This window comes from Sturnira hondurensis, unplaced genomic scaffold (genome assembly GCF_014824575.4).
Source record: "Sturnira hondurensis isolate 20B ecotype Veracruz unplaced genomic scaffold, ASM1482457v3 Scaffold0011378, whole genome shotgun sequence".
In the NCBI taxonomy this organism is placed as follows: Eukaryota; Metazoa; Chordata; class Mammalia; order Chiroptera; family Phyllostomidae; genus Sturnira; species Sturnira hondurensis.
In genome coordinates, this window is record NW_028084009.1 from 9,274,191 (window position 1) to 9,331,305 (window position 57,115).

The window sequence follows — 57,115 nt, forward strand, 5'->3', positions numbered from 1 at the left end:
GACTGTGCAGTTACTTTGCAACTGGTTTCTAGGTATCCTTCAAGAGAGCAATAAGCATGTTTTGTGTGACGTTTCTTGGTACTGGCTTTGTAGTGTAATAGAGGCAAGTTTGCTTGAAAACTGTTTGTAATTTGCTTTTTCCATTGCATCTTCCTTAAATAACATGGAGGCCAAATGTATTTGAAATTCTCCACCAGGAGGTAAAAAAAGGTAAAGTAGAATACAAGTGCTCTCATTTCATGCTGGGCCCCTCAGGAGATGTCTGTGGGCTTGTTTCGTCTCCTCCACTTTGCCTGGACTTTGTTTACCATTTTAAGTCCTTACTATGGGTGCAAAACTTGTGCATTTCCAGCTTCCGTTTCTAAGATGTGCATTCAAGGGTGAAAATTTCTTTCTCAAGTTTTGGTCCGGAACTTGTTAGTATGTCTTTGTCATCAGTTATGTTGAGTTACTCTGTTTTTATTTATTTATATTTACTTGTATTTATTTTTAAAAGTTTTTATTGATTATGCTGTTACAGTTTTCCCAGTTTTCCTCCTTTACGCCCCCTCTGCCCTGCACCCCCAACTCTCCAGCATTGCTCCCCTCCGTAGTTCATGTCTGTGGGTTGTACATGTAAGTTCTTTGAGTTCTCTGTTTACTATACTATTTTTATCTCTCCCCATCTGTTCTGTGCCTACTAATTATGCTTCTTCTTTCCTTACCTTTCCCCCCTACTCCTCCCTTCCCCTCCCCACTGAAATCCCTCCATGTGATGTCCATTTCTCAGATTCTATTCCTGTTCTAGTTGTTTAGTTTTTGTTGGTTTTTTTTTTTGGTTCATTTGTTGATAGTTGTGAGTTTGTTGTCATTTTACTGTTCATAGTTTTTGATGTTCTTCATTTTCTTAGATAAGTCCCTTTAACATTTCATGTAATAAGGGCTTGGTGATGACAAACTCCTTTAACTTGACCTTATCTGGGAAGCACTTTATCTGCCCTTCCATTCTAAATGAAAGCTTTGCTCGATAAAGCAATCTTGGATGTAGGTCTTTGGATTTCATGACTTGGAATACGTCTTTCCAGCCCCTGTTTGCCTGTAAGGTCTCTTTTGAGAAATCAGCTGATAGCCTTGTGAGAATTTTTTATAGGTAACTCTCTCCTTTCCTCTTGCTGCTTTTAAGGTTCTCTCGTCTTTAATCTTGGGTAACTTAATGATGCTGTGCCTTCGTGTGTTCTTCTTTGGGTCCAACTTCTTTGGGACTCTCTAGGCTTCTTGGATTTCCCGGAAGTCTATTTCCTTCAGCAGATTGGGGAAGTTTTCTTTCATTATTTGTTGAAATAAGTTTTCAATTTCTTGCTCTTGTTAGTCTCCTTATGGCACCCCTATCATTTGGATATTGGAACACTTAAAGTTGTCCCAGAGGTTCCTAAGCTTCTCCTCATTTTTTTTTGAATTCTTGTTTCTTCATTGTGTTGTGGTTGGATGTTTATTTCTTCCTTTGGTTCCAAATAGTTGGAACCAAAAGTCCTGATTTTCTTCCTTTCTCTGTTGGTTCCATAAATATTTTGCTTTATTTCACTTTGGGTAGTCTTCATTTGTTCTTTCATTTTGTGACTGAGTTCAGTCAGTTCTGTGAGCATTTTGATTACCAAGCCTTTGAACTCTCCAACAGATGGGTTGGCGATCTCATCACTTAGCTCTTTGTCTGGAGTTTTACTCTGTTCTTTCTTTAAAAGAATTATTTAAAAAATTTAAAAAAGGGACTTCCGCCAAGATGGAGGCATAGGTGGAAACACTGTGCCTTCTCCCACAACCAAGTTTGAATACAACAAAGGTTTGGAGAACAAAGACACAGCCAAAGAACAGAAAACTGAATTATACGGAAGTCAGACAACAAGGAACCGGTCAACTGGGACGGTAAGAGGGGCGGAGCCAGCAGCGGAGCAGGGTCGGGCAGGACAGATCCCCAGACCTAGGCGAGCAGGCAGCCCGGACACAGTCAGGGTGCGGGGCAGACTGACCTCAGTCACACATTCTCGCACAGTGAGACGGACCACGCAGGCCCCAGGGGGCGAACCCAGTAGTGGAGGGGTGACGGCGGTGGCACACTCGCGTGCAATGGGATGAAACGCGCGGGCCCAGTGACAGTGGCAGCTGTGGCACCTGTGGGGGCTGTGGCGGGAGATGGCAGATGGGATGCCATTGCTCCTCTTTGACCCCGCCCCCACATACAGCGTCACAACCCAGCAACTGAGTTGCCCTGCTCTGGTGAACACCTAGGGCTCCGATCCTGATATGTAACAGGCACAAACAGCCCAAAAGATGGCGCAAGAAGAACTCAAAGCCCCAGAGCCAATAACTCTAAGCGACCAAGAGATTGCCAGCCTCTCAGAAGCACAATTCAAGACACTGTTTATCAGGATGCTAACAGAACTGGTTGATTATAGTCACAAATTAGAGGAACATATGAAGGCTAAACTAATTGAAATGAAGGGAAATGCACAAGAAACCAACAGTGATGGAAAGGAAACTGAGACTCAAGTCAATGGAATGGACCAGAAGGAAGAATGAAACATCCAACCAGAAAAGAATAAAGAAACAAGAATTTAAAAAAATGAGGAGAGGCTTAGGAACCTCCAGGACATCTTTAAATGTTCCAACATCTGGATTATAGGGGTACCAGAAGGGGGAAAGAAACAGCATGAGTGGAAAACTTATTTGAACAAATAATAAAGGAGAACTTCCCCAGTCTGGCAAAGGAATTAGACTTCCAGGAAATCCAGGAAGCTCAGAGAGTCCCAAAGAAGGTGGACCCAAGAAAGAACACTCCAAGGCACATCATCATTACATTAGCCAAGATGAAAATGAAGGAGAGAATCCTAGAAGCAGCAAGGGATAAGGGGACAGTCACCTACAAAGGAGTACCCATCAGACTGTCAGCGGATTTCTCAAGAGAGACCTTACAGGCAAGAAGGAGCTGGAAAGAAGTATTCCAAGTCATGAAATCCAAAGACCTACATCCAAGATTGCTTTATCCAGCAAAGCTCTCATTTAGAATGGAAGGGCAGATAAAGTGCTTCTCAGACAAGGTCAAGTTGAAGGAGTTCATCATCACCAAGCCCTTATTATATGAAATGCTAAAGGGACTTATATAAGAAAAAGAAGATGAAAAATATGAACAGTGAAAGGACAGCAAACTCACAGTTATCAACAACCACACCTAAAACAAAAGCAAAGCAAGAGGACAGCTAGATCAGGAGTGGAACCATAGAAATGAAGAACACATGGAGGGTTAGCAACAGGGGAGTGGGAGGAGGAGAATGGGGGAGAAGGCACAGAAAATAGCATAGACAGTAGGTAGAAAATAGATAGGGGGGAGGGCAAGAATAGTGGGGGAAATATAGAATCTAAAGAACTTGAGACATGTGGTTATAAACTAAGGGGGGGAGAATGGTGGGGGAGGGAGTGTGTGGGTGGAGGGGAATGAAGGGGGAATAGAACAACTGTAATGGTAATAATCAATAAAATATATTAAAAATTTTTTAAAAATTAAAAAAAAATTGAAGGAACCCTTTGGCCAAGTCACTAATACATGTCCCAAGTGCGCGCCTCTGCTGCCATCTTGTGGGAATCTTGGGGAAGAACATCGTAGTACAGGTCAGTCGGAAAAGTGGTTGAGTTTAGGGGAATATCAGTGACTGTTGATTTTTTAAAGACTGTTTCAAGGTACAAGTACCAGGTCCCAATGTCAGTGACCAGTTCGTTGGAACCACTTTTTATGAGCACATCATCTGGACCAGACACCAGATTTGAGGGTGCACCATTGGTTCTTTTCTTTGATTGTATCTTTAAATTATTCTTTGTATATATAAAAGATATTTACTTGTGCATGTTATTTACCACACAATTTACTAAGTTGTATTATTTATGATAACTTTAGGTTGATATTCATGAGTTGCCAAGGAATCGTATATAAGATACCTTGCAATAAAATATCATGTAAAATAAGATACCATGCAATAATAAAATTATGTTAGTTTAGCTGTATAAAACATAAAAAATAGTTAAAGCTTGGAATAAAACATGAAGATATGAAGAGGTAAAAATGTGTTTGTTATAAGTTCATTAATAGTTAAATAAAATAGTAACATGATTCTTAGCATTGTAAATGAGTTCAGGACCTGGAGCAATGGTGTTCTAGAAATCAGAAGTATTTTGTAAGTAGAATTATGCCCCTTGTAAGTTATCTGAGGAACTCACAGTATGGCAATGTCCACATTTTCAAAGAGGAGAACGTTTGATGGTGAGTTCTGGAATCTGAAAGTGTAAGATTGTAGATTCTAAATTATTTTTAGAAACAATTATTGCAGAGTGATTTATGGGCAGTAAAAAGGAACAGTGACCCTCAGTGCTGTGGTTTATCACACTGTGGTTCAGTCTCAAGGTGTCATATCTTCCTTGGTGTCTGACACCCTTTCATGGGTGTCTTCTTAGCCAAGGACATTCCTCCCCAGTTTCTGCAAGATGGCTGGCATTTTTATTTATTTTTTATTGTTGTTTAGCTCTCAGTCTCCAGGCTGCCTGTCCAGAGAGAGGTGTGATTTCAGATCTAGGGTGCAAAGTCACTTGCCGTTTGTATTCTCATGGACTCTCCATCCTGCTCCATGGACAGTAGGGTTTCTCATTGCTGTGGATGATATTTTCTTCTGGGGGATTTTTCTCCACATTGTAGGTGCTTATTAGTAACCCTCACCTCTGTTCAGTGCATGCCAGTAACTCCCACCTTAACCGCACCCCAAGGACAATCTGAAAGGTCTCCATACAATGTGCTAAATGTGCCCTTGGGGGAAAAGTCAACCTGAGGTTGAAAACCACTGAGCTTGAAGCTGTGATCATCTTTGGAACCTGAGTGATCTGTCCTTGGTAAGAAGTGGTTTTACTATCATTCCATGCAGATTATTTTCTGTCTTCAATTGTGATTTATTTTGGGTGGTTATTTAGAAGTGTGTTTCATAATTTGTAAATATAAGTACTTACTAGTTATGTGTTGTTATTGATTTCTTGATTAATGACAGTGAGAGCAATATGTATATAAATTTCAGTCCATTAAAGCTTATTGGAACTTGCTTTATATCACAATATGTCAGTTTTTAAAATTTATTTATTTATTTATCTTTAGAGGGGAAGGGAAAGAGAAGGGGAGAGAAATATCAATGTGTGGTTGCCTCTCGTGCATCCCCTGCTGGGAACTGGCCTGCAACCCAGGCATGTGCCCTGACTGGGAATCGAACCGCGATCGTGTGGTTCGCAGGCCCGGGCTCAGTCCACTGAGCTACACCAGCCAGGGCACAGTATGGTCAGTTTTTTAAAAAATTCCCAGGGTGCTTGGAAAGCATCTATAATTTGTAGTTTGTGGGTGTGGTGAAGTACGTATGCACATTGAATGCCATTTGCTGTTCATGGTATTTTTAAAAAATATTTTTGCTATTTTTTGTGGACTTTATTGGCTCTGAAACAGAACCTGAATGATAGAGGTTGGTTAAATCTCCTATTATGAGTATTGATTTGTGCATTTTTCCATGTAGCTCTGTTACATATAATTTTGAGTTGATGTTAGTAAGTGAATAAAAATTTGTAACTAACTGGTACATTGAACTTACTGATATGAAGTACTCGTCTTTATTTGTAGTAGTGGTTCATTTTTTGCCTTCAAGTCTACTGTATGTTATATAGTTTTCATTTGGTTCATGTTCATATAGTATATTTTTCCAATTCTTTCACTTTAGATCTCTTGGTAAGTTTTAGATAGCTCTCAGTGTTTTCTGTTAGTTATGAGTGGCTGTTGAAATCAATGAAAGAATTGATTTTGGTGGAGGATGTAATGTAGGGGGCCCTACATTTTTCCCATTCAGTTGTTCCAACCACTTTTATTACATCTCAGATATTTTTCCCGCAGATCTAAGGAGATATCTTTATCATAGAAAATGACCACGCCCCCTCACATCACTGCTGCCTCATTTATGCTCTTCTGTGTGGGGGGTTTCTGACTCTCTCCTGTGAGTGAGGTGGTCCTGGCCGTGTATGTCTGACATTTGGCTATTTTCTTTTTCTTTTTTTTTTTTTAAGATTTTGTTTATTTATCTTTAGAGGGGAAGGGAAGGAGAGAAATATCAATGTATGGTTGCTTTTTGTGCATCCCCTGCTGGAAACTGGCCTGCAATCCAGGCATGTGCCCTGACGGAATCGAACTGCGATTGTGTGGTTTGCAGGCCCATGCTCAGTCCACTGAGCTACACCAGCCAGGCACATTTGGCCATTTTCACTTGCTAATCTGTGTCATACCTGTTGGATTACTAGATCAGCCCAAAGATTCTTGAGATTCCAGGAAAGGCTGTTTTCCCACCAGGTAAGCAAGCAGTCAGGTATTTAATATGGGGTGAATTTGGGGAGTACATGCACCTCACCATTTACTTAAGTAAAATTAAACTATTTGAGTAAAGTAACTGATTCTCAAAACTGAATGATTACATCAGTGAAATATGGAACAATGTACTCATGTAGCTTGTGGATATAAAACTTCTATGTAAAGTATCAGGAGCGGTCATGAGAGGGCCAGCATTTTGCACTTGGCATGTTGATGTTAAACTGGCTGTTCAGAAAGGGAAGACTGAGAAATTCCTTACGATTGTCATCTCATTTCTTGCTAAGAGGTTTAGTTGCCACAGCTTGGTTTAGGAAGAGAGCTTCAGCACAATCATCTCAGCTTCAGACAGTGAGACTCCTAGCAGGAGCTTGTGGACTGTCTTCCTGTACTCCTTGTGTCTTAAAGTTGTGGGAGTAGCCCAACAGAAATTGGCCTGGCAGGTATGCTGCCTTTTTTTCTAAATAACCTGCATGTCCCCCACTTGACCTTTGAAATCTCAGACTCTGTTCTTCCATTTTCCAAAATACCCCATATGCTCAATATTACCTCATTATGTTTGGTATTGATTTTAATATGATTTTCCCTTGCCCATGTATTAGACATTGGAAACCTCCCATTAATCGGATTATGTGAATTTGATTGTTATTCCAGCTGTTAGAACTTAGAAGATATGAGAAAAATAATTTTTTATTCATGTGACTGGTTTTGTGAGCTGACCATGTGACATTCATGGCCAGGACAGTAACTTCTGGAAAGTGCAGCCTCTCAGAGATCATGAACTTCTCCTGGCAAGAGTAAGCATTAATACAATTTTTTGTTCTGTCAGCCTTTTTGGTCTATTTCTGCAGAGCTTGGTATAATTTAGTAGTGTTGGGAGTTATTTTCTTCCCTTTTACACTTACATTGGCATGAAAAACGATTTCTGAGGCCAGCTGCTTGGACTTAGAGAGTCAGGAATGTTCTTTATCAGCTCCTGGCTCTGTTTACATTGTGAGGACTCGGTTCCTCTCCTGCATCTGGCAAGTGGGGTCCATTGTCCAGCTCCAGCTCTGGAGCCTGGCTGTGGGGTCCCGGTTCCAGATCTGGGTTGTCTCCTGGGTCCGTGGTCTGGGGTTGAATGTGTGTCTGTGGAGTTTCTTCGGGTGTGGCTTTGTGGCTTTGGAGTCTCGGTGGGTGTGTGGGGACCATGTGCAGCTCTGGCTGTAGGGTCTGATGTGTGGAACCTGGTGTTCAGGGTTCTCTGTCAGTCTCTGGTGTTGAGTGTGTGGCACTCAGGGTTGATGGTCTGGCCTGGGTGATGGGGACAATTTTGGGATTGGGGCCAGGGTCTGGGGTTCAGCTTTTGGTTCTGGGTCTGCTCTGGGGCCCAGGTTCTGGAGTCTAGGGCCTGTGTCTGGTCCTGAGTCTGTCTGTGGCATCTGGTGTCTGTGAACTGATGGTCATTGGCTCCAAGTCAAAGCCAGCAGGAGTTCCAGAGTTGGGGTGTGGGGAAGAAGGAAACTCTATTTAGTGCAAATAGCTCCATTTTGCTACTAATGAGCGTGAGTGCAGCATGGCTGTTAGGAAGCTCAGTGTTGTTCCTCCAGGTGAATCGTGAAACAGCACCTGTGTGGGTCAGCCCAATGGTGCTGCTGCTGTTCAGTTGTGAAGAGTCTTGGCTGTGAGGGGGCCCTTGAGTGAGGCAGCCCCGGGGCAAGTTCCCCCTCAGGCTGTGCTGCCCAGCACTGCTCTGCTCATTCAGGTCTGGGCCTGTCATTTCCTCTCTGCTGGGCTGCATTTGCACACATAAAAGTGCACTTTGGAAAAGGGGCCCCTCTGAGTGAGGATATCAGCTGGGAGAGCAGAGAAAAGGTCTCTGGTGTTGTCACCACCACAGTCTATTTATTCTTAAATTATGCCAAGTTTTCCTCTGGTATGTTTTTTTTTTATTCTACCCAAACTGAGACTGCCTTTTTTGTGGCAGCTTACTTAATTTATAGAGAAAAAATTAATTCAAAATATCACCTAAACAGGTAATAGCTGCTATTGTTTTAAGTACATACATATCCAGACATCTCTCCTTGCCTATTTCCATTCTTCTACTTTCTCTGGATTTAATGTAATTTTCTGGGTTTGTTGTATGGATGCAAAACATGTGAATTTTCAACTCTTTCCCCCTAAGTTGTGGATTTATCACTATGTTTTTTCATAGTTTTTTAATGTATTATTTTATTTTATTTTTAAAAGATTTTATTTATTTATCTTTAGAGGGGAAGGGGAGAGGGAGAGAAATATCAATGTATGGCTGCCCCTCATGCATCCCCTGCAGGGAACTGGCCTGCAACCCAGGCATGTGCCCTGACTGGGAATCGAACCACGATCGCGTGGTTCACAAGCCTGCGCTCAATCCACTGAGCTACACCAGCCAGGGCATAATGGATTATTTTAAATATTATTCAGTTGAAATGATTTTTTAACTCCTATTGTGATTCATTTTGAGGGATATTTAGAAGAGTATTTCATAACTTCTAAATGTAAAAATTTTCTGGTGACCTTTACAAATGATTTCTCGATTATCTGCAATAAGAGCAAGAAACTTCATGTAATTTCAATCCTTTGAATTTTTTTTTGAAACTTCATTACAATATGGTCCATGTAAAAAATGTTCTAAGCATGCATCTCTGCTGCCATCTCGTGGTCATTTTGGGACTAACACCTTAGGGCAGGTCATCAGGGAAAGCTGTGCATAGTCAGTTATCTGAGAATGTTGAACCCAATTTGCTGCTCATGGTGTTTCTTGCATCCTTACTGAATTTTCTGAGGCGGTCTCTTGTTTCTGGAAGAGAAATACTGTATTCTTGATGAGAGAGGGTTGTTAAATCTATTATGTTATAAATTTTTTTGCGTCTCTTCTATATAGTTGATGATGTGAAGTACATGGTAAATTTGGATCTTCCAGGTAAATTAAACTTTTTGATATGAAGTGCTCTTCATCTCTAGTCATGCTTGTTACTGTGAAGTCCACTGCATGTTAGTATGTAATTTTCATGTGGTTTATGTTTGCATAAGACAGGGTGGGGCAAAAGTAGGTTTAGAGTTGTGAGCATGAGAAACAAAGTTTATTGTTGTCTATTAATAATATGACATTATTTTCCATGTGAACAACTGTAAAGCCTCTTTTGCAACATCCTGTGTATTTTTCCCATTCTTTCACCCTCAATCTTCTTTTCACCCTGTTTTAGGTCATTCATATTTTCTCCCAGTTTGTGTCTTTTCTTTTTATTGTCTAAAAGAGAACAAGTTCTCTTTTAGAGTTGTCTTTAATTTTATTAAGTACATGTCATTAATGTGTTTCTTCATTAAACTGCATGTTCACAAGTATACTTGATTCCTTGCTATTTTTATTTAAATGGACCACTAAAAATCAAACCTACAGGTGGGGGTGGGGTCTGTCTAAGGTCAGAGTCCGGACTGGGCTGCAGGTGAGAGGGGGACAGGTCAAAGATGTGGCTGGGGCTGGGTGGGAGGCACATTTAGGTGGGCAGGACTGAGGCGCAGGCAGTGCTGGTGGGGAGATGAACAACTATGGGGACTGGAGGTTAGGCGCTGCCGGCTGCTGGTCTCCATGGTCATGAGGTGATGCTCACGGCCTAACGTGATGCAGGCAATGCAGTCCAAGGGCAGGAGGTGAAGTGCGTGGGGGCTATGAGGTGAGGGAGTTGGGAGGGGCAGATGCAGCCACCCTGTGGGGAGCAGAAATGGGGGGCCAGACAGTTTCTGGGCTGTATGTCTAGGGTCCCAATGTAACTGACTGCTTCCTGTGGGACCACTTTCCTTTGCTTATCTAGATATTTCTGTTATAGATAATTTTGGTAAATGGATAAACAAAGATAGTCATTTTTAACCCCAAAACAAGTTGATATTTTTCATTTGTTCAAGTTTCTATTATTGCGTAGTAATTTCTAATTTTATTCATACAGATCCTGTACATTGTTGTTAAGTTTATTCCCAGGTTTTTTGTTTTTTTTTAACCTGTTTTGTTGCTACTGAGTCTTTTCTTACATTTTTATCTTTAATTTACTATTTCTACATATTTATTTTTTCATGTTATTTCCCTATCATTGTACTAAGTTCTGTTTGTGATACTTTTCCGTTGGTTCTCAGGAGTTATGAAGGTAAACCTGCTCTCATGCAATAATGATTGTTACATGGCTGTAGGTGTAGGTGACCTAGAAATAGTTAAAGCTTGAATGAGAACAGGAAGATATGAGGTAATGTGAGGAGCTAGAAAAATTGTCTCTGTTAGTCATAAATACATTAATGACTAAATAAAATAATAACATCCTTCTTAGCATTTTACATGAGTTTAGGGCCTGGAAGCATGGTGTTCCAGAAATCAGAAGTATTTTGTGACAGGCAGTGTGCCCCAGGTAGGTCATCTGAGGAACACAGAAGGTAACAAATGTCCACATTTTCAAAGAGGAAAACTTCAGAAGGTCAAGTGTGGAATCTAACAGAGTAAGAGTCTTTGTTCTAAGTGACACCATGAAGCAGTTATTAAAGTGATGTATGAGCAATGGAAAGAAGCAGGGATCCTCGGATGACTACTCTGTGTAATCACAGTGTGATCTGGTCTCCTGAGTGGACAGATCTTCCTTTGCCTCCTGACCTATTATTGCCCAGGACACTTCTCCCCAATGTTGGCAAGGTGGCTGGCATTTTTTGTTCTTTAAGTTTCAGCTTCAGGCTTCCTGTTCCAAGAAAGGCAGCCTTTGAAATGTAGGATGCAAAGGGACATGCTGTTTGTATTCTAATGGAGTCTTCATGATACAGAGCAGGGGTTTTTATTCTCAGCACCATGGAGGTTTTGGGCCAGAGAATTCATTTTCCTGGGGGATTGTCCTCTGCATTGTAGGTGCCTGTTAGCATCCAATACCTCTATTCACCGTCAACACCCTCACTTCCTTTCCTCTCAGGACAATCTGAAATGGCTCAGTACATTGCCTGAAGTCCCCTTGGGGGCAAATATTACCTTTGGTTGAGAAACGGTTTGAAGCTTTTATCACATTTGAAACTAGAAAGATCTTGGTTTGGTATGCAATTTTTTTGTTATTTTTCTATGTAAATTATTTTCCATTCTCACTGTGAGTTATTTTGGAAAGTTATTTAGAACTGTATTTTAAAACATCTAAATATAGGTACTTTCTAGTTACGTTGTGAGTGGTTTCTAGATTAATGGCAAAGAGAGCAATAAACATAGTTTGTGAGACATTTGTTGAAACCTGCTTGATAGCTAAATGTAGTCATTTTTTAAAAGTTCCAAGTGTGCTTGAAAAGCATTTTTAATTTACTTTGTTGCCGCTCACTTTAACAATGAGAAAACATTTACTGAAAATTCTACCCCAAGAGTAAAAAACAACTATCATTTTGTGTATATACGCCTGCAGATATGTCGACGGGCACGTTTCTGCCTACTTTCTCTGGATTTCATTTACTATTTTAGGTTCCAAATATGGGCTCAAAACTTGTATATTTTCAGCTTTTATCTTTGAGACTGTGCATTTAAGGGTGAAGATGTTTTACATAAGTTTTGATATGAAGTATCTTTATCACCATTCAGTTTAGTTTGTAATTCAAATTGTTGTATTTTTGTGGTTATTTAGAAGTGTATTACATAGCTACCAAATACAAGGACTTTCCAGGCACACATTTGTAGTGAATTCTAGCTTCGGTGCAGTAGGAGCACTTCAGAAACATACTGTGGATATGATTTCAATGCTATGACGGTTGTTGAAACTGGCTTTATACTGGCTTGGCCAAAAGAGAAAAACTTCTTGGAAGATGGAATTATGAAGATGCTTGAAAGATTGCAGAAAGCAGTGGAACAAAGCAGTGAATATGTTCTTCAATGAAATTATTGGTGAAAACAAGTAACATCTCGTTTATTGTGTCTTTACCTAAAAACCAAATGAACCTTTTGGCCAAACAGGTGGTAAAATGTTCCAGGTGTGCATCTCTGCTGCCATCTCGTGGGCATTTTGGGAATAACATGTTAGTGGCCGGTCGCCGGGAAAAGTGGTTGAATGCAGAAGAATATCAATGACTGTTGATTGCAACGTCATTTAGACGTGCGTTTAGTAAGTTTTAGATATCAGGATTTACCAGTTACCTTTTGTTCCTGATTTCTGTATTAACAGCCATGACAGTGAGAAACATACTGTATATAATTTCGGTCCTTCAAAGTTTTTTAAAACTTGTTTTAGCACAGGGTGATCCCTTTAAAAACTGTCCCAAGTGTGGCTTTCTGCTGCCATCTCATGTGTCACTTGAGATGACAAGTCTCATTGTCCCACCTGTGTGGCCATGGCTCGCCTCCTGGTTGTGGCTTCGCGGTCACCTGCCTTGCACTTGCGGGCCCCGCTGCACTGCACTGACTGCAGGCAGAGGAGGACAGTCCGCACTGCACTGGACAGGGACGCTCTGACCTTTGACCCCCGTGGGCGATGCAGGGCCCTTCTGGCAGCTGGCCGCTCTCTCAGGCTGTGCCTGCTGCTGTTGCCACAAGATTTAACAATTTAAGTGAAGTAACCTATTTTCAACGGAATGGTTATGTTGGTGAAATTTGGAAGAGTTTATTAGTTTTGCTTGTGTCCTGTAGTTTGTGGGATTGCTTAACAAAAAGTAACATTCCACAGATACTGCACTTTTAATAAATTACCTATCACCCACTTTAGTGCTATAAGACCCTGTTTCCCCACGCTCCCAAATGTCCTGTACAGCTGACATCACCTCATTGTCTAGTATTCATTTGTACCCACGCATGTATTTAATGTTGAATATCTTGTGTTGATCTGATTATGTTATTTTGGTTATTATCCCACTGGTGTTAGAGCTGACGAGGTTTGTGGAAAATAATCCCTTTTTAGTCCCCCACAGTTTTGAAAAGCTGGCGATGTGGAATGAATGCTGAGACAGTGCTAACTCCTGAACCTGTGGCAGCTGAGAGATCACGGGCGTCTGCCCTCCAAGGTCAGCACCCTTTTTGTTCACTCTGTCTTTGCCCCATTGCTGTTGGGTTTGGCAAGATTTGGAAGTTTCCATTTGGAGAGACAAGGGGTTTATCTGATTGAATCACAGGGTTATTTACAATGGGAGGATCTGGTTCAGCTCCTGCCTCTGGCCTCTGGCAACCAGGGCGCCCGGTGTCTGGTCCCCACTCCAAATTCTGGCCAGGGCAACCTGGTTATAGATCTGCGCCCTGTGTCCAGGGCCTGTGCGTTGGAGTCAAAATGTATTCGGTTGTGCGTCTGCAGTCTTGCACCTCTTAGGATGTGGCTTTGTGTCCTGGGTTCGCAGGTGAGGTCTATGTGCAGGTGAAGCGTTTGGTTCTGGTGTATGGAGTCTGGCATTAAGGGTCCGATGTCAGTCCCTGGCATCTGATGTTTGGGCTTTGGACCTTTTGGACTTGTTCTGGTGAGGGCACATGGCTTTGGGTCTGGAGATTTGGGACTGGGGTCCGGGTTTTGGTTTGGGGTCTGCTCCAGGGGAGTCAAAGGTCTGTGTGTCCAGGGTGCTGAGTTTGGCTCTGGCATCTTGTGTGAGTGAACAAATGGTCATTGTGTTAAATTCACTGCCAATATGAGTCCCCACATTTATGGAGTTGAGGCAGGTTAGTAAAAAGAGCTATGAAAATTCCTTGGTAGTGGAATGGGAAAAGTGAGTTTGATAGCAAAATAACGACAATGATTTACAGCCCATAATAAATCTGAGAATCTTATCTTCCCTGACCAAGGGCATTTGACAGCAAATGGTTCAGACATTGCAGACCACACAGGGGAAGACCCACCCCAGTCCCAGCCCATCTCTGTGACTTTTCTGAAGGAGAAATTGACCAGAGAAGGACCCTGATCACCCTGAGTGCTCACTTTGTTCATCAGCACATCAAAGGCCCCACCTGGAAAGCTGAGTTCTGTTGGGATATTCTTCCAATAGAATTTGCCTCCTCTAAAGTCCACAACCTCAGAAAAAAGGTAAATCCCTTAAGGCAAAGAACCCGCATGCAGTGTTTGTTGAGTGCACGTGCACCTTCCCTTCTCTTCTTTCCTTAGCCCCGTATCCTCGCTTTGTTTCTCCTTCTCTGCAAAGGTCCCAGGAGACTTGAGGCTGGGGGAGCAGTGGGCAGTGGCAGCTCGTCCGGGGCTCACCCCCTGATCCTGTCTGAAGGGACCCTCTTTGTGTCTGACTCTCTTGTTTCCCAGGAAGGAGCTCCACCTGTGCTCACTCTTGCGCTGTGATGTCACCTCTTTTATCTGAAGTCCTTTCTTTGCTTCACTGTGCTTAGATTTAATACACAAACTCTCAAAATTCCTTATATTTGTGTTGTGAACTTTTTACTGCATGAAGTCAAGAACCTACACATAGGAGACCTTGCCAGGGCAAACCCACCTTGGGTCCAGTACCTTTTTGATGACAGAATAACCAAATTTTGTCTGTTCATTTACCTGTGGATGGGCATTTGAATACTTTCTACCTTTCAGTTGTTGTTAACAGTGCTGGTATAAATAATCATGTACAAGTTTGTTATCACATCTGTTTTTAATTCCTTAGATATATATTTTGAAGTAGAGTTATTGACCACAGTAGGGTAATTGTTTTAAGGAAATGCCAAACCATTTTAAACAAGGGCTGCAATATTTTACATTTACAAAAGAAATGGTCAATCGTTCTAATATTTGTTTGTGATCATAAACATTTCTCAGTTTTGCTTTCTCATTACGGCCTTTGTAGGGTCTGGAAAAGGGTATCACACCATGATTTAGCCATTGAACATCTTTTCTGGTGTTTTTCTCTTTTTAGCATGGGTATAAATATCTTCTCTTTAGAAGAGACTATTCAAGTTCTTTAAAAATATAGATGCCTGTCCTGGGGTGGTATGGATCAGTGGTTTGAGCAGTGACCTGTAAACTAAAGGGTCACTGGTTCCATTTCCAGTTAGGGCACATGCCTGGGTTGCGGGTCATGTCCCCAGTAGGGGGTGTGTGAGAGGCAGCCACACATTGATGTTATTCTCCCTCTCTTCTTCCCTCCCCTTCTCTAAAAGTAAATAAATAAAATGTTTAAAATACTATAGGTGTCTCCTTTTTGTTGAGTCATAAAGGTCTTTGTTGTGGAAGAAAGTCTGATTGAAAGTATAACGTGCAACCATTTTCTTCAATTCTGTGGGTGGTCTTCTTACTGTGTGAACAACTTCTCCTGCTACCCAGAATTTTTTAAAAAATATTTTATTTAGAGACTTCCTCCAAGATAGAGGCGTAGGTGGAAACACTGTGCCTTCTCCCACAACCAAGTTTGAATACAACAAAGGTTTGGAGAACAAAGATGCAGCCAAAGAACAGAAAATTGAACTATACGGAAGTCCGACAACAACGAACCGTTCTACCGGTCGGGTAAGAGGGGCAGAGCCAGCAGCGGAGCAGGGTCGGGCAGGAAGGATCCCCCGACCCCAGGTGCCCAGGCATCCGGGGTAGTGCCTGCGGACACAGTGAGGGCTCTAGACGGCGGGAGTGAGAAGTGAGATGGACCGCACATCCCCCAGCAACGAACCCAGCAGCAGCTGACCACAGTCGCACATTCGAGAGCAATGGGATGAATTGCGAGGCCCATTCAAGCACAGAGGGATGAATCGCGCTGCCCGAGGTGGCAGCGGGAGGAAGCAAAGGATGCTCGCCATTGCATTCCTTTGACTCCGCCCCCACATACAACGTCACAACCCAGCGACTGGGTTGCCCGCCCCTGGTGAACACCTAGGGCTCTGCTCGTCATATGTAACAGGCACGAAAAGACCAAAATATGGCTCAGGAACTCAAAGCCCCAGAGCCAATAACTCTAAGTGACCAAGAAATTGCCAGCCTCTCAGAAGCACAATTCAAGACACTGGTAATCAGGATACTCACAGAACTGGTTGATTTTAGCCACAATTAGAGGAACATATGAAGGCTAAACTAATTGAAATGAAGGGAGATGCACAGGAAACCAATAGTGATGGAAAGGAAACTGGGACTCAAATCAATGGAATGGACCAGAAGGAAGAACAAAACATCCCACCAGAAAGGAATGAAGAAATGAGAATTCAAAAAAATGAGGAGAGGCTTAGGAACCTCCAGGACATCTTTAAACGTTCCAACATCCGGATTATAGGGGTACCAGAAGGGGGAAAGAAACAGCCACGAGTGGAAAACTTATTTGAACAAATAATAAAGGAGAACTTCCCCAGTCTGGCAAAGGAAATAGACTTCCAGGAAATCCAGGAAGCTCAGAGAGTCCCAAAGAAGTTGGACCCAAGAAGGAACACACCAAGGCACATCATCATTACATTAGCCAAGATGAAAATGAAGGAGAGAATCCTAGAAGCAGCAAGGGATAAGGGGACAGTCACCTACAAAGGAGTACCCATCAGACTGTCAGCAGATTTCTCAAGAGAGACCTTACAGGCAAGAAGGAGCTGGAAAGAAGTATTCCAAGTCATGAAATCCAAAGACCTACATCCAAGATTGCTTTATCCAGCAAAGCTCTCATTTAGAATGGAAGGACAGATAAAGTGCTTCTCAGATAAGGTCAAATTCAAGGAGTTCATCATCACCAAGCCCTTATTATATGAAATGCTAAAGGGACTGATCTAAGAAAAAGAAGATGAAAAATATTAACAGTGAAAGGACAGCAAACTCACAGTTATTAACAACCACACCTAAAACAAAAGCAAACTAAGAGGACAGCTAGATCAGGAGTGGAACCATAGAAATGGAGATTACATGGAGGGTTAGCAACAGGGGAGTGGGAGGAGGAGATGGGGGGAGAAGGCACAGAAAATAGCATAGTTGGTACGCAGAAAATAGATAGGGGGGAGGGCAAGAATAGTGGGGGAAATATAGAATCTAAAGAACTTGAGACACGTGGTTATAAACCAAAGGAGGGGAATGGTGGGGGAGGGGTGTGCAGTGTGGAAGGGAATGAAGGGGGGGATAGAACAACAACTGTAATGGTATAATCAATAAAGTATATTTAAAAATTAAAAAAATATATATTTTATTTATTTAGTTTTAGAGAGTGGGGAAGAGGAGGAGAAAGAGGAAGAGAAACATCAATGTATAGTTGCCTCTCACATGGCCCCCACTGGGGACCTGGCCAACAACCGAGGCATGTGCCCTGACTGGGAATCGAACCAGTGACCCTTTGGTTCACAGCTTGCGCTCAATCCACTGATCTACACCAGCCAGGGCTTCTCCTGCTCCCCAGAAATTTTTTAATCAAGAGCACATCACATTTACTCATTTACTTTCATCAATTTTGTTTTGGAAGAGAATGCCTTGATCTGCCAGCAGCAGCCTCCTACATCTCATGTGTAATGTGCGTCATCATTGCATCATTTAATTTGTTTGATTTAATACAACTTTTTTTAAACAGAAACCTGTTTTATTATGCTTTTAGACATTAGATGTTTAGGTTGCAAGGGTTTACAGGTTTAAATAGGAGGATACACTGTTCTCTGTGGTATGATGTCCAGAGCCAGGCATCTGGAGTCAGGACAGGCTTCGGACACCCGGTTGGGTGTCGGTTCCATGGCATGGTTAGGGGTTAACATCAGGGGCTGAGGTGCGGTTGGTAGCACAATTTGTTTTTAACTACATTTGAAACTTTTTTTTTTACTTTATTGTGACAGTTGTCATCTCAGTGTGTGTTAAAAAATCTGACCAGAACTTGTGAATATTTGTGTGGGTGGCCATGTTCATATTGAAAATGGATGAACATAGCAACCTTATTGGCATATTAGGCTTTGTCATCTCAAGAAAGGTGAAAACACAACTGAAATGCAAAAAACGGTTTGTAGTGTGTATGGAGAAGGTGCTGTGACTGATCGAATGTGCCAGAAGTGGATTGCACAGTTTCATGCTGGAGACTTCTCGTGTGCAGTTGCCCCCTGGGTCACATAGACCAGTTGCAGTGCAGAGCCATGCAGTCCAGACCTTAACTGAGGACAGAGCACATGATGGCACGTGGGAGCTGGTGACATTAGGACAAAGTATCCTAATCAAGAGTCAAAAATCTGCGACTCAGACGATCGCGGTTCGATTCTCAGTCAGGGCACATGCCTGGGTTGCAGGCCAGTTCCCTGCAGGCCAGTTCCCAGCAGGGGACGCACAAAAGGCAACCACACATTGTTGTTTCTCTCCCTCTCTCCTTCCCTTCCCCTCTAAAGATAAATAAATAAAATCTTTAAAAAAAAAGAGTCGAAAATCATTTGCACCAGCACAATTACGTTCATTGCTTTGATGTTTGGGTTCCACGGAAGTTAAGCAGGGAGGAGGGGGAAACCTTCTTGAACAGATTTCCAAGTGCAATTTTCTACTGAAACGTAAGGAAAACCAATTCCAAGACAAACTGGGGAGGAAGGATGAAGTGTTGATAGTTGACACTAATGTGGAACAGAAGAGATTGTGGGAACACGGAGGGAACCACCACCATCCACTCCAAAGGGCGGTCTGCGTCCAAAGGAGGTGATGCTGTGTGTATGGTGGGGTCATCAGGGAGTCCTGTCGTAGGAGCTCCTCACCAGAAACCAGGTGGTTCCTTCCAGCAAGTACTGCTCCGCCTCAGAGCAAAAGAAAGCACCACCTGAGGGAAAGAGTCCTGAATGTGTCAGCAGAAGACACGTGATCTTCAGACAAGATAAGGTGAGAACACAAGTCTCTCTGTGGTGACCAGGAAAGAAACGGTTACAGCTGGCTGTGCTGATTCATCCACAACACTCACCCACCCTGCCCCTTTAGATCTCCATTTATTTCAGCCTTTGCACAATTCTCTTAATGGAGAAAAATTTCCGTTCTGTGGAATGGCACCTGGGAGGTTTCTCTGCTCCAAAATAGAAAATGTGGTGGTAAGATGGAATGGGGAAGTAGCCTGAAAGATGGTAGAGGGCAATGGAACAAAGTGGTGAATATGCTGTTTAGTCACGTTGTTGGGGAAAATGAAAAATGTGCCCGCCATTGCATCTCACAGTAAAAACCAAAGGAACCTGTGTGGCCAGGCCCATAGTACAGTGTGTGTTCTGAGTGTGCATCTCTGCTGCCATCTTGTGGTCATATTGGGGAATGACACCTTAGTGCGGGTCAGCAGGAAAAGTGGTTGATTCCAGTGGAATATCAGTGAGTTTTGATGGCAGTGGTATATCCAGAGGCATTTGAAAACATCTACATGTAAGGACTGTTTGGGCACCTTGGGACTGGCTTCCAGATTAAGGGCCAAGGGAGGAATAAGCGTGTCTAATGTGAAATTTGTTGGAACTGGCTTTGTAGCACAATGAAGCCAGGTTTTAAAAAGTTCCAAGTGTGCTTGAAAATTGTGACTGGCTTTGTCTGTTGCAGTGTCCTTAAACACTGAGAAAAGTAAAATTTATTCAAAATTTTCCATCCAGAGGTAAAAAAAAATAAAGCACTGTCATTGTATGTACGTGCCCCTCCGGACATGTCGGCGGGCTCGTGTCCTCCACTGTGCCTGGACTTCACTTACTGACTGAGGTTCCTCATATGGTGCAAAACTTGTACCTTTCCACTTCTGTTTCTAACATGTGCATTTAAGGGTGACAATTTCTTTCTGAAGTGTTGGTATGTAGTGTTTTTAGAGTCATTCAGCTCAAATTGTTTTGTAACTCAAATAGTGGTTCATTTTGGAGGTTATTTATGAGTCTGTTTCATAAATACCAAACAGCAGAACTTTCCAGTCACCCACATGCAGTGAATTCCAGCTTCAGTGCTATGAGAGCAAAACACACACTCTACATGATCTCAGTGCTGTGATGCTGGGTGCAGCCTGCTCTATACCCGGTTGGCCGAAAAGTTAGTTTGGACCCCACCACCCCTGCCTTCCCTCCCATCTCCCTCCCCACCCCTGTCACGTGGCTCTGGTTCAGGTACTTGTCTTTAACTTCATTCAAAACCATTTCATTATACTGTATCGGGACAAATGTCATATCAGTGTGAGTTAAGAAAAACTCATCAAAACTGTTGAGTGTTTGTGTGACCATTTTCATATTTAAGGTGGATGAACATAGTAATATTTTTAGTACATTAGGCTTTGGTATTTCAAGAAGGGTGAACATGCCAGTAAACAGAAGAAAAGATTTTGGGTGTGTACGAGAAGGTGTTGCGACAGCTCGCACATGTAGGGAGTGGTTTGCAGCGTTTTGTGTGGGAGGTTTCTCACGCAGAGATGCCCCGGGGCGAACAGACCAGTTGCACTGCAGTGGAGGGCTATCAAGTCCAGATGTTCCCTGAGACCACGTGAGGCCACGGCGGGGGCGGGGGGGGGGGACACAGGCCACATACTCAAAGTACCCAAATCAATTGTTGAAAATTGTTTTTTTTTGTTTTTTTCATTTTCATTTATTTATCTTTAGAGGGGAAGGGAAGGAGAGAGGGAGAGAACCATCAATGTATGGTTGCCTCCTGTGTGTCCCCTGCTGGGAGTTGGCCTGCAGGGAACTGGCCTGCAACCCAGGCATGTGCCCTGACTGGGAATCGAACCGCGATCGTCTGGTTCGCAGGCCCACGCTCAATCCACTGAGCTACACCAGCCAGGGCCAATTGTTGAAAATTGTTTGTACCAAGATGGTTATGGTAATTGTTTTGGTGTTTGGGTTCCACACCAGTGAAATGGGGGAAAAAACACCATTCTTGACAGCATTTCCATGTGAGATTTTCTTTGAAAACATAAGGAAATTCTGTTTCTGTTTGCAAGACAAATTGTGAGGGTGGATGAACAGTTGATACTTTACAATAACGGGAAACTGGAGAGATCGTGGGGCAAAAGAATGGGACCATCATCTGCCATTCAAAAGGGCGGTCTTCATCCAAAGACAGTAAATGGTAGGTTAGGGTCAGGGTCAGGTTTAGGGTTAGGAACCCTGTCTGTAGCCCACACTCACCCTGCCCTTAGTGTCAAACCAACTGTCAGATTGAAGTGAAATGTCCAGGGTAAGGCCAGACCATGGAAAATTAGGTGAGCAGTGAGTGGATGTGGGGTGCGGGAAGGGTGCTCAGACTCTGTGCGGTAGGAGTGTGAGGTCTCCACGTAAGTGAGCCATTCCTGTGGGACCACTTCTCGTGAGCACATCATCTAGACCGAGTACCAGCTTTGGGAGCACATGACTTCTGGTCCCAGTTCAGTGAGCATTGCCAGGGCAGCCTCGCAGGCTCTCGGGAGGCAAAGCTGAGTCTGAAGTCTAGGTACTTCCGTGGTAAATGTTGTGAGCTACAAAAACGAGAAATGTTACATGTGACAAAGCAAAGACCCTGGGAGGCTTCTTCTATGTCCAAAAGAACGCAGCTTGTAAATGGCAGGCCCAGGCTCACATCCCTTTTAGATGAAAAGGTTAGGAGTTTCCTCTGTCAGAACTGCTGCAAAGCACACGAAGTGCAAGCCAGGAAAGGGGCCATTTTGGTCTAAACGGTTAGAATTTTTTCCCTGCTGACTGTCAAGAGACGCAGCTGGATGAGTAAAGAAAAGGCTTCTGGTGTCCCCACAACAGTCTAGATGATTATAATTCAATTATTACAAATATTCAATGTAGAATTATTTATAATTCCCTAAAACTATTCCATGTTTTTCTCTGGTACTTTTTTCTTAAAGTGAAAATGGCTTTGTTTGTTGCAGCTTTCTGAAACTATATAGAAAAGTGAAGTTAATTGAAAATCCTACCCCAAGGAACACTAACTGCTGCCACTCTAAGTGTCCACCCTCCCAGACATCTGTACATCTGTACGTGCACATTTCCTTCCTGCTACTTCCTCTGGATGGGACTCACTAGGTGGGGCCCTTTGTATGTGTTCAGAGCCATTGGAGCACCAGCTCCTGTCCTTTCCTACTGTGTGCACTGAAGACGGCCCGTTTCCCTGTAACTTTTGGTATGTCGTGCCTTTCAGTTCAAATGATTTTCCCACTGCAGTAGTGACGTGTTAGAAGTTAATTAGAAGTGCACTTCATAACTTCTAAATATAAGGACTTTCCAGTTACCTTTTGTTACTGAATTCTAGATTAACTGTAATGAGACCAAGAAATGTTACTCTATGTAATTTTTTTAAAACTATATTTTATTGATTATACCATTACAGTTGTTGTTCTATCCCCCCCCCCTTTCATTCTCCTCCACCTGGCACACCCCTCCCCCACCATTCCCCCCTTTAGTTTATGACCACGTGTCTCAAGTTCTTTAGATTGTATATTTCCCCTACTATTCTTGCCCTCCCCCCTATTTTCTACCTACTGTCTATGCTGTTTTCTGTACCTTCTCCCCCCTTCTCCTCCTCCCACTCCCCTGTTGCTAACCCTCCATATGTTCTTCATTTCTATGGCTCCACTCCTGATCTAGCTGTCCTCTTAGTTTGCTTTTGTTTTAGGTGTGGTTGTTGATAACTGTGTGTTTGCTGTCCTTTCACTGTTAATATTTTTCATCTTCTTTTTCTTAGATCAGTCCCTTTAGCATTTCATATAATAAGGGCTTGGTGATGATGAACTCCTTGAACTTGACCTTATCTGAGAAGCACTTTATCTGTCCTTCCATTCTAAATGAAAGTTTTGCTGGATAAAGCAATCTTGGATGTAGGTCTTTGGATTTCATGACTTGGAATACTTCTTTCCAGCTCCTTCTTGCCTGTAAGGTCTCTTTTGAGAAATCCGCTGACAGTCTGATGGGAACTCCTTTGTAGGTGACTGTCCCCTTATCCCTTGCTGCTTCTAGGATTCTCTCCTTCATTTTCATCTTGGCTAATGTAATGATGATGTGCCTTGGTGTGTTCCTTCTTGGGTCCAACTTCTTTGGGACTCTATGAGCTTCCTGGATTTCCTGGAAGTCTATTTCCTTTGCCAGACTGGGGAAGTTCTCCTTTATTATTTGTTCAAATAGCTTTTCCTTTGTTGCTCTTTCTCTTCCTCTTGTGGTACCCCTATAATCTGGATGTTGGAACTTTAAAAAATGTCCTGGAGGTTCCTAAGCCTCTCCTCATGTTTTTGAATTCTTGTTTCTTCATTATTTTCTATTTGGTTGTTTCTTTCTTCCTTCTGGTCCACTCCATTGATTCGAGTCCCAGTTTTCTTCCCATCGCTATTGGTTCCCCATGCATTTTCCTTCACTTAACTTAGTGTAGCCTTCATTTTTTCATCTAATTTGTGACCAAAATCAACCAATTCTGTGAACATCCTTGATCACCAGTGCTCTGAACTGTGCATCTGATAGGTTGGCTATCTCTTGGTCACATAAATATATTGGCTCTGAGGCTTTGACCTGTTCTTCCATTTGGCCTTTTTTTTTTTTTGGTCTAGTTGTGCCTATTACCTTGAGGGGTGGAGCCTTCGGTGTTCACCAGGGCGGGCCAACCTAGTTGTTGAGTTGTGAAGCTGTATGTGGGGGTGGGGTCAGAGAGGGAACAATGGCACTTGCTCTGCTCTCTCTGATTTCAGTCCCTTCCACCACTTCCCACAAGCACATTGAGCCCTTCTGGTGCTGGTTCCTGGGTGGGTGGGCTGGGCTTGTGTACATTCCAGGACCCTGTGGGTCTCTCCAATGAACTCTAATGTGCGGCTGGGAGTCTCTCCTGGCACCTCAACCCCCACAAGTGTTTTCAATTGGTTATTTTAGGCTTCATTTCCCGGTGCTGGGGCCCTCGGTTGCGCGCTCTGTCTCGCTTCCCGTTTTCGCCTGGTTTATCTGCACACAAATGTGTGACCATGGTAAGCCAGCTGCCTTGGGCACCTCACTGGATCTGCCCCAAGCCCGGGGTCTGTCAGCTGCCTCCTGTGTACCCAGGTCAGCCAGGCACTGCTTTTTCCTGCCTCAACCCCTCTCCACTCCTCTTACCAGTCTAGATGAATGGTTGTCGGACTTCCATACTGTTCAACTTTCTGTCAGTTCTGATTGTTTTTTTGTTTCTAAATTTTTGGTGTCCTTAATTTTGGTTGTGCAAGGAGGCACAGTGTGTCTACCTATGCCTTCATCTTGGCCGGAAGGACATTATATATTTTTCTATCCAAGAGCATGCTGTTACTTTCCTGTTGTTCAAGTGTCTTTTTGAAAAAAAAGATTTTATTTATTTTTAGAGAGAGGGGATGGGAGGGGGAAAGAGAGAGAGAGAGAAAAAAAATATCTATTAGTTGTGTCTTGCATGCCCCCAACTAGGGACTGAACCCTCAACCCAGGCACCTGCCCAGATTGGTAATTAAGCCTTTAGGTTTGCTGCTCGGCACCCAAGCCACTGAGCTACCTGAGTTGGTGTTGTTCAGGGGTGTTTTATTGGGTAGCATGTTATGAATTGGTTCATATGGATCTTGCACATTCTTCTTAAGTTTATTCCCGGGCATTTTACCTGTTTTGTTGTTATTGGGTCTTTTTTTTTAAGATTATTTATTTATCTTTAGGGACTTCTGCCAAGATGGAGGCATAGGTGGAAACACTGTGCCTTCTCCCACAACCAAGTTTGAATACAACAAAGGTTTGGAGAAATAGGACACACCCAAAGACTAGAAAATGGAATTATACGGAAGTCTGACAACTACGAACCGTTCAACGGGGACGGTAAGAGGGGCGGAGCCAGCAGCAGAGCTGGGTCGGGCAGGACAGATCCCCAACCTAGGTGCGCAGGCAGCCCGGAACCAGTCGGGGTGCGGGGCAGACTGACCATGGTCGCACATTCGCGCACAGTGAGACGGACCACACAGGCCCCAGGGGGCGAACCCAGTGGTGGAGGGGTGACGGCGGTGGCACACTTGCGTGCAGTGGAACGAAACGCGTGGGCCTGGTGACGGTGGTGGCTGCGGTGCCTGTGGGGGCCACGGTGGCAGGCGGCAGACGGGAAGCCACTGTCCCTCTTTGACCCCGCCCACATACAACGTCACAACCCAGAGACTTAGTTGCCCTGCTCTAGTGACCACTTTGGGGCTCTGATCCTGGAACAGGCACGAACAGCCCAAAAGATGGTGCAAGAAGAACTCAAAGTCCCAGAGCCAATAACTCTAAGTGACCAAGAAATTGCCAGCCTCTCAGAAGCACAATTCAAGACACTATTTATCAGGATGCTCACAGAACTGGTAGATTATAGCCACAATTAGAAGAACATATGAAGGCTAAACTAATTGAAATGAAGGGAGGTGTCCAGGAAACCAATAGCGATGGAAAGGAAACTGGGACTCAAATCAGTGGAATGGACCAGAAGGAAGAACGAAACATCCGACCAGAAAGGTATGAAGAAATGAGAATTCAAAAAAATGAGGAGAGGCTTAGGAACCTCCAGGGCATCTTTAAACATTCCAACATCCGGATTATAGGGGTACCAGAAGGGGGAAAGAAACAGCCACAAGTGGAAAACGTATTTGAACAAATAATAAAGGAGAACTTCCCCAGTCTGGCAAAGGAAATAGACTTCCAGGAAATCCAGGAAGCTCAGAGAGTCCCAAAGAAGTTGGACCCAAGAAGGAACACACCAAGGCACATCATCATTACATTAGCCAAGATGAAAATGAAGGAGAGAATCCTAGAAGCAGCAAGGGATAAGGGGACAGTCACCTACAAAGGAGTTCCCATCAGACTGTCAGCGGATTTCTCAAAAGAGACCTTACAGGCAAGAAGGAGCTGGAAAGAAGTATTCCAAGTCATGAAATCCAAAGACCTACATCCAAGATTGCTTTATCCAGCAAAACTTTCATTTAGAATGGAAGGACAGATAAAGTGCTTCTCAGATAAGGTCAAGTTCAAGGAGTTCATCATCACCAAGCCCTTATTATATGAAATGCTAAAGGGACTGATCTAAGAAAAAGAAGATGAAAAATATTAACAGTGAAAGGACAGCAAACACACAGTTATCAACAACCACACCTAAAACAAAAACAAACCAAGAAGACAGCCAGGTCAGGAGTGGAACCACAGAAATGAAGAACACATGGAGGGTTAGCAACAGCGGAGTGGGAGGAGGAGATGGGGGGAGAAGGCACAGAAAATAGCATAGTTGGTATGCAGAAAATGGATAGGGGGGAGGGCGATAATAGTGGGGAAAATATAGAATCTAAAGAACTTGAGATACGTGGTTATAAACTAAGCGGGCGGGGAGAATGGTGGGGAAGGGAGTGTGTGGGTGGAGGGGAATGAAGGGGGGGAATAGAACAACTGTAATGCTATAATCAATAAAATGTATTAAAAATATTATTTATTTATCTTTAGAGAGGAAGGGAAGAAGAGAAGGAGAGAAATATCAATGCATGGTCGCCTCCCATGAGTCCCCTGCCAGGAACTGGCCTGCAACCCAGGCATGTGCCCTGACTGGGAATTGAACCACGATCAAGTGGTTTGCAGTCTCGTGCTCAATCCACTGAGCTACACCAGCCAGGGCATTATTGGCTCCTTTTAAAAATTATTTCTTTACTTCACTCTTTTATATATAAAGGATATTTAATTATATATGTAATTTCTCCCACACATTACTGAATTCTATTATTTGTAATAATGTAAAAGTTGATTCTAATGAGTTTCAAGGTAAGTGAGCTATCATGTAATAATAATAATCACATTGTTTTAGTTATATATAATTCAAAAAAGGTGAAGCTTGAAAAACATTAAGAAATAAGACAATGTGAAGAGTTAAAAAAAATTTTGTTAGTTATAGGTTCATTATTGACTCAATAAAGTAGTAACAGCATTCTTAGCATTTCAAATGAGTTAGGGCCTAGGGGCATAGTGGTCTAGTTCTCAGAAATCAGAAGTATCTTCTAAGTGAAATTGTGCCCCTTGTAGGTAATCGAAGGAACTTATAACATAGCAAATGTCCACATTTTCAAAGGGAAATTTTATTTTTTATATTTTTTAAAGATTTTCTTTCTTTATCTATCTTCAGAGGGGAAGGAGAGAGGGAGAGAAACATCAATGTATGGTTGCCTTTCGTGTGTCCCTGCTGGGAGTTGGCCTGCAGGGAACTGGCCTGCAACCCAGGCATGTGCCCTGACTGGGAATTGAACCGCAGTCCTCTGGTTTGCAGGCCCGTGCTCAATCCACTGAGCTACACCAGCCAGGGTCAAAGGAAAATTTTAGATGGTGAATTCTGGGAACTAAAAGACTAAGATTATTGATTCTAGTTATGTAATAGAACAGCAATTGAAGAGTGATGTATGGGCAATGAGAAGAAGCAGTGACCCTCAGATGTGGGCTGTGGTGTATCACAGCGTGGTTCCGTCTCCTAAGGTGTCAGACCTTTTTTGCCTCCTGACTTTATGTGGATGTCTTCTCAGCCTAGGACACTCACCAATCTTTGCAAGATGGCGAGCTTTTATTGCTGTTGTCATTGTACTTTAGGTCTCAGTTTGTATGCTGTCTGTGAAAAGAGAGAGGCATTGTTTCAGATCTAGGGAGCAAAGTGATGCGTGGTTTCCATCCTGGTGGACTGTTTGTTGAGTCCCATGCAGAGCAGGGCTTCTCATTCTCAGCACTGCTAAGCAGGATAGACAGCAAACCAAGGTGGGAAGGGGGAGGGGGACACATCTCACCCAGTAATTCAGCAGTCCTGAGCCAGGTCAGGTAAGATTTTCAGAGGTTCAAAGATCAAAAGAGAGACCAGGGTGAGCACACCAGCAGCTGGAGGGGAGCCTTTGAAATTCTTTGTTCCATTTCCTCCATCTGGGAAAGGAAGCCCTTGAGACTGCATGTTAATCCCAAGGTTGGGAGAAGGGTGAGGAGGGGAAGCCTGAAGGCTTGCTGCAAGCATGAAAGCCCTGACACCCCAGCAGGTGGGGCACTCAGACTAGCTGGGGTGCAGGTTCCTGTCAAGTGCATTTCACAAATAAACCCGGTACCTCACTTTCACAGTACTTGTTGTCCCTAGTTCGAATCCATTCTTTTGAGTAGGGCAAGAACCGAGGAGGGGAATCCCCCTAACTACCCTAACTTGAGTCTTCCTAGTAACAATACTGTTGACCTTTTGGGCCAATAATTGTATCTCCTGGGGTTTTTCTGCATTGTAGGTGCTTGTTAGCTTCCATTACCTCTATTCAATGCTAGCCAGTTATACTCTCCCTCACTTCTGCCCTCATGACAGTCTGAAATGTGTCCCTGCTTTACCTAATGTCCCCCTGGGGGCAAAATCACTTGTGCTTGAGAAACACTGACCATGACCATTTGTAGAACATAAATGATCTGGCTTTTGTATACAGTATTTTTCTTATCACTTAGTTTAAGTTATTTCTAATTACAATTGTGATTTGTTTTGGGTGGTTATTTAGAAGTGTATTTTATAACATACAAATAAAAGGACTTTCTAGTTACCCTGTTTCTGATTTCTAGATGATTAGCAATGAGAGCAAGTAACATACCTTCTATAATTTCACTAAATTGAAATTTGTTGGAACTTAGTTTATAGCACAGTATGGTTTTTTAAAATATGTGTTACTTTATTTTTTCTCTTTCTAGTCCAAAACTATAACCATGGACATTTAGAATTGTCACAGGTGGGCACAGATAACCAGGTTTTTGGTAATTGCGCACAAAAAATTGAACTGAACACAGAGAGTTTATAGCAGACAGAGAGAGAACAGATTTATTAAGCAATAGTACACTCCACAGAACATGGGAGTGGGCTGAGCCAGGAGAGATTGACCTCAGGGGCCAGAGGGGTTCAAAGGACACAACCTATGGCTTCATTCAGAGAAGGAAGGGCTTCCCAAGTGTAACAAGCCCAGCAGTAGTGGCCTCGCAGTTGAAAAGAAACTGGCTCCCGCCCCCTCCCTCCCTCCTTGTCTCTGGGACTGGACGAGTGTGATGCTGAAAGTGCAGGGAACAGAGGGGTCTCTGTTCTTATAGGGCAGATCCTATCCAGGTAGGTTTGGTGGCTTTCATTGCACATGTACAAGTAGCTGTATTACTTTAAAGTTACTGTGCATGTGGTCTCCCATGATTTTCCTTGACTGGAAAATGCTTTCCACTGGAGAAGGGGGTTGTACAATGTTAATTTATTATAATGCTATTACAATAAAGCAGGGGCATGTAGCATATTCTGTGCAGCTGCATTCATGAGTCACCATGATTCAGTGCTTTTTCAGAAAGCAGGAAGAATAAGTCTTAGAACAGGGTCTCTGTCCTGTGTGGATGTCCCTTATCTTAGACCTGGGGCACCTCTAGAGTTTCCTCCTTCCTGACTGTCTCCTGCCTCTGAGTTTTACAGATGACACTTTCAAAGAAAAAAAAAAAACCAATAAAATACCAAGACGCCCAAGTAGGATGCTTGGCAGAGACAAACCACAGTCAGGGGCATTGGCAGGGGCAGGTCTGGGAGCCAGGGGTCAGGGGCTGGGTGGCTCCTCACAGGCTCCTAGCTGACAATCAGTTTCATGCCATCCCAAGACCAAGAGTCCAGTCAGCCAGGGAGCTCTGATCCTGCCAGCAGGGGCCGAACACCTCACAGCCCTGATCCTAGGGGCTCCACTGGCAGGAGGAGGAGGCAGCAGTGGCTGTGAGAGGCTGTGCCAAGACTGCAGACCCTCAGGCCCTGAGTCTGGCTGTCAGCCCTGCAGGGCTGGGACTGGAGCCAGAAGTCAGGCCTGGAGTGTCCTCTGTTGCCAGTCCCCCTGCCCAACCCCCCTCTTACAGCCCCTCTGACTGTGTTTCCGAGGGGAGCAAATTTCTCTATCCTGAGCCAGGCCTGGGCAGTCTTAGGTAGAGCCCAGCTGGAATGCCTGGTAGCCCCAGGTGACATCCCGACATCCACCCGTCACCTTGGGGCCAGAGGTGAGTTTACTGCTCGGGGCCATTTAGAAGAGAGAGCAGTGTCCTAATGTCCCTTCACATTTCTGTCACTGGGAATCAGTGTACAAAACCCTGCCATTCTATATCTGTATCCTGGTGATATGGACCCCACCCACATGGTCTGTGCGTTGTAGCTTTGAGGAACAAATTCACACAGACTACAGAAGTCCTGTGGAGAAAAAGGGATGGCATGGCCACTCTCTAAATGAGAGGGAAGGTCCCGACTCCTGTCTGGACAGGCTTTTATTGCTTTTCTGGGTACATTACATCGAGGATGCTCCTTATTTACTATGCACAGTTTTGCTGTAGGTGGTTATCTTTAACAGATAACAAAGAAAAGAATGTTGCTAATTATACAGAAGAGAAAAATGTTGCAGATCAAGGGGAAAAGTGGTTGAACCAGTTACACTCCATATTTGGGAGGTTTGGCACAGATTTTAGGAAGTTAAAGATACACAGTAAACGTCTTCTGCCTCAATTCAGGGTGAGGGAGTTTTAACAAAAGTAGGCCTCATAGCAGCCTAGGTATCATGGAGGCCTGATTCCCCACAGGAAAACCATGGGTGTGGGTCCTGTGTGCCAGCCTTGCTCCCCACTGGCCTTTCTCAGTAGGGGCTGGGCTACATCCCCCACACCACATGGAACAGTTCTCTACATCCTGGCATCTCTGTCTTGGAATCAAAGGACACAACCTATGGCTTCATTCAGAGAAGGAAGGGCTTCCCAACTGTAACAAGCCCAGCAGTAGTGGCCTCCCAGTTGAAAAGAAACTGGCTCCCGCCCCCTCCCTCCCTCCCTGTCTCTGGGACTGGACAAGCGTGATGCTGGAAGTGCAGGAGCCCCTCGCTACCAGGAGGACAAAACACAGGCCTGGGATGACAGAGCAGGAGGACAGGTGAGGCTGTGTGCCTGCTGCTGCTGCTGGGCTGCCTGGCAGTTGGGCCTCTGGGCCTGGACTGTGTGCCAGAGCCATAGTGCAGTCGTGCCCTTGAACCATCCTGCTGACATTTCTGGGCATGTAGCTGAAGTTGTTCCTGCCTCACAGATTTGAGACCATGCAGGTAAAACACACAGCACACACTTCTCAGTAACCTGGAACCGATGGTTCTTCCTGGTCAGCCAAGACTCTGAGCAGAGTCCTGAGAACTTGGCTGGTCTGGCTGCTGTCTGGACAAGCATGGACCACAGGGAGGCCCGTACGTCATAGCAGCTGGAAAGTCACAGGAAAGATGCCTGTGCCCATCCCCAATGGCACTGTGATGGGAATTTGTGGTTGGAGTCAGAGCCCCTCTCCTGACCCCAGAGCATCCGGATTTTGTCCTGGACTCTGCCTGCTTCACTTGTCTCCCCATTCAAGTCACTGCCCAGGCCAGAGATGGCTGCCCTTGACCTGGGACAGAGTCGGTCGGTGTGTCCCAGGGAGTCCTGGAGGGTTTTAACCTGGCTGAGGACCACAGGCCTGGGCAACACTGCAGCTCAACACAGTGACACATTAGCCATCAGTGAACACAGTTTACAGATGTGCACTGGCCCCTGCTGGACACGGTCAGGCTGGAGACGGGAGGCTGGCTGGTGCCATCAGTGAGTATGAGTGTAGCTGTCACTGCGGAATTTAACTCGTCACCTCAGAGGTCGTCACCTTGAACTGTCAGGCTGTACACGGGCACACTCTGCAGACGGACACTGCAAAGGTGTCTCTGCCCTGGGGATCAGAGGCAGGTTTGGCTCATCCAACCAGCGCCACCCAGAGAGTAGATGAGCAGCCCCTGAGGCACCCACCTAGAAGGACCATCTTCTCCATTAACCAACCAGCTTCTGGGCAAGGGCAAGAGACTCAGCATCCAGCAGATGTCAGGCTGCAGTCACTTCTTGGAGCCTCCACTTCAAGAGAAGGATGGTGGCTGCCAGCCACTGCCAGGTGGGCTGGGGTGTGTGTGTGTAAACACCCAACTCCCTGCACAAGGTGGTCTGAGATTGTGTGAACTATGTGAGCAAGGCCGAGACAAAAGTTTCCAGTTTAGCTTTGAGAGCCACACACTGTTTTCACAACACAGATCAGCTCGGTTCTGTGAAGGAGGAACTGTACAAGGGCAGGGGTGACAGCAGGTGCATTTGGGGGACACCTTGGAGGCTGGCACCTACACTAAGAATGTGGTTTGCTGCTGAAGGGGGGTGGAGGGAACAGGCCTCTGTCTATTCACCTTGAATTGCTAAGCCTTCTGAGAGAGCTCCAGGGTCTGTCCTGGTGGGGGGTGGTGGTGACCATCACGTGGCAGTCTGTGGGTTCCCCTTCCCACTGTATTCAGTCCCAGCTCCTCTGTCAGCATTACACCAGGACTCTGTCCCTCTCCCATGGCCCATGCTGAAAGCCACAGGATATTGAGTTTATGGTGTTCTCTCTGGGCTGTGGTGGTTGGGGGAGAAACAAGGAAGGGAAATAAAACCCAAGAAAGACACCTTCCTCTAAAAAAGGCATAAAAGAAAGTAATAGTGGGTATTTATTACTGAAACCCACAGTTTATGTAGACACTCTTCTTCATAAGCCTGGCGCTGGGAGGACAGAAAGGTCATCACTCCAGGTTATGGGGGTGGGTGTCCCCCTTTGGTGAACCCACCCCAGCAGGAACAGGGTAGGTCATGCTTAGGTTGTGTCCCTCATGCAGGAGAGCTTATGATGGTGTCCTTACTAATTGTTGACCGTCTCTCTGTATTGAACTCAGCTCTGGTTCTAAGAAAAGGGCGACCTCTAGGAGCTGTTAGCACCCTTCCTTATGCAGATGTAGGTGTTTACCCTGTTCTTACCCTGTCTTGCTGGACTCCCACCCATTGGGCCCACTGGAATTTTGTGCTCCTGGGCCATTGTAGATACTGTCTGTTAATGGGTGGCCAGGAACGACCAATATTGTGCATGTCCATTATCCCATCAGACCCCACAAACAAAAGTTTAAAGATACAATAAATAATTTAGAGATGTAGTCATTGATGTATGAAGCCTTGTGGGACCCAGGTACAAGGAGAGTGCATTACAGAAGCTGCTGTGTTGCGGGCTTCATGAATGCCACATGCAGACTGGGTGCACCTGTCCCAGGAGAAACTCCGTTCTTCTTGCCAATGCAGTAAAGGATTACGGATCCGCAAGTGTATTAGTGTGTAAACAGGATTTATTAGTGATAGGTTCTCGTGGAAGAGGACGTCTTGCTGAGATGGGCGTGAAAGGCAAGAAGTTGGGTGGCAAAAGCACCAGGTCCTTTGTCCTGAGGACTCATATAGTTGGTGGGATGGGGGCAAAGTTAGATATTGATTGAGGGGTAAAAGTGGTGCCAGCTTCCACGGGGTATGAGACTACTCAATCGTAGGTATGCGTGGGGGTCATTAGCCCGAATCCTTATCTGGCTTCAGACCTCATTTGGTCATCTTATAAAATAAATACATGACAGGAGACAGTTAAAATTGAGGTAGTTTCCCAAAGTCACCAATGGGCTCTTTCTGTAAGCACTAGGCCCCTCTCATAAAACAGATAGTGGCCAGAGGCAGGCAATTAGCCAAATTTGTTTTATGGGTCCTTTCCTTGAGTGCTTCGGACCCCCTCCCATCTTCTAGGCCTTGGGATGAAGTTTCAAAGCCTTTCTATCCCAGATGGTGGAAATACCTACAATTTCAACATGTTAGCATGGTGTTTCTTGTGATGTTGGAACATCTGGCAATAGAATTGAACCAGCCCTGGCTGGTGTAGCTCAGTGGATTGAGCACAGGCCTTCGAACCAGAAAATTGTGGTTCAATTCCCAGTCAGGGCACATGCCTGGGTTGCAGGCCAGTTCCCAGCAGGGGATGCACAAAAGGCAACCATACATTGATGTTTCTCTCTCTTAAATAAAATCTTAAAAAATTGAACCAGGCTCAGGACTGCTGAGTCAGTGGGTGCCACACATCTTCCTTGCCCTCCCTGCCTTGGCTCCCCATCTATCCGAACAACCCAGTGCAGGCAGGTGCTGTTCCCCGTCAGTTCTCAGCAAGGGGTGAGTGAGGGTCTTGTTTCACAGGTCACTCTCAATACCACCTGCCTGTGTTGAGGAGGCTCTGAGGATGCCCAGGCTCAGTGAGAGGATGGTAATGTGAAGGGAGGCAAATTCCCTACCTCAGTCCTCCTCCTCAGGGCAGCTGAGTCTGTGTGGGAAGAGCAGTGGTGTCTGCTCGAATTCTCAATTTGGTTAAACACCCCTGTCCTAATCTTCCTTTGTCCAGCACTAAAGACCAGGAAGACATGGGCACCGAAGGCTGTTCAGTAGGGCCTGCAATCTCAGCGATCCTCTTTCCAGATTGTCTGTGCTGACTCAACTTTGAATGTCAAACCGAAAGGCTGGAGTTCCCATTTCCACTGTACAGACTAAGAGGCAGGAATAGAGAAGCCGAGAATCTTCCCATAGGTCACACAGCTGGAGAAGGCAGAGCTGAGACTCACAACCACTATGGACTGGTGTGGAATCTGTGTGCTGTGCACCAGGAAATGCTCACCCTGAAAAGGCAGCAAGGAGTGAGGAAGATCAGGTGCCCAGACTGAGCGGCTCACGTCCATGCACAAGCACACATTCCTCCCTGCTGTTCACACCTCTCGAGGCTCCAGAGGTTGTAAGAAACCAGAAGAGCCAAGAGAAGCCAAGGGAGGAGGGTAGGTTGCCTATTAGAAGAGGCCCCACTTCCCAGGAGTCTGTCTCAAATCCCTCTCTGGGCAGTAACTAAAGTAGACTGACTCCAGATTTACACATTTACAGGAGTTGAATTTCTGTGGCCGAGTATGAGTTCTTTGTGGTTCTTTCTGAACTGTCTTTCAGCGATGGGGGAATGAGGAATGTGGGCTACATATTTGTATGGAGACAAAACTCTTCAGAAAGGGATATCCAAAAACCATGAGATTAGTGCTGATATCCCATTATCACTCATGGAACTGTTTGTCCCTCTCATCTCTTGCAATGAAACTGGGAGGTTTGTTTAACTAGTTACTTCTGTACTGATTACAATCTTGGGGAAGAGTAAGGTTCCATAGACTTCTTATGGCTACTTACATGTGATTTAATGGTAATGATTTATTCACTTCACCTGCAAACATAGGGCTTCTCCCCAGTGTGTGTCCCCTGGTGTCTGAGGAGATGTGACCGCTGTGTAAAGCCTCGCCCACACTCCCTGCAAACATAGGGCTTCTCCCCTGAATGTGTCCTCTGGTGTGTGAGGAGATGTGACCGCTGTGTAAAGCCTCGCCCACACTCCCTGCAAACATAGGGTTTCTCCCCTGAGTGTGTCCCTTCGTGTCTGAGGAGATGTGACCACTGTGTAAAGGCTCGCCAACACTTGCTGCAAACATAGGGCTTCTCCCCTGAGTGTGTCCTCTGGTGTGTAACGAGAACTGACTTCTGTATAAAGCCTCGCCCGCACTCCCTGCAGATATAGGGCTTCTCCCCTGAGTGTGTCCTCTGGTGTCTGATGAGAACTGACTTCTGTATAAAGCCTCGCCCGCACTCCCTGCAGACATAGGGCTTCTCCCCTGAGTGTGTCCTCTGGTGTGCAATGAGAATTGACTTCTGTATAAAGCCTCGACCACACTCCCTGCAGACATAGGGCTTCTCCCCTGAGTGTCTCCTCTGGTGTGTGATGAGAACCGACTCCCAGGTAAAGCCTTGCCCGCACTCCCTGCAGACATAGGGCTTCTCCCCAGTGTGTGTCCCCTGGTGTCTGAGGAGATGTGACCGCTGTGTAAAGCCTCGCCCACACTCCATGCAAACATAGGGCTTCTCCCCTGAGTGTGTCCTCTGGTGTGTGATGAGCTGTGACCGCTGTGTAAAGCCTCGCCCACACTCCCTGCAAACATAGGGCTTCTCCCCTGAGTGTGTCCTCTGGTGTGTGATGAGAACTGACTTGTTTGTAAAACTTCGCCCACAGTCCGTGCAAACAAAGGGCTTCTCCCCTGAGTGTGTCCTCTGGTGTGCAATGAGAACCGACTTCCAGGTAAAGCCTCGCCCACACTCTGTGCAGACATAGGGCTTCTCTCCTGAGTGTGTCCTCTGGCCTCTGATGAGATGTGACCCATCACTGAATCCTTGCCAACACCTTCCATGCTGGATTGTTACAATTGTTGACATTCCTACTTTCACGAAGAACTTGCCTGCACCCTCTGGACTCTCTTCCTGGACTCTGTGGGGTTCTTCCTCCATCATTCTCTCATGCTCACCAGAGCTCATTTGTTCTTTGGAGGGTTGGAAAAAGGGTCTTGAGATTCTCTCCTGGCTGATCCTTTTAAGCAAAAGTTTGGACCTTTCCTTGACTTCTTGACCTTCATTTTTATCATTCCAGCTGTGTGTACTAGTATGTTGCTGCAGACTCTGATCTTCTGGGCAGGGTTCCTCTGCTTGGAGGTGTTTTCTTGCAGATGTTCCCAGGAGAATCTGAGGTGGATGACTGAATTTCATATGTTGGCTGAGGAATTTCTGACTGGAGAAGGCCAGAGAGCAGGAGGGACATGGGTGCACCTCTAGCTTTGGTTCCACTGAAAGAGAAAGGTTTGGTCAGGGCAGATGTTGATGAGAACGCCTGGGCCGTATGATTAGTCTCCTGGTAAGACCTGCCCCATGAATCATTCTCACTGTGGTGACAACGCAAGCTCTGTCTCCCACAGTGTCCACTCACCATCTATTTTACTTTTTATTTTTATGCAGTGTTATCTTCCTCAGAAATCCAGAAAGCCCACATCAAAGGTCTTTTCTAATATTGCCCAGACTGGGGACTTTTGGAGCATGAGAGGCCATTTCACTCCCTGTGTGGATGGAGCTGCAGTGACCTTTCTCATCTGTAGGTATCTTCTAAGTCATGTTGAAGAGGATAGCCATAGGCCCCACCTAGGAATTGCTTCTCTCTGGTTTCCAAAACAGTAAAACAAAATGTGCTTCCTGCCCTTGCTCGTGTGGCTTAGTGGGTTGAGTGCCAGCCTGCTAAGCAAGGGGTCACAGGTTTGTTTCCCAGTCAGGGCACATGCCTGGGTTGTGGGCCAGGTCCCCAGTAGGGGGCACATGAGAGGCAACCATGTATTGATGTTTCCCTCTAAAAATAAATAAATAAAATCTAAAAAAAAAGTCGTTCCTCAAGCCTCACACCAGATACTTATGCTTCATTTCATTCAGCATTAGCCCATTTCAAATATACTGAGAAGTCTGTTTCAAAATATTTCAACCACATTTTTTACACGCCTGACTCCTGTTCCTCTCTGGCCAATCCACCATGCGCTCTCACTTGGAGATGAAGTAATCTGATGGGATTCCCCACTGGAGTTTACTTTCTAAAAATTAACAAAACAATCAGAACAGAGAACACACCACTCTTCAGCTGACGACTGCACACTTTCACTCAGGAAAGTCCCAACGTCTCAATTCAGATCAGTACTGCATTTCTGGGCTGCTAAGCATCTGTCTGATCTCAGTCTGTCTGATCTCAACCTTCTAGGCTGAGACGAGACCCAAGTGACCCTCAGTGAATTCAACGCAGAACCTGTTTTCTTCCCTGCACTAGCTGTTCCCTCTGCTTAGGATCCTCTGCCCCCAGGTATTTTTTGTTAGTTATCTCCTGAGGAGCCCTTCCCAGACCACTTGCCACACCACACCTTCCCTCACACTAGTCCCTAGGCACTTCTCCTGGACTTTAATATTTTATTTATTTATCTTTAGAGAGGAAGGGAAGGAAGAAATATCAATGTATGGTTGCCTCTTGTGAGTCCCCTGCTGGGAACTGGCCTGCAACCCAAGCATGTGCCCTGACTGGGAATCGAACCCCGATCCTGTGGTTCGCAGGCCCGCGCTCAACCCACTGAGCTACACCAGCCAGGGCCCTGGACTAGTTTTCTTGAAAGCACTAACCGCTGTGTAGTGTTATGCACATGGAAGCTCATGTGCCTGGGTTTCCCTCCTTCACCCGTCAGCTCCTCAAGAGCAGTGACTCTTTCCTCATGCTAATGCATATTTCCAGGTCCCACCACCCTGTGTGCCATAGAGTAGGATCTCACCTGACAATTCACTGAAGTAATGAAAGAATGTGCCCCGTTGAATGGTGTGGCTTAGTGGGTTGGGTGTTGTCCCATAAACAGAAAGGTTACAAGTTTGATTCCCAGTTATGGCATATGCCACGGTTGTGGGCCAGTTGTGGGTGTACCAGAGACAACTGATTAGTATTTCCCTTGCACACTGATGTTTTTCTCCATCCTTTCCACTCTTTGATCTATTTATTTATTTATTTTCAGAAAAGGGGGAAGGGAGGGAGGGAGAGAAACATCCATGTGTGGGTGCCTCTTGAACACCCCTTACTTGGGATCTGGCCTGAAACTCAGGCATGTGCCCTGACTGGGAATCGGTGACCCTTTGGTTTGCAGACTGACACTAATCCACTGAGCAACACCAGGCAGGGCAAAATGAGTAAAAAATAATGAATGCCTATAAGACATGTTCCATTTGGAAGTATGGAGGAAAGTTAAGAAACAGCTATGAAAATGTCAGAAAAACTGCCTTGGTGAGAGAGCTGGTTAGTGCTTGAAAACTTTTTTTGTCTGTTAGCCTTTTAGCACTAAAAGCAGTTGTATATTTTGGGCATGAAATATTTTAAAAATAAAAGATATAAAAAATTTGCCTGAGAGTCAAAGGCATATAAATGCATTGTGAATTTCTGAAGCATGTGATTTGAAACTTTACTGACTTTAGAGTGGATTTTACTCTCTACTTAAGAGTTCGATCATGGCCCTGGTTGGCGTAGCTCAGTGGATTGAGCACAGGTCTGCGAACCAGACGATCACAGTTCGATTCCCGGTCAGGGTACATGCCTGGGTTGCACGCTGATTCCCTGCAGGCCAACTCCCAGCAGGGGATGCAGGAAAGGCAACCATACATTGATGTTTCTCTCCCTCTCTCCTTCCCCTCTAAAGATAAATAAATAAAACTTAAAAAAAAAAAAAGAGTTCGATCATGAATATTTCTATGGAGAATTCTCTCTTTCTGTTTTGAAGAACAGTGGTGCCCACCTCTCCTGGCTGTGACTTCTCTCTTCCACTTGCTGCCCCACTTGCTGCCCAGCTCCTGGCCATACTCTTCCCCGCACCATACCAGCAGCTCACAGCCCCGGCCGATGACCCGGCAGGTTCGGTAGAAAATCTGCCCGTGGTATTGAAAGGCCACCAGGTTCTGCTCCTCATCATCCCGGGCACAGTTCACATACCTGGAATTGAGGCAGATGAAGGGAAAGAAAACCACAGTGATGAGTTCCCACTACCTGTTACATCCATGTCCAGCTCCTCAGATTCTTAAGGCTCCTGGGCTCTGGTGTTGCCCACTGCCCTTAATGCTTCCGGGGAACCTTCTGTTCAGTGTCTGAACGTCTGTCAGCATGTCATGTGAATTCCTACCTCCAAGTGCTGCTTGCAGTGTTCATCCTACCTAATACCGTTTTCTAAAACGCAGTTCTAGACTTAACCTCCACCCTATTGGCCTCTGGCTTCTCCAAACTCTAAATCAAGTTGTCTCACACAACAGAATCTGGTGCTTGATCTAGGGCTCTGCTTCTAAATTAGCTCACTAATTATTCAGTACTCAGCCCACATCTGTTTTCTCCTGAGAGGCCTTTCTCCAACCCCCCTACACCTTATTTAGGGTACCATTCACTTGCCTGCCCAAGATTGCCATAGAAAATTGAATGTCTTTTTGTCTTGTTAGAATAAAACAGAGCAATAGTAGTTGATTCACATTCTGTTAACCCCAATAAAAGAGAGCCCCCCTCAGGAAAGGGGACCATGACCATTCCTCTGCAGGCCTCAGAGCCCAGCTCTAGTTTGGAGTGAGGGTGGGATAGTTTGCTGCCTGCACAGGTTCAGGCCACCCTTGGTTTGTGCTATCTTGACACTGTGCACTTCCTGGAAATTATAGTAAATGCTTCTAAAAGGACTTGTTTTATGTCTGTCTGTGAGTTTTTCATAAGGACATGGGTTGTGTGGTCTGTATAAGTAATGTATCCCTTCACCTAAACTGGAATATAGTAAGTGCTTAATGTTCATTTGGTAAATTAAAGTGTAATCCAGTGTCCCTGGTGAATCTAGGCTCTTCAAGGTCCTTTCCAGCACCCACATTGTGTCTAGCAGAGAGCTTTATATTTTGAGGACATAAGTTACACTTTTTTCTAAATGTCCCCTGAAATGAAAGAACACTGTATGGAGAAAAAGAGGGAAAAAAGGATTAAGGGAGACCACTGAGGGAGGCATGATGAGAGGGACAGATATATGGGCTTGTGGGGGATGAGTGTCCCCTCTGGCACCCAGAAACCTGTTGACCTCACCTCATCCAGTTGGCCCAGGATTTGTCCTTTCCATCCACATACTCATAGCAGTTTCTCCCTCTGGCGATCTGTGTTTCAGAAAAGAAGTTAAAGACCTTTTACTTTTTTTGTGGGGAGGTAATAGTCAGAAGAATTATTTTACTCTACTGTTATCAAAGTTCCTTCTACCTGCATGTGGACTCAAGTGCCAGTTGTGACCACATGATATTTTTCTTACTCATCACCTACACATCCGAGTCTACCTGTCCAATCAGAACAGGAGCCTCACAGGGGAGGAGCCACTCCTTTGTGTCTGCACCACTTTGCTCCTCCTTACCTTCTGATCCTTAAACAGGAGCTCTGTGTCCATGTGAAGTCCAGTCAGTACAAAGAGCTGACCACATTGTCCCCTCTATGTCTAGCATGTAGGAGGCGGGGTCCCTCCAAGCCTCAGAAGGAAATGTGGGAAGCCAGAGGACAGGGGAAGAGGTAAACAGTTCTCACCAGCCAGGAGTATCTGCTCTTGGCTGCCTCTTCATCTTCTGTGACGTGTCCTTCATAAGGGCCAAAGTGCAGACCCATGGGCAAATCGGCTGCCTCATTCCACACTCCAAGCCCAGCCTCAGGGATGCCTGATGGCCCGATTCTCAACCCAGGGGGCAGGGTGAGGGCTGAGCGGTGGGGATGCCCCTTGTCCGCTGCACTGTCCTTTACAAATGTAGGGGGCCCATGCACAGCACAGCTGTCGATGAAGAAGTTCTGACACTTCTCACAATCTGGAGGTGAGAGCAACAGCGGTTAGGGAAGGTATAGAGCATGTTCCTGGACACAAAGAGCTTCAGAGGGAGTCCAGTACTCACATCATTAAGAGTCAATCCTGTACTCTAGGTCGCTAAGGAAGGGAATGATTTGGGGACCATAGGACTAGATGAAATTACTGTATCATAACTTGCTTCTTAGTGAGGGTCACTTACAAAGGTAGTCATCATCCTGGGGCTCGGTGACCTCTTGGTACACACAGTCCTTACTTTCTTGTAGGTTGTACATCTTCATGTCAATCTCCTTTCTCCTGAGTTCTGAGTTGGAGAAGAGCAGGTGAGCGACGCTGATGGGATGTGGAGTTAGTTCTCATTTTGTCAGATAACACACAATCTCCTCCCATGAATTTATCACCTGTTCTTTTGCACACTCTGGCATGTTACTGTTAACTATTGGTTCAGAAGACTAAGACTCCACACTAACTACAGATGACTAACTGAATTTTAGTTTCTAGATCTTCCCATTACCAGGTTTAACTTGCCAACCTTTAATCATTCATAAAATATTTACGGAGAGCACATTATGTGTTAGGCATTGAGTACAGGCCTGGGCACACAATAGCAATAAAGTGTGGTTGCTATTATCACAGATGGATTTATCGGACAACTTGCATGTGTCACCTGTTTTAAAGTCAGTTTAATGTTTTCAAACAACATATGAGCGAAGTATCCTTGTCTTCACTTTACACATTAGCATGCAGGAGCTCAGAGAATTTATAGGATTTGCCAAAAGCTCCAGTGGTAACTTCAGCCTCAGTTTAGCTCAGCTTAAATCCAGGCCCATCCAAAGTCTGCCCCATATAGCTAGGTCACACTTATCAGCCCTTCTACAGGACTTAGAGCATCTAAATTTTCCAAATAATCTTTTTCTTACCCAATATTCGTCTAGTGTGCTTTCCAAAGACACATGCTTTTCTAGGAGGGGACACTGGTTTCTGGGCATTCTCTGAGTCACTTGCAGTCATCAAATTTGCCGTTCCTGACAATTCCTTCAAACTATATTCATTGCTTAATGGTATCTTGGATGTTGCCTCCAATAGAAGAGTCACATATTAAAAAACATGTATTTAATTTTTTAAGGCTTATGGTACATTTTACATGCATGTCTTTAATACTTCAACCCTTGGAAATATCTAGGGAGTATGAATATTAGAGGGGATAGGGCCAATGTGGGTAATGAATCCAAGATTAGACTCAGGCCTTATGGCTCTTTTCTTTCAACTGTCTCTGTCATATTGAGAGTGAAGGACATTGAGAAGAGAATAAAGAAATACTTGGCAGAAACATATCTAGACAATAAATAAAATGGTGTTAAAATTTGGAATACCTTAGAAAGAATATTTGTACTCAGATTAGCTGGTTCCCAACAATTCTGTTTGAATAAGGCTGTATCAGTAGCTAGTTGTCTTCAGTTTCATGATCTATAACTTGCTAACTTTCAATGTTACAGTGAATGTGCAATTAAATAATGCTCACCCAAGTGTTCTGTGAATTGTGTAATACAGTATAAATGTGACATTACAGTTCTACTATCAATTTACCCCTCAGGTCTCTCCATATTTCAAATCCCACAGAAATTGCCTTCAGCATTCATTGATCATCTTCTAGTTTAATTTGTAATTGTGAAATCGTTCATTCAACAAATACTTGGGGGCCCTCAGGGGCCCTGAGACTTCTGAATAGTCTCAGGTATGGACCAGCCTCTCACAGAGCTCACAACGCAGAGGGAGGCGGGTGGAACAAATGACTCTAAATAGGAGGAGAGTGGCCTCATTGGAACTCAGACAAAGAAGTTGTTCCTTCACCCTGTAAGAAAGGGCATTTGAAATCAGTTCCAGATGAATGAGTTTCTATAGAACAGTGTGTAACCTGTATGAAGTCCTTAAGTCATTTTATCATGTTTTTTCTCAATCATCAAACCTGAAGCTCCTCAGGGGTGGGAGATGCTTTTTTGATTAGAGTGGGAGGCTGTGATCCTGGACATTTTACATGCTTCTTCATCTGGGGCCATCCACTGCACAAGCTGCCTATACAGCGTACACTTTCCTTATTCAGAGAGTCTTAGTGCATCTCTCACTTCAGTATAGCAGAGAACTTTGGTTGAAACCATCAGTCAGATGAAAGATGTGACATATGGCTAAAACAATGTAAAATTTAGAAACTATGAAAGTTTACTTTTCTAATTTTTAAAGAAGATTTTGTTCATTTTCTCGAGGGGAAGGGAGAAAGAGAGAGAGAGAGAAACATTGATCACTCGCCTTTCACACACACCCCAACCTGGAAACTGACCCATAACCCACGCATGCGCATGCGCATGCCCCCATTGCCCTGGCGATCTTTAGATTTGCAGCATGACAACCAATTGGTCACGGTGGCGAGGGCAAAACCCTGAAAGTTTTAATGAGTTTGTAGGTGGTTTAGAGAAGCAAATATGGGTTAGATTACACTACCACTGATACTGTGATCTTAGACATACAGTCAAACATTTCTATATCTCTGAAAGCTTACTTTCCTCATCATTATGGAGACAGTTATATAGTATGTACTCATCCGGGTTGTTGTAATGTTTGAGTGAGTTTATTCACATAGAATTCTTAAAGTCTGAAACATTGTGAGAATGAAACAAATGGTAGTTACTATTTTTGCTATAGTTATTAACTATTAAGATGATGAGCCCTGGCTGGTGTAGATCAGTGGATTGAGCATGGGCCTGTGGACCACACGATCGCGGTTCGATTCCTAGTCAGGGTACATGCCTGGGTTGCAGGCCAGTTCCCAGCAGGGGACTCATGAGAGGCAACCATACATTGGTATTTCTCTCCTTCTCTCCTTCCTTTCCGCTCTAAAGATAAATTAAGAAGAAAAAAAAAGATGATGATGAGCCCTGGCTGGTTGACTCAGTGGATTGAGCGCTGGCCTGCAGAGCGAAAGGTCACCAGTTCCATTCCCAGTCAGGGCACACGCCTGGGTTGCGGTTCAGATTCCCTACTTGCGGGTGGGTGAGTGGCAACTCATACAGGTGTGTCTCACACATGCTTCTCTCCCTCATTTTCTCCCTCCTTTCCCCTCTCTCTAAAACATCAATAAATAAAATCTCTAAAAAAAGATGGTAAATCAGACAATGTGTTGAAGAGACCAGGAAAGGAAGGCAGCAGTTCCTAGGATAATTTCTGTATTTTCCTACTCTTACCTGCATTTCTATCCACGGGGAAAATCTTCTTGTCAACAGGATTTGGGAAATAGTTACCTTTTGATGTTTACTCTGTTTACTCCTGAAAGCCACTGGTGCAGGTTTGACTGAAAGATGATGAGAAACCAGTGTTTTTGTTGGTAAATGTTTCCAAAATCTGGAGATTCTTATTAGGGACACAGAATTCTGAATGAGAGTAGTCCAAGAACAATCCCAGGATGATCGGAAAATGTTTCTGAGGTATCACTAAGGCCTATGCTTCTATTGGGGCCATCCACTAATTTCATTAGAATGATTCAAAAAATAGACAAAGTGTCATCTATGCTTCACCCTATGTTCATAAAGCATCTACTATCATTTATTAAAAAATAAATTGGCCCCTCCTGACAAAAATGTAATAAAAGTAACTGCACAGAAACTCCATGTCCTTAACATAACCCTTTCTCCATCCTGTTTTCTTCATTCAAATTGGCTGTGACTGGGCACCACGACCACCTCGCCTCCTTTCTCTGGTATCCTCCCCACTGTGTACATATTGGCCATCCACGGCCTTCCTTAATCTTTAGACTCTGGTTGGCATCCACAGTCTGATGATCACAGAAACAGAATTCAAGTCAAGTTGAAGATGACATCTTGGCTTCAGCTGTGTTTCAACCTCAGACCCATGAAAGTGCACTGTCCCTACTCACTGAACACTCATGAAACAGGACAGAATGGCACCCTGGCCGACATCAGGAAATGACACAGAGATAAAACTACTCACTCCTCTGGCCCCTCCCCTCAGCTCCTGTAGTCACCATGGTTAATGCCGTTCTCCATCTGTCTCCATGCAGGCCATCGTGCAGCCAGGTGTTGGAAGGCTCCTCGCCTGCCAGACCTGCCTCCCTCTCTTGTGATGACTCTTCTGAATTAGTTATTTCTTGTTCACTTGTATATTCCTATACATTTACTGGTTCTTAATGTGTCTATAAATATATAAGGTGATTTTGCACACCTGAAAGTTTACAGGAATAGCCCGTCACTGTACGACACACTGTTCTGCATCCTGTGTGTTCGCTGGACAAGCAAACCCTGTCCCCTGGTTATGTCCCGAGATGCAGCCTGACCTACACCAGGTCCGTGTCGGGAGGGCAGCTCTGCCTCCTCCTGCCCCTCACCTCGCTGCCTTGGAGCCCATTCTTCATCAGCGTCCGCAGGGTCCTCCTCCTGGAGCTCGGTGGCCTGCCTGCGGTGGTGACAGAGGAAAGCTGGTCGCAGGGCCCTAAGACCTGGAAAGAGACGAAACCTTTGTCCTCAAAGCAAACAGCCTGGAGGAGGAACGAGCTGCAGGAAGCCCCTGTGACCGGCTCTGATGTATGGGAGAGTCGACAGCGAGTTGCTGTGAGCACCGCGCCCGCGCCGGCAGCGCCAGCCCTGCTGTGACGCGAAGGAGCAAACTCCCCCTCGGTGTCCACGCAGGAGGGAGTGCAGGCGGGTGGAGCCGCGTGAGGCGGACCCAGGCCCCTGGGCCCAGCGCCTGCGCACTCGCTACCTGGGCTGGCGAGCACGTGCAAGGTCTTCTCCAGGTTCTGGTACCGGCCTTCCTCCCGGTCTCCCATCGCCGCCCACTCCTCCCCGGAGGAGCAGAGGGACGCGTCTTCCGAAGCGTCTTCGGCCTGGAGAGGAGAGTGGAGACACCAGTGACTCGCGACGCGAGTGCGACGGCGCCCGGCCCCGGAGCAGGGAGCGGGCGCGGCCTCGGGGGTCCCTGCGCCGCCAGCCCTGTCCGTCCCGGGGGCCCGCTCGCACCCTGGGTCGCACTTCCCTGGCCGGCCCCGCCCCGCGGAGTCGTCTCTCCCACCAGCGCTCCGCCCGCGCACAGCCAGGGCCGCCCCGAGGGCCGGGCGTCTGTCCCCACGCTCCCCGCCGGCCCTCAGCTCACCGGACGCGTCCGCCACGCTTCTCCCTCAGGGCTGGGCTGCGGGCCGCCGGCGGGGTTCATGGCGTCCCGGCCCCGAGTCCGAGGCGCCTGTGGGAGGAGAAGGCGCTGAGGGCCGAACGCCTTTCTCCGGGCCGGCGGGGCCGGGAGCGGGGCCGCGGGGCCCTGCGGGGGAGGGGCTGGATGCAGACCCGCCCTTCCCTCCGCTCGCCGCCTCAGCGCGGGCTCCACCGGCGCCCCATCGCCCCGACGGGCCTGTGGCAGCGCCAGGAAACGCGCTTGTCCCGGGAAGGGCGCGGGGGCGCACCCGGGGGTCCGGAGAGGCCCGCACGGGACGCAGGCGCGGTCCCCGGCCGACCGCCGTCTCTCGGGCCGACAGGCTCGGGGTCCCTGAGGACTCGATCCCGCGTCTTCCGGGCTGAGGACGCTGAGGCCTGGGGGGAGGGGAGGGTCAGACCCCGGCGGCTGAGGAGACTCGGGGCGTCTCGTCGAGGGGCTTCCGGGTCCCCACACATTGTTCGTTTCCAGGACGACGGCATTTAGCGTCTCTGAGTTTGGGGAGACTCGGTCTTTCCGGGCGAGCTGCAGGTGGGGTGCCCCGAGCTGAGGGGAACGGGGGTTTTCGGGCTGTTTGGGGGTCTAGGCGTGGGGGTCCTCCGGGTTGGCGCACGTGGGCCCCTCGATGCTGAAGGGATTCGGGGCCCCTCGGGATGAGGGCATCGGGGTCTCTCAGGCTGGACTTTGACGGTCTCGGGCTAAGGGTTCCACGCGGCAAGGCTGCCCGCTTACCGGTCAGTCTCCCAGGATCCTTGCCGCGCCGCCCACCTCAGCGGAGCTCCGCTCGGGTCCGGGATCTCCGGGGCCTCCCGCCCTGGGGGGGAGGTCCCATCCTGGATAGCGCCCAATCAGTGCCGGGATGCCAGGGCCCTGCCCGCCAATGGGCGGTCAGAAGAAGGTGAAAGGGCGGGGCAGAGTCCCTGGGTTCCGGACTGGCCAGCGGAAGGCCCGCCCCACCCCGCGAGGATTGGCTACCCTGGGTCTCCCGAGGGCCAGTCACGTAGCCTGAAGCTCCAAGGCTGGTTGTCCCGCAGTTGGTGAGGAATCCATCCCGCAGGAGCTGGGAACTCCGAGCCGAGCAGGACGTTAGGGTGAACGTGGGCCTCCTGCCGCCTGACAAAGTGACTTTGTTCCACTAGACTGTGGTCGGGATCCCCAACTTACCTCTAGGCCCGTCCGTGCCCCCCACTCCCCTTTTCAAACCCTCTTTCAGCTAGAGCTGCATAAGCAGTGAGGACACGGTCGAGACTGCATTGCATTCCGTGGAAACCTAAGTCGGTAAAATCTGACCACGCAATTCATAGACAAAATAAGTCCCAGAGGGCTCAAATATTTAAACACAACAAATGATATAATAAATATACTGGAAAACACACTTGGAGAATTTCACATCTCAAAGAAGTGTTATGAGCAATAGGTGTGTTTAAGTAACTCAGGTGTAAAAACATTTCAGAAATTGGAAGACGAGATAAAACCAAACAAAACTAAATAAATTTAGAAATACTGGAAAAACCTACAAGAATTTTGCATGAAAATGACATCAAATTTGATTACAGGGGTCCACAGAGCAGGGTCAGGTTAGCTGATACTGGCTTTCATGAGATCAAGTGGGAAGAGTGTTTCTGGTCCTTACCTCGTTTTGAGCATGTAAATATAACTTGATTTCCATGGATGGCAAATAAGCCAACTATTACTGTGAAATTGCATAAAGGGAAACCTCACTAATGTGGACTTGGGGGTCAGTGGGGGTGCTGACACATAACATCACCCAGGGTCAATTACAGGAAAGATTGTCACAGGCCCCAACATGAAGATGTACCGTGTGCTCCCAGGAGAAACCCACTCCCCAGCGACTCAGCCAGAGAGAAACCATCCTCACCCTGATGCTTTCCTCCAGTGCACTTTCTGTTGAAATGATCCCTACCAGCTTCCTCCTTTCTCTATGTAACATAACATTCCTCTCTTTTACTTATAAATCTTGCCAATGATTTTTGCTACAGGTTGCTTGTCCTAAACTGCATTTTTTTACTGTTTCTGAATAAACCCCTTATCTGCTGGTAGAATAACTGACTGCTATATTTTTAAGGTGTACATAATGTGGGGGCCCATATGAGGATCCAGAGGACTCCTGACATCTCTGAGGCTGATGAGCAAGCGGGTGCAGTGCCCTTGATCTGAAAAACTCTGGGAAGGGTCCTTTGGTGCAGTCTTCCCAGTGATCATTTTGAGAATAGCCATCCAGAAACAACATCCTCATACCCTCTGACCGAGAAATTCCACTTTTCAAAAATTTCTCCTAGTAGCCCTGACCTGGTAGTTCCTATGGTTAGAATGTCCTGCCCATATGCCAAGGTCGTCAGTTCATTCTCCAATCAGGGCACATACAAGAAGCAACCAATGAATGAATGCATAAGCTGAACAACTAACTATCTCTCTCTCTTTCAAATTAATAAATGCAATGGAAAGAAACGCATTAAAATTTTCTCCAGTTATGGTTCCCTGTATATGAAATGAAGTATGCTTAATATATTTTATCCAACATATACAATATAGATATAATTTTAAAGTTTTCAGTAAAAGGGAATTTGTTAAATTATGGTTTGCTCACATTAAGGCCTGGGCAAAGTGGAGGGGAAAACTTGCTTTTCCTTCATGACATTTGGAATGTTGTGTCATTTGTTTTCTCCTTTACTTAAATCTATCTATAATTATTTTTGTAGATAAAAGAATGGATGAGAAGTAGTTGGTTCTATGTGTATGCACTTAAAAGTGACTCAAAAAAAAATTCTGCACACCCTCATTACATCCAGTGGCCTGTGCTGCCTTCCTTATCTGAATAGCACCTTGACTACCCAAAGTGTCTGATTTGCATCCAAAGCCCTATTCCAGCAGGAATATTTCCATAGTACAATCTATACTGTGTTACACAGTTACTGTTTGAGGCATGAAAACCATTTATTATGAAAACAATGAATTTTATATTTATGTATTTCATCCAAGGCCAAACCACTAATACGTGTCCCAAGCGTGCACCTCTGCTGCCATCTCGTGGGGATTTTGGGGAATAACATCTTAGTACAGGTCAGAAGAAAAAGTGATTGATCATAGTGGAATATCAGTGAATGTCGATTTTTTAAAAGACTGTTTCAAGGTACAAGTCCCAGGTCCCAATGTCAGTGATCAGTTCCTTAGGATCACTTTCTATGAGCACATCATCTGGACCAGACACCGGATTTGGGAGTGCACCATTGGTTCTTTTCCTCGATTGTATCTTTAAATTACTCTTTGTGTATACAAAAGAGTAATTTATTTCTGCACGTTATTTACCACACAGTTTACTAAATTGCATTATTTATAATAATTTTAAGTTAATATTCATGAGTTGTCAAGGTAAATAAGATATCATACAATAATAAAATTAGTTTAGCTGTATAAAGCATAAAAGAATAGTTAAAACTTGGAATAAAAGATGAAGATATGAAGAGTTAAAAATGTGTTAGTTATAAGTTCATTAATAATGAAGTAAAATAATTGAAAGGTTTTTCTCAAGCTCCACCGAGGAAAAAATGCCAATCAGAGTCCAGACTGGTGGGGCGGCCCGGAGGCTTCCTCGGGGAGTTGGGAGAGGAGCAGTCTTCAGCAGACAACAACTCCTCATGGGTTTCAGCACCAAATGAAAGGTTTTCTTAGGCTGTGCCAAGAAAGAAATACCAATCAGCCATAAAGTAGGCAGTAAAGAGCTTTATTGGGTTTTGTGTACCCAGGTGAGGTTCCCTGGTCTGCAGAATGAGGCTGGGGGAAGTCACACCCAAGCAGGGAATGTAGTGGGTTTTATTTTTGTTGGCTCCCCGTGGGAGCTGGGGATTGGTGCCCTCTAAACAAAGCAGCGATATAGCATTGGTGGTCTCTTCCTGGTACTCAGGTGACTGTGACAATGTCCCTCTTGACAAAGTCCAGCTGGAGCTTCCTCCTATCCCCGCCTACCCTAACAATAATAACATGATTCTTAGCATTGTAAATGAGTTCAGGACCCAGAACAATGGTGTTTTAGAAATCAGAAGTACTTTGTAAGTAAAATTTTGCACCTTGTAGGTTATCTGAGGAACTCACAATATGGCAAAGGTCCGTATTTTCAAAGTAGAGAATGTTAGATGGTGAATTCTAGAATGTAAAAGAGTAAGATTACAGATTTAAAGTAATTTTAGGAAATAATTATTGAGTGATTTATGGGCAATGTAAGGAGACAGTGACCCTCAGTGCTGTGGTTTATCACAGTGCAGTTCAGTCTCTTAAGGTGTCATATCTTCCTTGGCTTCTGAGCTTTCATGGGTGCCTTCTTAGCCAAGGACATTCCTCCCCAGTGTTTGCAAGATGGCTGGCATTGTAATTTATTTTTTGTTGTTCTTTAGCTCTCAGCCTCCAAGCTGCCTGTCCAAAGAAAGGTGTGATTTCAGATCTAGGGTGCAAAGTCACATGCTGTTTGTATTCTAGTGGACTCTTCATCCTGCTCCATAGAGAGTAGGGTTTCTCATTGCTGAGACTGGGGGACTTTTCTCCACATTGTAGGTGCTCATTAGCAGTTGTTATCTCTATTCAGTGCATGAAAGTAACTTCGACCTTAACCCCCCTAACAACAACCTGAAGGCCTCCATACAATGTGCCAAATGTCCCCTCGGGGGCAAAGTCAATCTTAGGTTGAAAACCAGTGATCTTTTTTTTGGGAAAATTTTATTTATTCATTTTTAGAGAGAGGGCAGGGGAGGGAGAAAGAGAGGGAAAGAAACATGAATGTGTGGTTGCCTCTCACGTGGAGTCCACGGGGGACCTGGCCTACAACCCAGGCATGTGCGCTGCCTGGGAATAAACTGTCAACCCTTTGGTTCCCAGCCTGAGTTCAATCCACTGAGGTACACCAGCCAGGGTAAAAGCCACTGATCTTGAGGCTTTGATTATCTTTGGAACCTGAGTGATCGGGCCTTGATATGCAGTATTTTTACCATCATCCCACGTAAATTATTTTCTAATTCCAATTGTGATTTATTTTGGGGTGGTTATTTAGAACTGTATTTCATAATTTGTAAATAAAAGTATTTTCTAGTTATCTGTTGTTAATGATTTCTTGATTAATGGGGCACTGAGAGCAAGAAATGCACACACACAAATTTTAGTCCTTTTTTAATTTGTTGAGACTTGCTTTATATCACTATATAGTCAGTGTTTAAAAAGATTCCAGAGTGCTTGGAAAGCATCTGTAATTTTCAGTTTTGGGGTGCAGTGAAGTACTTATGCACATTGAATGCCATTTGCTTCTTATGTTATTTTTAAAATATTTTTACTATTTTTGTGGGTTTTATTGACTCTGAAACAGAACCTGCATGATGAAGGTTTGTTGAATCACCTATTAAGATTATTATTTTGTGTATTTTTCCATGTAGCTCTGTTCTATATAAAATTTGGAGCTTATGTTATTAAGTGAATAAAAATTTGGAAGTTACTGGTAAATCGAACTTTCTGATATGAAGTATTCCTGTTTATGTGTAGTAGTTTTTTTGTCTTCAAGTCTACTATATTATATTTTTCTTTTTTTAAAAAAAATTTTTAAGCCCTGGCTGGTGTAGCTCAGTGGATTGAGCACGGGCCTGCAAACCAGAGTATCGCGGTTCGATTCCCATTCAGGGCACATGCCTGGGTTGCAGGCCAGTTCCCCGCAGGGGACTCACGAGAGGCAACCATACATTGACATTTCTCTCCCTCTCTCTTTCCCTTCCTCTCTAAAGATAAATAATTTTTTTTAATTTTAATATTATTTATTTATTTATCTTTAGAGGAGAAGGGAAGGAGAGAGGGAGAGAAATATCAATGTATGGTTGCCTCTCGTGAGTCCCCTGCCAGGAACTGGCCTGCAACCCAGGCATGTGGGCTGAATGGGAATCGAACCGCAATCGTGTGGTTCACAGGCCCGTGCTCAATCCATTGAGCCGTTTTTTCTAAATAACCTGCATGTCCCCTACTTGACCTTTGGAATCTAAGACTCTGTTCTTCTATTTTCCAAAATATCCCATATGCTCAATATTACCTCATTATGTTTGGTATTCATTTTAATATAATTTTCCCTTGCCCATGTATTAGACATTTGAAACCTCCCATTAATTGGATTATGCGAATTTGATTGTTATTCCAGCTGCTAGAACTTAGAAGATATGACAAAAATAAATTTTTTATTCATGTGACTGGTTTTGTGAGCTGACCATGTGACATTCATGGCCAGGACACTAACTTCTGGAAAGTGCAGCCTCTGAGAGATTATGGACTTCTCCCGGCAAGAGTAAGCATTGTTATTATTTTTTGGTCTGTCAGCCTTTTTGGTCTCTTTCTGCAGAGCTTGGTATAATTTAGTAGTGTCGGGAGTTATTTTCTTCCCTGTACATTTTCATGGGGATGAAGAACTAATTCTGAGGCCAGCTGCTTGGACTTTATCAGCTCCTGGCTCTGTTTGCATTGTGAGGACTCAGTTCCACTCCTGCATTTGGCACCTGGGCTCCATTGTCCAGCTGCAGCTCTGGAGTCTGGCTGTGGGGTCCTGGTTCCAGATCTGGGTTCTGTCTCCTGGGTCTGTGGTCTGGGGTTCAATCTGTGTCTGTGTGTCTGGGATCTGGAGTCTCTTTGGGTGTAGCTTCATGTCCTGGGTGGGTGTGTGGAGGGTCCATTGCAGCTCTGGCTCTTATGTCTGATGTTTGGAATCTGGTGTCCAGCCTTTGCCATCAGTCTCTGGCATCTGGGGTCTGGTATTCAGGGTCAATGATCTCACCTGGGTTGTGGGGACAGTTTTGGGATTGGGGCCTGGGTCTGGGGTCCATCTTTTGGTTCTGGATCTGCTCTGGGGCCCAAGTTCTGGAGTCTAGGGCTTGTGTCTGGGTCTGGTCCTGAGTCTGTCTGTGGCATCTGGTGTCTGTGAACTGATGGTCATTGGGTCCAAGTCAATGCCAGGAGGAGTTCCAGAGTTGGGGTCTGGGGAAGAAAGAAACTATGTTTAGTGCAAATAGCTGTGCTTTGGTACTAATGGCTGTGAGTGCAGCATGGCTGTTAGGAAGCTCAGTGTTGTTCCAGGTGAATCATGAAGCAGCACCTGTGTGGGTCAGCCTAGTGCTGCTGCTGCTGCTCAGTTGTGAAGAGTCTTGGCTGTGAGCTCTGCCCCCCACCCCGGAAGTGAGACAGCCCCAGGGCAAGTTCCCCCTCAGGCTGTGCTTCCCAGCAGTGCTCTGCTCTTGCAGGTCTGGGCCTGTCATTTCCTCTCTGCTGGGCTGCATTTGCACACACAAAAAGTGCACTCTGTAAAAGGGGCCCCCCTGAGGGAGGAGATTGGGCTGGGAGAGCAGAGCAAAGGCCTGTGGTGTTGTTACCACAGCAATCTTTTTATTCTTAAATTATGCCAAGTTTTCCTCTTGTACTGTTTTATTACCTAAACTGCGAATGCTTTTTTATTTTTGATTATTTTATTTTATTTTATTTTTTTGTTTATTTATTTATCTTTAGAGGGGAAGGAGAGAGGGAGAGAAACATCAATGTATGGTTGCCTTTTGTGCGTCCCCTGCTGGGAGTTGGCCTGCAGGGAACTGGCCTGCAACCCAGGCATGTGCCCTGACTGGGAATCGAACCTCAATCCTCTGGTTCGCAGGCCCGCGCGCTTTTTTATTTTTGTGGCAGCTTACTTGAGTTATACAGAAAGATGAAAATGAATTCAAAATCTCATCCAAACAGGTAATAGCTGCTGTTGTTTTAAGTATATACCCTCCCAGATATCTGTCCTTGCCTCTTTCTATTCTTCTACTTTCCAGGATTTAATTTATTTTTCTGGGTTTGTAGTATGGGTGCAAATCATGTGAATTTGTAAGTTCTTTTCCTCTAATGTGAAGATTGATTTCTACATTTCTCATAGGTTTTTTAAGTATTTTAATATTCAGTTGAAATGATTTTTTTAGCTCCAATTGTGATTGATTTGGGGGATTAGTTAGAAGTGAATGTCATAACTTCTAAATGTGAGAATTTTCTGGTGACCTTTACAACTGATTTCTAGATTATTTACAATGAGAGCCAGCGACTTCATGTAATTTCAATCCTTTGAATTTATTTGGAAACTTCATTACAATATGGTCAGTGTAAAAAAATGTTCCAAGTGTGCATCTCTGCTGCCATCTCGTGGTCATTTTGGCAATAACACCTTGGGGCAGGTCAGCAGGAAAATTTGTGCAGTTACCTGTGAATGTTGAATCCAATTTGCTGGTCATGGTGTTTCTCATATCCTTACTGAATTTTTTGAGGTGGTTTCCTGTTTGTGAAAATGGAATGCTGTATTTCTTTTTTTTTAATATTTTATTTATTTATCTTTAGAGGAGAAGGGAAGGTGAGAGGAAGGAAACATCAATGTATGGTTGCTTCTGGTGCACCCCCTGCAGGGAACTGACCCCTGCCGGAAACTGGCCTGCAACCCAAGCATGTGCCCTGACTGGGAATCGAACCGCGATTGTCTGGTTCGCAGGCCTGCGCTCAATCCACTGAGCTACACCAGCCAGGTTGGAATGCTGTATTTCTGATGAGAGAGGTTTGTTAAATCTATTATGATTATACATTTTTGTGTCTCTGTTGTATATAATTTATGCTTATGACATTGTTTATGAATTTGGACCTTCCTGGTAAATTAAAGTCATCGATATGAAGTGCTCTTCATCTCTAGTCATGCTTGTTACAGTGAAGTCCACTGCATGTTAGTATGTAATTTTTATGTGATTTATGTTTGCATAAGACAGGGTGACGCAAAAGTAGGTTTAGAGTTGTGAATATGAGAAACAAGGTTTATTGTTGTCCTATTACTTAATAATTATGACATTAGGGACTTCCGCCAAGATGGAGGCATAGGTGGAAACACTGTGCCTTCTCCCACAACCAAGTTTGAATACAACAAAGGTTTGGAGAATAAAGACACAGCCACAAAACAGAAAATTGAATTATACGGAAGTCCGACAACCACTAACCATTCAACGGGGACGGTAAGAGGGGCGGAGCCAGCAGCGGAGCGGGGTCGGGCAGGACAGATCCCCAGACCTAGGCGCACAAGTGGCCCGGACCCAGTGTGGGTGCGGGGCAGAGTGACGGAGGTCGCATATTTGCCCAGTGAGACGACCACGCAGGCCCCAGGGGGTGAGGGCTGACGGCGGTGGCACACTCATGTGCAGTGGGACGAAACGTGTGGACCCGGTGACGGTGGCAGCTGCAGCACCGGTGGGGGGCCGCGGCAGCAGGCGGCAGGCAGGACCGGCATTGCTCCTCTTTGACCCTGCTCCCACATAAAGCATCACAACCCAGAGACTGAGTTGCTCTGCGCTAGTGAACACTTTAGGGCTCTGATCCTGCTATGGAACAGGCACGAACAGCCCAAAAGATGGCTCAAGAAGAACTCAAAGCCCCAGAGCCAATAACTCTAAGCAACCAAGAAATTGCCAGCCTCTCAGAAGCACAATTCAAGACACTGTTTATCAGGATGCTAACAGAACTGGTTGATTATAGTCACAAACTAGAGGAACATATGAAGGCTAAACTAATTGAAATGAAGGGAAATGCACAGGAAACCAATAGCGATGGAAAGGAAACTGGGACTCAAATCAATGGAATGGACCAGAAGGAAGAACGAAACATCCGACCAGAAAGGTATGAAGAAATGAGAATTCAAAAAAATGAGGAGAGGCTTAGGAACCTCCAGGACATCTTTAAATGTTTCAACATCCGGATTATAGGGGTACCAGAAGAGGGAAAGAAACAGCCATGAGTGGAAAACGTATTTGAACAAATAATAAAGGAGAACTTCCCCAGTCTGACAAAGGAAATAGACTTCCAGGAAATCCAGGAAGCTCAGAGAGTCCCAAAGAAGTTGGACCCAAGAAGGAACACACCAAGGCACATCATCATTACATTAGCCAAGATGAAAATGAAGGAGAGAATCCTAGAAGCATCAAGAGATAAGGGGACAGTCACCTACAAAGGAGTACCCATCAGACTGTCAGCGGATTTCTCAAAAGAGACCTTACAGGCAAGAAGGGGCTGGAAAGAAGTATTCCGAGTCATGAAATCCAAAGACCTACAGCCAAGATTGCTTTATCCAGCAAAATTGCTTTATCCACCCAAGATTGCTTTGTCCTTTCATTTAGAATGGAAGGACAGATAAAGTGCTTCTCAGATAAGATCAAATTCAAGGAGTTCATCATCACCAAGCCCTTATTATATGAAATGCTAAAGGGACTGATCTAAGAAAAAGAAGATGAAAAGTATGAACAGTGAAAGGACAGCAAACTCACAGTTACTAACAACCACACCTAAAACAAAAGCAAAGCAAGAGGACAGCTAGATCAGGAGTGGAACCATAGAAATGAAGAACACATGGAGGGTTAGCAACAGGGGAGTGGGAGGAGGAGAAGCGGGGAGAAGGCACAGAAAATAGCAGAGAGGGTAGGTAGAAAATAGATAGGGGGGAGGGCAAGATTAGTATGGGAAATATAGAATCTAAAGAACTTGAGACACATGGACATAAACTAAAGGGAGGGG

At 45.1% G+C, this 57,115-nt stretch overlaps 1 protein-coding gene across 2 annotated transcripts; it reads right to left on the reverse strand.

Moving 5' to 3' along the window:
- Positions 1-35,263: 35,263 nt before the first annotated feature.
- LOC118996622 (histone-lysine N-methyltransferase PRDM9-like) lies at positions 35,264-47,308 on the reverse strand. 2 transcript variants are annotated; one of them, XM_037060152.1, is made up of 11 exons: positions 47,255-47,308; positions 46,469-46,555; positions 46,079-46,202; positions 45,705-45,815; positions 44,605-44,654; positions 42,232-42,388; positions 41,514-41,615; positions 41,044-41,315; positions 40,561-40,628; positions 39,257-39,450; positions 35,264-36,745 (listed from the first exon to the last, which is right to left on the reverse strand). In XM_037060152.1, exons 2-11 carry the CDS (start codon positions 46,526-46,528, stop codon positions 35,301-35,303), a joined length of 2,583 nt encoding a protein of 860 aa, XP_036916047.1. In that variant the 5' UTR covers positions 46,529-46,555; positions 47,255-47,308; the 3' UTR covers positions 35,264-35,300. The 2 variants fall into 2 exon arrangements, with proteins under 2 accessions (XP_036916047.1, XP_036916048.1); XM_037060153.1 differs by lacking the exon at positions 47,255-47,308 and adding an exon at positions 46,773-47,169.
- Positions 47,309-57,115: the final 9,807 nt, after the last annotated feature.

Coding starts and splice junctions, on each gene's coding strand:
- LOC118996622 (XM_037060152.1), bottom strand. CDS start 46,528: ATGAACCCCGCCGGCGGCCCGCAGCCCAGCCCTGAGGGAGAAGCGTGG. Junction 46,203..46,468: donor AAGCGTGGCGGACGCGTCCG/GTGAGCTGAGGG, acceptor TCTCCTCTCCAG/GCCGAAGACGCTTCGGAAGA. Junction 41,316..41,513: donor CCAGGATGATGACTACCTTT/GTAAGTGACCCT, acceptor TCTCACCTCCAG/ATTGTGAGAAGTGTCAGAAC.